The 72,089-nt window shown below is 39.2% G+C and overlaps 1 protein-coding gene across 2 annotated transcripts; it reads left to right on the plus strand.

The window, feature by feature from the left end:
* Positions 1 to 392: 392 nt before the first annotated feature.
* EDEM1 (ER degradation enhancing alpha-mannosidase like protein 1) lies at positions 393 to 28,863 on the plus strand. 2 transcript variants are annotated; one of them, XR_011557943.1, is made up of 13 exons: positions 411 to 1,030; positions 5,028 to 5,100; positions 7,500 to 7,603; positions 9,480 to 9,651; positions 10,035 to 10,218; positions 14,484 to 14,658; positions 15,902 to 16,022; positions 16,973 to 17,143; positions 18,074 to 18,147; positions 18,821 to 18,917; positions 24,374 to 24,559; positions 25,592 to 25,773; positions 26,487 to 28,863. XR_011557943.1 is itself a non-coding variant. In XM_070738268.1 (12 exons), exons 1-12 carry the CDS (start codon positions 570 to 572, stop codon positions 25,679 to 25,681), a joined length of 1,908 nt encoding a protein of 635 aa, XP_070594369.1. In that variant the 5' UTR covers positions 393 to 569; the 3' UTR covers positions 25,682 to 28,863. The 2 variants fall into 2 exon arrangements, 1 of the variants encoding a protein (XP_070594369.1); XM_070738268.1 differs by having other exon boundaries at positions 393 to 1,030; positions 25,592 to 28,863.
* Positions 28,864 to 72,089: the final 43,226 nt, after the last annotated feature.

The following is a 72,089-nucleotide window of genomic DNA, read 5'->3' on the forward strand; positions in this document are numbered from 1 at the left end:
AAAGCCTTTAACTGGCTTTGGGGAGAAGGATTGTAAATCTCGCCCCCTCCCGGCGACCCCGCGGCCTGAAAGGCCAGCCAATCTCCAAGCTTTCAAAGATCCAGCGATATCGCTCCGCCCCAAAACCTAATCTATTTTTTCTGATTGGCTAAGGCGGCAAAATAATCGCAGCGCGCCACATCAACTCTTCCTTTAGCGGAAGCCCTTCCTACGCGCGCTCGGCGGCGACAATCGCCCTTCGCTGACGTCATTTTCACCCGTCCACTCTTTCAGTCGGAAGCCTATCGGGAAGTTTTTGACAGGCAAATCCAAAGGCGTTCTTTGCCAAAGTGTCGCAATGTTTCCTTTCCGCTCTCCGCCCGCGGCCGTATGTCACACCCTTGGCTCTTAAAGGAGACGCGTCGTCCTTTGGGGGCCGAGGCGGAGTTGGAGGAGGCGCGGCGCGGCTTCGCTTTCTTTGCCCCCGCCCGCGCTTCCCCAGGCGCGGAGCGTTCTGAGCACAACTTCCGCGAGAAGTATGCGCGTGAGAGGAGAGCGCGGAGGCTGTGGCGGCTGCGACTCCTCCGACCATGCAATGGCGGTCGTTGGTGTTGGCGCTGCTGGCCCTGAGGCTGGCCGGGCAGGCCCTCCTGTGGCTGGCGGGGCCCAGCTTCGGCTTCTACCAGCAGCGCCTCCGCGCCTTTTCCTGCGGCAACCCGGCCAAGGAAGGAGACTCCACCGGCTCGCGGTGCCTCAAAGCCCCTCATTGGGCCTCTTTCTTGGGGCGAGCATGGGGAGGCGATAACGGCGGCGGCGGGGAAAGCCCCAGCCCCGCCGCTGCTCCTTCCTCTTGGTCCCGTCGCAGCGGCGTCGACGACGAGTATGAGCAGCGCTACAACCGGGCTTTCCCCTCTCAGCTCCGGGACCAGTTGCGCGACGCCGCCCGCAGCATGTTCTCTTTCGGCTACGACAACTACATGGCCCATGCTTTCCCTCAGGACGAGCTGAACCCCATCCACTGCCGGGGCCGCGGGCCCGATCGAGCTGACCCGTAAGTTGCCACGGTGGGCTCGGAGGCGTTGAAGGGGAACCGAGAAAGAGGTGGCCGCTTTGGCTCTCGCTTTTCTCCAGCCCCGGGACGTCGTGGGGGAAAAAAAACAGGCTTTGGGTTAGTAGCATCCTAGAGGAGGTAGCTGCCTCCTTGCCTGTAAGTTAAATGGACAGTGACGGTCTGTGATACGGTAATTTAGAGATTCGGCTTTTAAAAGAAAGCTAATTCACTCCCGGGTTATGTGAGGACCGATAGGTACATTGAAAGTACATTTTCAAAAGATAAGAATAGCTTTTAATCCTTTGGGTTCAGCCGTCTCTCAGTCATTAATGTCTTTCCCAGTTCATTACTATTCATTGCATACATAAGAATAATTATAAAATGTCCTGATGTAGGGGGTTTAACAATAACAGTAAAAGTCCCCAGTAGTACCTGTGAAGGTAGTGCAAGATTCTTAGGATGTGAACAGATGAAAGGTTACGATAGTGATAATAAAACATGATTATTGTTTACTGAAGCAATCCACTACTTTGCCACCCTCTTACTAGACAGCCTCAAAGTAGTTGGAATGCTTCAGTAAACAATAATCATGTTGTATTATCACTATCTAACCTTTCATCTGTTCATATCCTGCAATCATGACTTAATGGAGTCTTTTTCAAATATCTTTTCTTTGTTGGATTTTATAGTCCAGCGATTGACTTATTGTGACCATATTTTGCATGTTGTTTATAGTGCTAAAGGTTCTTGACCTTCTTGAAAATTGCATAAGGGTTGCTTCATTCCTCCCAAGAGGAATCTTAGGTGTAAATACCAAGCTTCCTGCTTTGAAAGGACTAATAATTTCTTTGTATGCCTGTCTCTTACAGCCACGTATATCAACTTCAGATTGCTTCTGAATAGTTGCACGCAAATGGTGTGTTGCAGTTTCTAGATTAAAAAAATGTAAGAGGACATGTCTCATTACATGTAGTTTTGGGCAAGTTGATGTAAAAGCAAGTTTTATGAGGTCTTAAAAATAGTGTACTGTTTTCTAAATAATACCAAACTGAGAATAAAAACTCTGATGGATAATTCTATCTAATCTTCTCTTAGAATTGCTAACCATAGAAATAATAAATAATATTTTGGGGAGCAATAGGCCATTCTTACTATATTTCCCAACAATGGGGATAGAGTATGTGTATAAAATCCATCGTAACCATAGGCTGTGTAAATTACTTGAAATAATACAGCAAAACCATGAGTAAAGCATTCATGATTTAAGTATTGGGTTTGCCAGAGGTTTGTGTTAACAGCTGTTCCTGTGAGTACATTCATAGAAGTCATCTTTGTGGAAACTGCTCAATTGAAGCAAATTTCTAGAAAATGTGTATTGCTCTAATGAAAAATAGCTATTGATAGTTGCTAGTTCAGTACAGTATACGCTTATTTTCCATGGCTATGTAATTCTTTTTGAAAGTGATTTTAAAATTAGATTTTGTAGTTTAAAGGACACAAGTATGTTTTTGACAATCCTGAATGCCTCTCTACTTCAATGGATGTTTCTAAACTTTGCTAGATGATACATGAGAATAGGACATTCTTTTTTAAAATTCCATAATACCTTTTTCTCTACTTTTAGCAGCTGTAAAATCTTTTTCATAATATTGGCAATTAACTTTGCATTTTTCATTTTACATGTGTACTAGTATTATAATGCATATAATATTGGCAACCTTTTTTAGTGTCTCTTCTGGTGTTCCCTATATCAAATTTACATACACAATAGCCACAATAGTTTTCATTGTGTTATGTAACACATTCCTAAAGAACTTTAATCAAATTGGTACAATGTTAATTTTTCCTTCCTTGTGTATTCCATTGTATTTTGTAACAGTGATATTCATTTACAATTTTATTTACAATTTTTAAATATTCTTCTGAAACCACATGTTATTTTTTGCTTTTAGTAATCTTAAAACATGAAAGCCATCAGCAAATGTAGCCCTCTCACTATTCATCCTTCAGAGAAGTTTCATGAACAGCTTAAAAAGTACTGGACCCAATACAGGCCATTATTAGTTGAAGTTATCTGTAAAATAAAAAAGCACATCAGTTGCTCTTTTTTTCCTTATATAAGCTATGAATTCCCAGATTCCTAAATATTTTTAATAGTTTCTAAATAGAAAATATTGGCAAAATGGCAGTTTCTCTAATAAAACGATTTTTATGGAAACAGTATATATCTAGAACCAGCTGTCATCTGACACAAATGGTTACATATATAAATAATGTGAGGTTGACTTTCATATTTGGTCTGAAAAAAGATTTTTGGAATTTGAAAAGAGCTGTTAATTCAAATTTATACATTTTCATAGTACACTTGATTTTATTAAGAATTCTTCAAAAATGTGGCTGTTTATTAGGAGTGCATTTTGTCAGTATAAATTTCCACTTCTATTAGAAATAAAGTAAAATAATTGATATTATGCATGCTATTCTTGTAAATATTATAATTGTGGCTATTTTCAAACATATGTGCTATTAAGAAGTACAGTTCTTTGACTTCTGTAATCATTCCAAATAACCTAAATTAATCTGATTATGCGATTAGCCATTTTATTGCAATTAGCCTAACACATTAGGCAGGTAACATGTGTGCGCATGTGTGAATATAATGGCATATGTTGGGAAATATCTGTGTAATTTCAATTTTTCGCAGATTAGGTTTATATAATCTTGTATTTTTAACAGTGTTTCTGGTGTTATTAGAATAATGAAACATTAAAGTAAATATTAAAAATTTCAAAATAGCAAACTATCATTTTGGTTATTTTTTTCTAGATATGTATAAAATCCCCAGTGTTCTTGGATGACAGTTTTTTTTAGGATATTTCTATATTTTTCATTGAATTATCATAAGCTGTAGTTCAGTTTTTTAAAAATCATAAATAATTAATTATAGATCATTTGGTTAAATCCAGAGAAATACATTCCATTTCTTGAAAAAAAGAATATTTAAATATGATGAAATATGTTGTTTATAACTGCAAAACAGTTATTCTTAATCATTAATATTTAAAAAGAAAGTGTTTGCTGTACTGTATTAAAGTAATAAATGAGGCTTTTTGCAAAATATAATTGATATCAAGGCTGTATGATATTTACATTAATTTTCACTTTAGAAAATTTACTTACAAGGCCACAACAGCTTTTATTTTTGTCATTTATAGCTGTCCCTGCAGCTCCAAGCTTGAGCAATTACATAAATATTTCATATTTTCTAAAATCATGTAATCATGTACTGTAGTTCGGAACAGTGCAAAAAGTCTTAGGCCACTTTGTAGAGAAAAAATCTCCCATATCTAGAGAACTTAATATGCATTTTTAAAGGAACTCTTAATAAGATGCTATTTGGGCTGAGTGATGGCTTTTTACTTCTGCTATTGCTACAGCAAAAACACGATTTATGGATGTGCTGTAAAATGTGTCCAATTCGAGCCCACTTTTTCCGTAGGTCATTTTATCTAAAATCACCTTGTGTAGAGTCCAATACTTAATATACTGGGCTACATTAGTTGTGATATAAATAATAGATTATTGTTTAAAATACCATCTGTATCCAGTTTCTAAAATCAGATTTGCTGAATCTACTGTAATTGACTTAAATAATCCTTTTAATGATATTAAAACAACAGTGGACACAAGTGCCAACTATTTTAGTCTTTAAATTTCATGCCATGATATTCCAAACATATCATGACATGAAACTTTATAGTTTGTCTATAAAGTAAATAAAGGTGGAATAAGAGTCAAATAAACTATGAAAGTATTAGGTTTAAGCTATGTAGTTGCAGCTGCAATCTTTTATGCCCTTATATAAGAATATTTCCCTTAAAACTCTTTAGGATGTTCTTCCAGTTAATGGTATGTAGACTATATTATTTAAAATTTACCTAAGTGAATTAAGTCTTTTAAAATTTGGTTGAACTAACTCTAATGAAATTTATTTCAGTTCAAATCTGAATATCAATGATGTCCTGGGAAACTACTCGCTTACTCTGATTGATGCATTGGATACCCTAGCAGTGAGTTAAATCTTTTTTTTTTTTTTAATTTCTGAAAGGAAAAAACAAGTATTATCAGAAAAATATATGTCAGTCAGTTTTGTATGTCCCTCAGTTTTGTAATCTCGAGAATTGCTAAAGAAGATTTTTCTAGACCAATATTAACAGCAGTTCTGATCTTACAAGATTATGAGAGGATTCTTTTCTTTAACCTGTAGTAGGGAGGGATCTTTTTTCCTTTCATGCTTGGCTTGAGAAGTAGGCTTAAGCAGGAAGAGGTTCTTTACTGCATGGCACAGATTTAAGGAGTAGAGACGTTTGTAGCCATCACAAATTTTACAATTAAAAATGTTTTGACACAGAAGTACTGTTATTATTATTAGGTAGTTTTACATTTTAACTAATTAGGTTGTTTAGTACTTTAAAAGTATTAAATATAGTTTAATATATTGTTTTTCTATCCCATGTTACGTTCCTTGCTAGCAGGGGTAGAGGAGAAATTATTTCAGTTCATTTTTTAAGGTAAAGCTAATCATTTTATGTTTCTCAACTAAGCCACATTTAGTATTTTACATTAATAGATTTCCAGGTTTTGTGACGGAGCTATGTGAACCAAAATAATAGATCAAAATATTTCTCATAAAGAAATATGTAGTTGTAATAGCAAAACCATAGTGGCCCTTGGTATTTGTAGTTCCATGGCCCATGACTTTGTTTATCTATCATTGCTAAAAAGACACCATATTTTGAAAATTGTGGTAAAAGTTTTCAGTTAACTGCAGTTTTGCATGGTTGTCTTTCTTTTTTAGTAATAGTCTTCCAATATTTGAGGCATTGTTAACAGAGAAGAGGGAGTCAACCTATTCACCTAGGCACCTGAGGGCAGGACAGGAAGTAACAGATGAGAGCTTTATCAAAGAGAGAGTCAACCAAGCATTAAGGAGAAGTTTCTAAGAGTAAGAACAATAAATCAGCGGAATAGAAGTTGTAGATGCTCCACCACTGGAGGGTTTTAAGAAGAGATCGAACATCCATTTGTCCAGACTTGTATAGGGCAGGGGTCTCCAACCTTGGCAACTTTAACACTTGTGGACTTCAACTCCCAGAGTTCCTCAACCAGCTTTGCTGGCTGAGGAACTCTGGGAGTTGAAATCCGTAAGTATTAAAGTTGCCAAGGTTGGAAACCCCTGGTATAGAGTTTCCTGCTTATGGTCCCTTCCAACTCTGTTATGTAATTCTGAAAAATGACAGAAAGGCGTTGCATGCACTGTATATAAAATATATATTTTCAGGGTTTCATTATCCATGGTTCTTTGGCTGGAATAAGATCACACATAAGAAGGACCGTTTAATTATTAAATTGAATGTTGTTTATAGAAGCATTAAGTAAAATAACATACAAAGTTCATGTTTTAGAGCAAATATTCATAACTGCATAATTTTTGTAGGTGTGGACTTTTTATATTTTAAGAAAGCATAATGATGCAGAGATTCATTAGGGAAAGAAAGCACTTAAAATTGGAAAAGTGAATTGAAATTGACAGATTTTTCCAGTTCTTCAATTAAATCATATTGAAATCATTGATTTTATTGCAAGCTTATAATTTGACTTTTTTAATCTCAATGTTGTTAGTTAGGCTGTTCTAGTTGTGTGCCTATCACTAAATATTTTATCATGTTATTAAATGCTTTTAAAATACCTGTTATGCAATTGATACTGCTTTCTCCCCCTATCTTCCTGCCTCTCCCATCCTTCTCTTCTTTTGCTAGTTAAAAGTTAAAACAGTTTTTGTAAATTAACACTTGGTTCCTCTCTCTTTTTGTTTTAACCTAGTGTGTCCACTATTATCTGTAACAGTATCATAAAAAATTGTGTCTTCTTGATAATAAAAATATATCATAAAATACTTTATAGAAAATCTTAATAATAAAAATATAGATTATTTAATATAGATTGAACGATTGCTTAATGATCCTTCAAAGTTATGTCGGAAACAAAAAATCCTCAAAGTTACAACTGTTGCATCATCCCCAGAGTGATGTGATTGCATTCCAGGCATTGCATTGTTTGATGGTTATGTGATGGAGTTTTGTGACCTTTTTTGCCATTTTTTCACACACACAAAATTAATTGGATAAAGCTAGATTAGGATTTACCACATGGTTTACTTAATTTAGTTAAAACCATTTGCTTAATGGTCATGTGATTTCTTTTATTGTCACCATAAAATAGAATCCTATCATGTAGTAACTTGACTTATCGAAGAAAGTTCTGGGCTTAATTGTGGTCATAAGAGTGGATTGCTTTTATATTTATATGACATAAAACTGCAGATACTTACATTAATTTTTCAAATTTAACAATTTTGGTATAAAAATGCGTGGAGAGTTTTTTCAGATCATTTCTCTTTTTCTTAAAGGTAATGGGAAATTCTTCAGAATTTCGGAAAGCAGTGAAACTTGTGATAGACACAGTAACATTTGACACAGATTCAACTGTCCAAGTCTTTGAGGCAACGATTAGGTAGGATATTGCTGAAATTTGTCAACACTGAATGTGAATAATACCTTCAAGAAACTCTGAAACAATATGTACTCTGCTTTCTGTAACTGATGAGATTCACTTTATCAGTGTCATAAAATAATAAATTTAAAGTAATTCATATTATGATTTAATAACTTGGGTATAAAATTAATAATTTATAAATTATAATTTGACTAGTTCTTTTAATGCAACTGCTCATCAAAATCATAATAAAATTTTGCTCTCCTTTTTGGCTCAGTCTTACCCAATAAGATGCAGGATTAAGGGACAAAGTCAAAACTTTATGATTAAGAAATACAGTGGAACCTCGACATACGAGCAGCTCTACTTACGAGCTACTCGAGATAAGAGCTGGGAGGGGAGCGACATTTTTGTTCGCCTCCCGAGCTCACATTCGGGATACGAGCGCCAAGGAGCTGTCTCCTGAAGCCGAACGCTAACTTCCGTGTTCGGCTTCAGGAGACAGCTCCTTGGCGCTCGTATCCCGCGTGTTTTAAAAGGTTGCAGCCTGCCTCGGGGGCTCGCTGGGGTGCTGGCAAGCCCCCCAGGCCGGCTGCAACCTTTTAAAACACGCGCGCCACTTCGCAGCTGTCTCCTGAAGCCGAACGCTAACTTCCGCGTTCGGCTTCAGGAGACAGCTGCGAAGCGGCGCGGGTGTTTTAAAACGTGGCAGCCGGCCTGGGGGGCTCGGGGGGGAATCCCCCGAACCCCCCAGGCCGGCTGCGACGTTTTAAAACACCCGCGCCGCTTCGCAGCTGTCTCCTGAAGCCAAACGCTAACTTCCGCGTTCGGCGGCAGCGGTTGTTTTTGTTGTTGCACGGATTAATTGACTTTACATTGTTTCCTATGGGAAACAATGTTTCGTCATACGAGCGTTCCGACTTACGAGCCTCCTTCCGGAACTAATTAGTCTCGTAAGTCGGGGTTCTACTGTACTTGTTTTGAATTGATTTAAATCTCCAAGGATGCATGAATTACATTAATAACTATTGAAGTACCTTATTGATATTCTGCCTGAACTTTTACATAATCTTTGAGAAATCTTGGAAAATGAGCAAAGCCAATGTAGTTGTTTACCTTCAAAAAGGAGATAAGGAAATGGAAGAATGATTCTTGTAGATGAAACAATATCTGGGTCAGATTTATTAGGCTTTAAACTGAATCCTATAAGAGTAGAAGTAGAAACCCTGAGGTAAGCACCACTGATAAACACTTTTATATTATAGAAAATGAAAGCTTAAATATCATTTTAAGCCACTCCCCTCAAAAAAGTAATATGAAAAAGAACATGGACTCATAAGGCATGAACTGTGAATGGTACAATTTGTAAGACAAAATAATACAAGGGGAGAGAAATTGCACTGTGTGATTAGAAGTATTGATTCTCAGAAATAAATATTAATGAACATGTAATGCTGTCAAGAGCAATTATGCTACAAATAAGATGAACAAATTAAAACAATACTGCAGATGTAAGTTCTTCCAAAATTGACTTGCAGTTCTTTCAAAAAGCTATCATTTGTAGCAATGGGAGACTTCAATTGTTCTGATATAATTTCAAGTCAATTCTATCAAATATTATCTTTCTAGCAGATCCCTGATTTGTTGGTGACGGCATGTTCCATCAGAGGATGGGGAAAGACATAAGAAATTTAAGGGTGTTTCTATTGCTCTATCATACTTTTCTGTCTTTAAAAATGATTATTGCTGTGTTGAAATCTACTAATATAGACTATACATACATTGCCTTCTAATATGTGTGATCATAAGGTTGATCATAATTCTCTTATTTCTGTTATTACTATAATTTTTACAGTTGTTATTTAAAATAATAACTGATATCATTTCTTTTTAGGGTTTTGGGAAGTCTGCTTTCAGCCCACATAATAATTACAGATACCAGACAGCCTTTTGGTGACATGACTATTAAGGGATATGATGATGAACTGTTGCATATGGCTCATGACCTGGCAGTAAGGTTATTACCTGCCTTTGAGAATACCAAAACTGGAATTCCTTATCCAAGGGTATGTATAGACAATTGCCCATTTTCAGGCAAAGGAAATTGAGTATTTTAATCCAAGGTGTAACATGTTAAATATTTGAATTTAACTTTGTCTTTAAAAATGTTCTCTGTGTATACTTTTTCCTCCCAGTGCTTCTAGAAGCTCAAGCTGAATGTGCCACTACCATTGTTTTAATATATTTTGGAATGCAGATTTTGTAGTAAATATACTGAATGAGCTGTTTTTTCCTCAAATATTTCAGTGTGCTGATTTCTTGATGGCTACATACTGACATGATCGAGATATTTCTTCAAGATAATTTCTCACTAACTTTGAAACTTTGAAATGTAGTAATACAGCTGATTCTTTACTAAGCTTGCTTATAAACCTTCATATCTTTGCAGGTGAACTTAAGGACAGGAGTGCCTTCTGGAAGCAATAATGAGACTTGCACTGCAGGGGCTGGATCATTACTGGTGGAATTTGGAATTCTTAGTCGGCTTCTTGGAGATTCAACTTTTGAGTGGGTTGCCCGTCGAGCTGTAAAAGCCCTCTGGAATTTAAGGAGCAATGACACTGGATTACTAGGTACTATCTTTTTTCCTGAAATTCATTCATATGACTTTTTAATATACTTATCTTGATAGCTGATAGTATTCATATTGATATGAGAGCAGAATCTTTTGCCACTGAATTACCATATATACTTGAGTATAAGTCGAGTTTTTCAGCACCAAAAATGTACTGAAAAATCCAACCTCGACTTATACTCGAGTCACTGATGGCACTCGGGCGCTGCAATGGTCCTACAAGGGCATGGAACCATTCTGACGTTCGAAATGAAGCTGCGCGCAGCTTCAGCTGACTGGCGGCAGTCACTTCCAGGATTACCGGTCTTGGCTCTCCCTTTTTTCCCTGCTGCTGCACTCCTTACTTTTTCCCTGTTTCCTCCTTCCTGGCCTTGGCGAGCTTCCCTCTTTCCTCACGCGGCCACCTCCCGAGGCCAGGAAGGAGGAGAGGAAAAAGGTGAGGAGCACATAGACAGCGGCAACAGCAGCAGCAGGGGAAAAAAGGAGAGCCCAACCGCGCTGCACCAAAGCTGTCTATTCCCACCAGTAACCCTGTGGCTGGTGGCAGGTCCTCGGAGACGGGCTCGCCCAGGCTCTGAAGCACCACCGCCGCTGCTCTCGCCATGGAAAGGCAGCCAAGGGAAAAGTCACTGCCGCCACTGTCTCCACTTTGCTGCTGGTGCGAGGTGGAGCCGCGGGGATGGATGGGGTGTCGGGCATTGGCCGAGGAGCTTTTTGGCCTGCCAGGAGGGCTCCTCAGCTGAGGGGAAAAGTCTGGCAGGTCCTGGGAGCCTGCCCTTTCGCTTAGCAACCCTAGCAACCCAATTTCCTACTCAGCCCCCGCAGGGAGGAGAAACCGCTTGGATCCTCCAAAGGGGCACCCCAAACAAAGCACGGAGTGGAGGCTTGGAAAGTTTATACGCACACGAAGAGAGGGGCGCGAGAGCGCGGTGACACACACACATACACACAGGCAGACACACAGACACAGACAGAGTTGGAAGGGTTATTGATAGCTCTGGCTAAGGATTGCCCTCTTGCCTCTCTCCCCTCCTTCTCCGGCCCTAAGGGGGCTTTGTGGAAGCAGCCAGCTGCACCCTGTTGCCTGTCTATCGTGCTTGGATGGGCTCAGAAAAGCCCTTTCCCCTCCCTCACAAGCCCGCCGCCCGGCCGGGTCTCCGGATTGCAGCAAGCAGACCATTTCGCCGATTCCTCTGCCTCTGCGGCGGCCAACGCCAGAACTGCTTGGCTGAGAGGGGGGCGTTTCTGGGCAGGCGGGTTGGGAGGTTTCTGAACTGGATGGATGTGCGGCATTTATCTGGGAGGGAGGCTTTTCATGGCATAGGCTGGATTCTGGGAGTTGAGGTCTACATAGCTTATAGTGGCTAAGATTGAGAAACGCTATCCTAGAGCAGGGGTCGCCAACCTTGGCAACTTTAAGACTTGTGGACTTCAGTTCCCAGAGTTCCTCAGTCAGCAAAGCAAATATATGTGTAATCTGATTTATACTGTTGAGTTTTATTGTATACTGATCTTTGATGGCAATAAAAATAATTAAGAAATACACAGGATAGGAAATCCTCTTTCTACTTAAACTACATCTAGAAAAGAAGGAAGCATGAGACATGGAGATGTTGTTTGTCTTAAATACAGAGACTTGTTTAACTAGCACTATGCCAGATGAGAACTGTCTTTTCCTGTCAGAACAGCTCATAGGTGCAAAAGAGATGATGCAATCTTCAGCAATTCTTAACTGTCCATCCTGATGTAGATAGCTGATAAATAGCTCATCTAGATCTGAAGTCTTTTGTGGCTCATTGTTGGGGGTGTTTTTGCTCTGGGATTCCCTAAGGACAGGGTGTGTGTACAACCCACTCCTTAAGTCAGGTTGCCATAAATGAGTCTTGGAGTATCATGCAATAGAAAGTAAACCATAGATATGTATAATGTTCTGAAATACACATCTAAAGGTAGAACTATATTTTTCCTAGTTCTCAGCAAATCATATTTTTCTGTCTTAAATTGATTGATTGATAAAGCAAATTAATAATTAACTGTAAAGGTTTCTAATTGGATTGTTTTTTTTTAAAGCTTCATTTGCAATCCTTTAAAAGTGGCTCTCAACCTTTCTAATGACATGACCCCTTAATACAGTTTCTCATGTTGTGATGACCCCCAACCATAAGTCTAATGCCAATTCTCCCAACAGAGCTTTAAGCTGATTGGCAGGAAGGTCAGAGGGACACACCCACTGTAAACGCCTGATTGGTTGGATTGTAAAAATATGTTCCAAGGCACCAGAATAGAAGCTTTAATTCCTAGTACCATGGGAAATGTGTCTTTTCCCAGGGCCTTAGGGACTCCTGTGAAATGTCTCTTCGACCCCCAAAGGGGCCCCGACACCCAGGTTGAGAACCACTGCAAATAGGCTTTCTACTCATCTATATCCATTGACTAAAGAAACATAGTGATTGTATAGAAGTTTTTCTAAGTTGACAGAGAAAGTTGATATAAAATGGCAATCTTTTAAAATGATTTATTGCCTTCCCTTCCCAGGAGGTTGAGTTGTGTGTGATTGACTGTAAATAATTGTAGAAGTGAGAATTATCCATCTGTACATGGAAGCTTTTGCTGACTTAGATGCTTATCAATGAAGTGCATAAATTAGATGTAATCCAATGTTAATGCAGCTTTGAATTTGGTTATAGATTTGTTTTCTGATAATATTGGCAATTGTACAGATCAAAATCTCTAGTGTGATGTTATTGACGTGATGCCTACTAGGTTTGCTGTTTATGTGCAATAATACATTCTGTAAAGTTCTCCTTTATTTTAAAGCAAAACCTATGAAACAGCCATAACTCATTTATTCTGTCTCTTAAAATAATATTAGTATTACTTTTAAATGCTGTATAAATACATTAAGAAGATTGGATTACATTCTTTATGTGGTGAATTATCTGCAAATTTTAATTTAAAATAGTAAAGTCATAATTGCCTTTTAGTCACAGATAAATATATTAATAGAGAATAAGGATTGTTATTTGGCCATGTATATTGCACTTCATATATTTGAATAAAGTGAATAAGGTGTTTGCTTATCCAAAAGTAATCATATTTGAATATTTTGCATCTTGTAATTTTATTGTACTCAAAATTATTATTTTTAATATTTAGGTCCTGTGTGAATTTCCATAAATACCATATTTTTCAGAGTATAATATGTATCTTTTTACCCCCCAAAGAGGTACACCAAATGTAGACCCATCCAGCCACCCCCTCCCTTTGGCCTTTGTCTCCCAGTAATTTACCTCCTTGCAGCAAACAGAACAGAGCCTGTATAGCCAGGCAACTGATTGTCAGCTATCTGAGATTCAGCTGATTGAAGCTGCAGGCAGGCCAGGTACTAAAACTGAAAGTGAAACTAAAGCTGCAAGGAGGCAAATTGCTGGGAGGAAGAAGTAGAATTTTATTTTCTTGTACTAATCAATCTGCTGAAACTGGATGCAAGTAGGTAAGTTAAGAACTATAAATGTCTGTAGACTGTTCAAATTATTAGACTTATTTTTTTAAAGACTGATTTATTATTGTTCTAGACAACTTAACAAAATAAAGAAGCTTTTTAAAATAAATGCTTGATCTGAAGAGGCCCAGTTCTTTTAAATAGCAGAGAATAATGTATACTTCCAGAAAGCCACATCAATTTTAACAGCATCTGTACAAGTATAGTCCGAAATGTAACAGTGTCCTATTTTAGTATTAGGATAAGGCAGCTGACTTAGTCATGTTTGGAGTAGATCTATTTAAATAATTTGGAAGAGTTAGTGTGACTACATTTAAGAAAACTTTCTGGCATTAATATACTACCATAATGTACATTTCTCCAATTCTTTGCTATTTCTATGGGTCAGGCATACATGCACATACAGTGCATATAATCTGTGTTGTTTGCTGGGAGGCAAATTGTTGGGCGGCAGAGGCAAAATTTTCCCCCTCGTTTTCCTCCACCAAAACTAAGGTGTGCCTTATACTCCGAAAAATATGGTATATGTTCTTTAATTAATGTATTATTGTACAAACATGGTTATGATTTGTTTTCACTTGTTGTGAGCCGCCCCAAGTCTTCGGAGAGGGGCGGCATACAAATCCAAATAATAAAATAATAATAAAAATAATAAATTTTATTCTCTCTTGAGAGTTGTTTAACTGGATTATGATTCAGATATGTGCGTTTACATTTAAATAATATTTTCCTTTCTCCCTTTCTCTTTTCTTATTTCATAGGTAATGTTGTGAATATTCAAACTGGCCATTGGGTAGGAAAACAAAGTGGCTTAGGAGCAGGCTTAGATTCATTTTATGAATATCTTTTGAAATCATACATCCTCTTTGGAGAAAAAGAAGATTTAGAGATGTTCAATGATGTTTATCAGAGTATTCAGAACTATTTAAGGCGAGGGTATGTGAATTATGGGTGCTATTTTTAACTTGTTATAACACTGGCGAGCAAGTTTGATATAGTGACTAAAGCATCAGACTAGAAACTGGGAGACCATGCATTCTAGTCCTGCCTTAGGTCCAAATTCATCTGGGTGGTCTTGAGCATGTTACTCACTTTTAGAAGAAGATAACAACTTGCATAAATCTTGCCTACCAGCAAGATGTGGTTCCATACCATGCTTTTGGCTAGGTTGGGACAGCTGCAGGGTCAGGTGTCTTAGGGACCTCTGGCAGGAGATATGAAACCACTGAGTTTCAGCATGGCAAATAGCTCCAGACCCATGTGATTCTAGACCTGTTGCCTTCTTGCAATGTTGGTTGCAGGGCAGCAAAATGGCAGAAATGGGGGAGGGGGGGAATAGGCAATTGAGTGGCAGAGAATTAAAATATATACCATTTGATAACTTCTTCAAACTATTGAATATGTATGCTTGTGGACATAGTGTAGTGATAGTGAACCTTTTAGGCACAGAATGCCCAAACCGCACGCGTGTATGCCCAAACTGAAAGGAGTATGCACATGTATGCAAGCGCAGACATGCACACATACATGCACAGGTATGCACACGCATGGATGTTTATGCGCAGACATGTGTGGACATGCCCGTGCATGCGCAGCAGAGACCTGAAGACTAGCTGGCCAGCAGGAAGCAGGACATTCCAACAACGGCAGCGTGGATCTTTTTCTTTTGTGAGCTTCTGTTTCGTCATTTGCAGGGAAACAGAAGCTCATGAAAAAAATGGCAGAGATCTGACTGGGCCGACGGCATGTGTGTCAGCAGAGAGATCTGAGTGCCACCTCTGGCATGCGTGCCATAGATTTGCCATCACAGATATAGTGCCTTGGATTAGGACTTGATGTCCAATTGCCCCAGTTTTCAGAACAGAGATTTTAATACCTATTTATTAAATACACTAACAACAATAATAGTAATTTAACTTGCCGGTGACTTGACTGTTAGTGATTCTGGGAAAGAAATTACAGACAAAATAATAAAATATATAAGATGAAGATTAAAAGATGTCAATCATAATGAAATGAGTCACTCCCCGCTGGTGATATCTGGGTAATTGTTCTCTGTAACGAATTGCATGCCATTTGATCATAGGAACTAAAATTATGGTTAATTCAAATAATTGAATAATAGTTTCTCGCTTTTCCTCAAATATTGGTATGAAACATTGTATATCATTTTTCATAGGAGGGAAGCCTGCAATGAAGGTGAAGGAGACCCACCTCTTTATGTTAATGTTAATATGTTTAGTGGGCAGCTGATGAACACCTGGATTGATTCTCTTCAAGCTTTTTTTCCTGGACTTCAGGTATTTGTTCTGTGGTGGAGAGAAAATAAAAAAAAATTAGAATATATATATACTGTATATATATCCAATTGATATATATACAATATATATACATCAGGAATTCTCAATTGGTGTGGAAGTGGTTGGGAATTGATTAGAACAGACTGCAAGCTTGTGTGGAAAAGGGAACCCAAGCCCATTTTCTTACCTAGTACTTTGAAGCCGTTAGATGTCCCTAGGGAATGTCATGGTGCTTCTCACCAGGTTATTTAATTTCAAGATGCTTTTAAAAATAAAAAATAAATAATAATAATAATAATAATAATAATAATAATAATAATTATTATTATTATTATTATTATTTAGATTTGTATGCCGCCACCCCTCCAAGGACTCGGAGCGGCTCACAACAAGAAAAAACAGTACAAATCCAATATTTAAAAAACAGTTTAAAACCCTTAACATAAAAACAATCATACATCTCATGCAGACCATACATAAAGTGGAAATGGCCCACGGGAATCAATTTCCCCATGCCTGACGACAGAGGTGGGTTTTGAGGAGTTTGCGAAAGGCAAGGAGGGTGGGGGCAGTCCTAATCTCTGGGGGGAGTTGATTCCAGAGGGTCGGGGCCGCCACAGAGAAGGCTCTTCCCCTGGGTCTCGCCAGATAACATTGTTTTGTCGACGGGACCCGGAGAAGGCCAACTCTGTGAGATCTAACTGGTCACTGGGATTCGTGCCTCCCATCAGTGCAAATAAATCATGATATTGCTTTATTTATTTACATAAAGAAAACAGTATACAGATGTCTCAGAGTGTTTAATAGGTACAGTGGTGCTTTCTTGCTTTAGGATGAAATGATAACCCTAACCCTGAGTCAAAATAAAGAGTATTGTGCATTCCATCTTAATAAAATCTGCAACTATTAAATGTAATGTAGAAAGTTTTATTTTGGTTACTTTGCTTTAGGTTTTAAAAGGTGATGTAGAAGATGCCATTTGCCTTCATGCATTTTATTATGCAATATGGAAACGATATGGTGCTCTTCCAGAGAGATACAATTGGCAGTTACAAGCACCTGATGTTCTCTTCTATCCTCTAAGACCTGAATTAGTAGAATCTACGTATCTCCTGTATCAGGTATTTTACATTTTTTTCAAAGCATGATATTGAAATACAATAAGTTCATTAAATATAAAAGTCTGTATGTCTGTTGAGATGTGACCTTTTGTACATTTTAGAATGGGCTCTCAGCTGTTTTTTTAAAAAAAAAAAAGTATTCAAGTCTTTGATAGACCAGAATAGACCAGCACTTGAAAATAGTGTGTAGAGAATTAGAAAGCTAATTGTAGAAATTTCAGCATGAAGCCTTTCTGTACTGTTAGCTCTGTGATCAGTACTGTTATCTCTATCTTTCCTGGTTAGTGAAAAATGCGAGGGCAGTGATGGGAGGCTAGAGGTGACTGTCGGAAAATATATCCTCAAGTTAAGAGTTGTTCCCCTGTTCTAAAATAAAAATTATGTGGCCCAACTATTTGGATAATTATCAACTATTGTCCACTCTTCTCTTTTTTAGGGAAGATTACCAAGCAGGTTGCAGGCTGGATTAGATGAATTATTTTTAGTTGAAATTCAGGCATGGGTGTGAAGTTGAAACCCATGTTCTTTTGATTAACTTTAATTGGACCAGAACAGTATGAATTCAAATCTCCTGATGCTTTTCAACTTTACAATGGTTTTTGTTATTACTGAACATAATATTCTTTAGAATGCCCTTGAACTGAAAGGGTTGGAAGTAGGTGGCACTCTATTGTCAAAGATGTTCCTGTGAACCATTATAGAGGCTGTGTTATAGTATTGCTTGTAATATGTTTGTGCAATTTTCTACTGTTTCTTCAGCTTCTCTGCACAGTATGCACTTTCATTTGGTGATTTTCAGTTCTGGCCTCAATTACATTAGTTCAGATAGCTTGCTCTTGGAACAACCAAAATCAAGCTTCATTTTCTTTTTTTAATGTCATTGTTATCATATAGCCCCATTTCTTAGATTTATTTCCTTTATTTCATTAGGCCACAAAGAACCCTTTTTATCTTCATGTAGGAATGGATATTCTTCAGAGTCTGGAAAAGTATACTAAAGCCAAGTAAGGTTTTATTATAAATTACTAAATCCTTGCAGAACCAAGCTGTGTTGCTGTGACATAATTCAAACATATATACCTTCTTAATGTTGACCTAACAATTGGAGTTGAAATCCCGTGTGTTCTTACAAAAAAATAAGTCCTACTAATTTAATGTTGAGTGAATATGTAGAATTGCATAAGTGTTTTATTAGAAACTCTGATACTGTGTTTCCCCAAAAATAAAACACTATCTTATTTTCTTTGGACCCCAAAATATGGCCTTGGCTTTGTTATTGTGGGTGGGGTGTATTATTTTGGGGGTGCAGAAGGTGGCGCGCATGGGATTGGATGCCTTGATGCCACCATTAACTCCCCTCTTTGTTCTACCAGCCAAGCATCCCTTGATATTTCTGATGCATAGGTTTCACAGAGAATATGAAGTTTTGTGAGATTTTTGTTCATTTTCCCCCAACTCAATTAGAAATTTCTGAGAGAAACTGAAAAGGCTTCAGTTGTTGCAGTATCTCTGTTCTCAAAAGAGACAATAGTTCTGTTTCTTTTCTTTGTCGTGTTGAATCTCTGGTCTGGCTTTGTAAAATTGAGAGCTCTTTATAAAATGTCGTAATTTTTTAGACCTTCGCTATGGAGGTTGAAGCTAAGAAGAGGGTGCAAAGTGTTCAATTCTGTTTTTCAGATGTGGTTATGCTACTCTTCACCATGTTATAGAGAAATCCAAAGAAGATCGGATGGAAAGTTTTTTTCTCAGTGAAACATGTAAATATTTGTTTTTGGTATGTATCTTCATAGTATGTATTTTTTTCTTTAAAACACTTTATTTACTAGAATTGCAATTAGGAACACATTTTTGTTATAGTAAAATAAAGTTTAACATTTCTCTGTATTTTAAGTATGTTATTAAGATGGTAAACCAAGAATTTGCATTGTAAATACTTTTAATGGAACTTTGCTGTCTGATATACACTATTACTTGATATACATTCCCTCCATTCAAGAACTATTGAACTACACCATTGACCAATGCCCTGTGCATCCCATATCTGGAACTGTATCCTAAGTGTAGAGAATCCAGACAATTTGTTTTGTACAAATACCCTCTACCCATTTTCTCTAAAACCTTTCCTAAAAAGAGAAGGTTGATATGGCTGAATAGAGAGATGACTCTTCAATTACAGGTATACATTCTCGCAAATCCAGGCAATCACACCATTCCTTGCTGCCTGAAAGAAACATAGAGGATAAAAATCCAAGTGACTGAGCTCACAGTGGAGAATTCTGCCCTCTTCATCAAGTTCTTTGAATCCTGGTCACCTCGCAAGATTCTGTTCCAATTACTTAACTTAGAATGACACTACTGTCACCCCGTCGTCGGGGGGATGACACCCCGTCGTCGGGGGGACTACTGAGACTACTGAAACGGGGGCCATGGTGCAGGCCTGGAGCCAGAGAGACTATTGCGAGGGGAGATGCCACCCAGGAAGAACAGCGAGCAGTGGAAGGCAATTGAAACAAACGACAAGAAAAAAGAAGAACATAAGGTTGAGGAAGTTGGGGGAAACAATAATTAAACCATATGGACTTGGACTGGGGATGCTGGTCAGTGGTCAGGGCCAGCACTTTGGTGATCTTTTTCCCCAGAAACCTGGAAAATTGCTAAGTGGACAATTATATAAAATCTTGAGCCATTTACCTAGACTTTGGTACCACCTTGCTATTGACTATTTAAGAACTACTGACTGGCTCCTTTTTTCTTCTATATTTTTCTATATTTTTAATACATCTTAATACATTTTATTCTTAGCTATTTTTATATTTTTATATTTTTATTTGTTTAATATTTAACTAACTAATTAATTAACTGGAAATTGCATTTTTTTTTACATATTTATTAGTGTTTTTACTGTTTTAACTGTTATAAATTTAATCTATTTTTAGTATTGGGGGTTCAAAATTTAAATGGATGACTGGGACAGAATTACTTGTGTGCATGGGCTGAATGGCCGGTATGATTGGGATGACTGGGGTGGGTGGGGTCACGGTATGGATGAGATGAATGGTGGGAGTATGAATGGTAGATTTGGCCCACCTGACGCTCAAGAGGCGGGAGGGGATGGGGCATCGATCACTGGGGTGGCAGAGGGTCGGAATATTCCTGTGTTGCTGGGGAGAGGCAGATATGGCGGGGGCCGCGGAGTTAGCCGTTCCAGGGGAACGAGGGACCGTTGCTTAATAACGATCCCTTGTTCTGGCTCCGTGAGCCCAATCTTGGGTACTGGTGATGAGTGTAACTCTGGCCCTGGACTCAGGTTGCTGCTGCTTAATGCCAGGTCGGTGGTAAACAAAGCTCTCCTCATCCGGGATCTGATCCTGGATGAGGAGGCCGACCTGGCATGTATTACTGAAACCTGGCTGGGCCCAGAGGGAGGTGTTCCTCTCTCTGAAATTTGCCCAGCTGGGTTTCAGATATGGCATCAACCTCGACCCCAGGGAAGGGGGGGAGGAGTGGCTATTATAGCCAGGGAGAGCCTTTGCCTACGTGGACTCATTGCTCCGGAAATTGCGGGTTGCGAGTCACTCTTGATGAGGTTGGACCTAGGGGTTCAGGTGGGCTTATTTCTCACGTACCTGCCTCCCAGCTGCGTGTCAAAAGCCCTGCCTGTGCTACTTGAGGAGGTAGCCGGGTTGGCGGTGGAGTTCCCCAGACTTATTGTCTTGGGGGACTTCAACCTGCCGTCACTCGGTGAAACCTCTGGGTTGGCACAGGAGTTCATGGCCACCATGACAGCCATGGACCTGACTCAAGTAGTACGGGGTCCGACTCATGAGGGGGGGCACGCACCCGACATGGTATTCCTTTCCGAGCAACTGAGTAATGGTCTGAGACTAAGGGGCTTAGAAGCAGTGCCTTTGTCATGGTCAGACCATTTTCTACTACGGCTTGACTTCCTGGCTCCAATCCTTCCCCGCAGGGAGGCGGAACCAATTAAGATGTTCCGCCCCAGACGCCTGATGGACCCAGAGGGCTTTCAGACGGCGCTTGGGGTTATACCAGAGGCACTTGTCCACAGTTCGGCAGAGTCTCTTGCGAAAGCCTGGAACGAGGCTGCAGCAGAGGCCCTTGACCGGATTGCGCCTTTGCGACCTCTCCGTGGCGCTAGACCCCGTAGAACTCCATGGTTCAACGAGGAGCTCCGGGAGTTGAAACGCCAGAAGAGACGTCTAGAGAAGCGATGGAGGAAGAGTAGGTCTGAATCTGATCGAACACTTGTAAGAGCTTTTATTAAGACTTACAAAGTGGCGCTCAAGGCGGCAAGATGCGCGTACCATGCCGCCTTGATTGCATCAGCGGAATCCCGCCCGGCCGCTCTGTTTAGGGTGACCCGCTCCCTTCTTAATCAGGGGGGAGTTGGGGAGCCCTTGCAGAGTAGTGCCGAGGACTTTAACTCGTTTTTCGCTGATAAAGTCGCTCGGATTCGGGCCGACCTCGACTCCAATTGTATAGCAGAGTCGACTGACAACGAGTCAGTCGAGGTGACTGGGGCACGTACTTGTCCACCTGTCTGGGAAGAGTTTGATCTGGTGACACCTGATGAAGTGGACAAGGCCATTGGAGCTGTGAGTTCCGCCACCTGTTTACTGGATCCGTGTCCCTCCTGGTTGGTCTCGGCCAGCAGGGAGGTGACACGGAGCTGGGCCCAGGAGATTACCAACGCTTCCTTGGGGAGGGGAGTTTTTCCATCACTCTATAAAGAAGCGCTTGTGCGCCCCCTCCTCAAGAAGCCCTCCCTGGACCCAGCTGTGCTTAATAACTACCGTCCAGTCTCCAACCTTCCCTTTATGGGGAAGGTTGTTGAGAAGGTGGTGGCACTCCAGCTCCAGCGGTCCTTGGAAGAAGCCGATTATCTAGGTCCCCAGCAGTCGGGTTTCAGGCCCGGTTACAGCACGGAAACCGCTTTGGTCGCGTTGATGGATGATCTCTGGCGGGCCTGGGACAGGGGTTTATCCTCTGTCCTGGTGCTCCTTGACCTCTCAGCGGCTTTCGATACCATCGACCATGGTATCCTTCTGCGCCGGCTGGAGGGGTTGGGAGTGGGAGGCACTGTTCTTCAGTGGTTCTCCTCCTACCTCTCTGGCCGGTTGCAGTCGGTGTTAGTGGGGGGACAGAGGTCGACTCCTAGGTCTCTCCCTTGTGGAGTGCCTCAGGGGTCGGTCCTCTCCCCCCTGCTATTTAACATCTACATGAAACCGCTGGGTGAGATCATCCAAGGACATGGGGTGAGGTATCATCAATATGCCGATGATACCCAGCTTTACATCTCCACCCCATGCCCAGTCAACGAAGCGGTGGAAGTGATGTGCTGGTGCCTGGAGGCTGTTGGGGCCTGGATGGGTGTCAACAGACTCAAACTCAACCCGGATAAGACGGAGTGGCTGTGGGTTTTGCCTCCCAAGGACAACTCCATCTGTCCGTCCATTACCCTGGGGGGGGGGAATTATTGACCCCCTCAGAGAGGGTCCGCAACTTGGGCGTCCTCCTCGATCCACAGCTCACATTAGAACAACATCTCGCAGCTGTGGCGAGGGGGACGTTTGCCCAGGTTCGCCTGGTGCACCAGTTGCGGCCCTATCTGGACCGGGACTCACTGCTCACAGTCACTCATGCCCTCATCACCTCGAGGTTCGACTACTGTAATGCTCTCTACATGGGGCTACCTTTGAAAAGTGTTCGGAAACTCCAGATCGTGCAGAATGCAGCTGCGAGAGCAGTCATGTATACCCATGTTTCACCATCACTCCGCAGTCTGCACTGGCTGCCGATCAGTTTCCGGTCACAATTCAAAGTGTTGGTTATGACCTTTAAAGCCCTTAATGGCACTGGATCAGAATATCTCCGAGACCGCCTCCTGCCGCACGAATCCCAGCGACCAATTAGGTCCCACAGAGTGGGCCTTGTCCGGGTCCCGTCAACTAAGCAATGTCGGTTGGCGGGCCCCAGGGGAAGAGCCTTCTCTGTGGCGGCACCGGCCCTCTGGAACCAACTCCCCCCAGAGATTAGAACTGCCCCTACTCTTCCTGCCTTCCGCAAACTTCTTAAAACCCACCTTTGCCGTCAGGCATGGGGGAATTGAAACATCCCCCCCCCTGGGCACGTTAAATTTATATATGGTATGCTTGTGTGTGAGTCTGTTAGTTTGTGGGGTTTTTTAAATCTTTAAAATTTTAAATTGTTGATTACTTATGATTTGTCTTTTACATGTTGTGAGCCGCCCCGAGTCTTCGGAGAGGGGCGGCATACAAATCCAAGTAATAAATAAATAAATAATAAATAAATAAATAATATGATAATAATGCTACAACATACTTCCTTGACATCATTTCCCATGGCATCCATCTGGATATCTAAAAAGATTGAGAATTGGGCTATGTTCTGTAGTTCTGAAAATTGGTGGGTCTAGTTGAAATTAGAGAGAACTAATTAATCCAATGGTTCCCTGGAGCAATGGTTACTTAATGTTTTTATAAAATCTCTGGGAAAAGTAAAATCTTTATTTAGAGATGAGATCCCATGAATATGAAGATATTTGTATCTACTTTTAAGCTGAGCAGGAGTTACTAAGGTTATTCTGCCCTAGTGTTTGGAAGCTGCAAAGTTCTGGATGGGACAAAACAGGCTGCAATTGAATCCCAGTAACAACACATACTGGTTGTTTGCCTAGAAAAAAGCTAGTTGGGACAAATTGAGAGCAGGAAGTGACTTTGAAAATAGGTAGTTTCAGTATTATTTTATTTATTGAGTTAGTTCCATTTGTATGCCGCCCAACTCTCTAAAGACTCTGGGCGGCTCACAACCAAAAAGAACAAAACATACATTATTAATACTAAAACATCTAAAAAGAAAAACAATTTAAAAACAATTTAAAATCCAAACTAAGTAGTTTCTCTCTCCCTGGGGAATATGATTATGTATTGCATCTGCAGCCCCATCTTTTCACAGAACAATAAAAAAATCTTTGAAAGAACATTTGGAAGTAAAGAGCAATTTTGTGTATTTTTTAGTTCCTGTGTGGTTTTGTTCTTTGCTTATTACAATATTATTATTGTATCATGAGGTATTTATGAGTTTTTGATCTCCCATAGCCTCTGGAATGAAATGAGATATAAATATTTAAAAATAAATAATAATATCCTCACACTTGGAGTATTACATTTATATATTCTTAAATTTCAGCTGTTTGATGAAGAAAATCCTGTGCACAAATCAGGTAATAAGTACATGTTTACCACAGAAGGACACATAGTATCACTGGATAAGCGCCTTCGTGTTTCAGTAGGGCAAAATACCTCTCCTCAGGAGCAGAAGAAGCCTGGAAAGATAAAGCCAAGTGAACTAAAAGCAAACAACTCCATTTCTAATGTAAGTATAGGCCAATGTCTTACATAGTTTGGATCTAGATATTTGGTACAGCAGTTGTCTGATAAACGTTTTAATATGCCTAAATATATTATCTGTCTGCCATTAATAGTGCTAGATACAGTGTGAAAGAGTTAGAAGAATAAAGTCACAAATTGATAAAGTTGTAAGGGTATACTTGAAGCTTAGTTCTTTGTAGAATCAAGACACTATCTTGATCACTAAGTATTTCACCTTTATGCTTACTATATATGGCAAGGGTGTCAAACTCGTATTATCACTGCATCTCCATATGACATATCAAAACTTTTCTCCTTTGCTAAAAAGGGTGTGGTCATGGCCAGTGTGTGACGCATGCAGGCCACAAGTTTCACACCTCTGATATATGATATTCAAGCCAGAGTGGAATAGTGGTTAGATGTCAGTCAGAAGCTGATTTCAACTACCAGGAAGAGTTCAACTTCCAATATGGTGTTCAAAATGCGCAACTTTTTCCCTGACTAAAGTCTGCCTTAATGTAGATACAAAAAATGAATTCAGCTATTTTCAAAATGAATTTTAAATATGTTTTTTTTTAGCAAAGTAGGAAGCACATACACTTTTTCAGGGGAGAAGTAATGTCTGAACAAGCTACAGGTGGGCAGGTGGGCAGGATTAGTTAGTCAGGATGATACTGCATTCAACAAGTACAGCCATGCGTAACTGTTTTCTTTCTATATTGTTATGGAGCTAATAAGCAGTATAGGTTTTATTTCTTGTGAAAGTCAGTGGAATTCATTTGTGTTGTTTCAGAAGTAAACCTTTATGAACTATTTTCCTGCTCAATTTCTAAAGATGAAAATTTTTAGTCTCAAAATATAAAATATCTGCATGTTTGTAATTTTTGGATATTTTTTTAAGCCTAATAACAAGCAATACTTGAGCATCTTGACTTTTGTTAGAGAGATTCTTTTTTGACAAGATGGTTTTTGCCAAACTGAACTTTAGAAAATGTGAATATCTCCAATTTCAACTTAAACAAATATCTGTTTACAGTGTAACAGAGTACCAGATGAGAGAAGATACCTGCTGCCTTTGAAGAGCATTTATATGAGACAGATAGATCAGATGGTGGGTTTGATCTGAATTAGCTGTGAAATAATGCTAAGAAGATGCAAGACAACATGTCATTTGAAGATTATGATCCTCTTGAACTACAAGGCTAACAGCAAATACAGGTGCTTAAGTAGTCACCCATTGTAATGAGAGTTTGATCACTTGTTGAAAATAGCACTCCATGTTAGAATGTAGTTATTGTAACTGAAATGGAGTAAAACATGGCATAATACAAACTAAGATCTCATGCATCAAACGTCAAAGCTCATATTGCTGATAGCTAAGGTTCCTTTAATGGCTTGCATCTAAAATGCTGCCTTGCTATCACTTATATATTTTCCAAAAGAGAATATTTGGAAAGAACTTACAATTTAAAATATATTTCTTTTAAAAAAAGATGGTCAGAGGAAGAAAAAGGGAATGTGCAATTACTTCCACCAAGTTGAAAGGTTTCACAAGCAATAAATATTACTAATTATTGCTCAGGTATAGGTTCAGGGGTTTACCTAAAATATGTTGCTGAATATATTATAATTGAAGCGCAGCTTGCATACCAGCCAAGCTATTGCAGGACTATGTTCAGGACTAACATCATATTGGTTGATGTTGCAAACAGTGTTCTTAATTTGAATTGCACATCTAAGGGTGTATGGAGTTTACTAGTTTCTGAAACAGGTATTTTTCCTTTCTTTTTTAAATGTGCCTTTTGGTAGATAAAAAAATGGGTGGGAGCAAAAGCCATTCAGTTTTGCTCACTGAGTGGCCTTGCGTTGCTGATTTAAAGAATCTTGCTATATTTTTATGTTTTGTATTTATTCTTTCATGCCTTTCATAGAAATCAACCTGAATTAATACAAAATTGAAGTATTCACATTCCATGCAGCCCTAATATGCAAGTTATTGGAACTAGTGCCTTATTACTTTGTGATTCAGAACAAAACAGAAGATTTAAGCTCAGTTTTTCTTAAAGAAATTTTAGATTAATTATATTCCAAAGCTTCAGAAAGAATATTTGAGAGTTGCATACTTTTCAGACTCGTTTTGAACTGAGTATTTTACATAATATTGTAACTTTTACTCTGTACAAGTATTTTTAATCTGAAGGACATGGAGAGAAACCAATTCTGTAAAAGGTTCTAATGTTTAATTTCAACTTTAATAATTATGACAAGAGTTTTCATTTGTCTGAAGGTGATTGTATTGGTGAATCATTTTTAAGAAGGTTGAGCTGAAAGAACCAAAATGTTTGTAGCCACAGGCTTTATGTATTTCTGAGGAGTAAAATATCTCATATTCTCCATCACCATCCCCAAATTATTCTCAGTGGCTGGGAAAGTTAAAAGTATGTACTTTCCTACAATTATAGAACACAGCTTTATCATTCTTGAGGATTATCGCTCAGTAGACTGAAGCATGATTATTATTTCTCATCAAAGGATAAACTTGGCTTAAGTTCCTAATCAGAAGCAAGATAACTTCGATTACAACTTAAATATTTTGCAACATTTAAATATTCTTTTTATTACATAATGCAGTCTTATTCTTTATATAAAGTATATTTTATGTTATAAATCACATTTTAAGTTAATCAGATATTGCAAATAATTAGGGTTTGCTAAATCTCTTCGGCAAACAGTAAATCTCAGGGATCTCAATGTAGGGTTTTGTTTGCCTAATAGATTTTGTTTCTTCCTAAAAGTTATTTTCCCATTTCTAAATTGCTTTTTTTTTAAAGTAGGCAAATCCAAATCCACAGAGAGTAAAGTTCTGTGAAAAACAAAATAGTCTCTGTGACAGTCTAGATCTAAATTGTTTTCCTCTTTCCAAAACTATCCCTATAATGTTTAACTTAAATACTCTGATTTAGAAGCCAGACATTTTTGTTGGTATGTCCAAAATGTAAGGACAATTTAGTTGGTAAAAAGTGAAGAGTTATTAGTTTTTCTGTATCAACAGGTCTGCTAATCCTAAAGAACTGAGCATTGTAACAATAGCTTCATCAGTAGGAGTATCAAGTCCTCAGAAGGTTGGGTTGCTTTAAAATCATGGCCTTTTAAAGTAGAAAAATTCAAGCCAGTTTATTCTTTATATTAGCTTAGTAGGTTTCACAGCTTTATCAAAATCAACTCAATCCCTGTTATCTGTCTGCTTTTGATTAGAGCAGTTGAGCGTGTAGGAAATAAGGTCTTAATGCTTCCTTGGTTTGAGGAATGGATTTCATGAACCACAATAAGCACTCGATATGAAGAGGAAAAATGCAATCCAAAGCAATTTGGTTTACTGCTGTAATCATGTTGTCAAGGCATGTAACTTCTTGCAACAAAACTATATTAATGTGTATGAGGACTAAATCTCTTCTGTTCAGATTCTTTTGCTACACCACTTTTCAACGTTTGTGCCTGCTAAAATATTAAGTATCCAGATTTGAATTATTTATTTTTAAAAATAAAGTAATAATTTGAGATGTAGGTAATTTTTTTTTAAGAAAAGCAAGGTTTTGTTTTAGTCAGGTTACTAAAGTTCAAAGTTCTGAAGTTTATGGCACTAACACAACCAAGTGAACCTCAAGAAAAGTGCTACAAGTGATTGAATCAACATAATTCTGTTTGATAAAGTTGAACATAGAAATTGATTAAGTTGTACCTGTAGCAGTGGGAATTTGTTGGATTTGTTGACTTTAAATCCCATCAGTGCTAGGCAGCATGTCCCATAGTGAAGAGTGATGGGAATTGCAGTCCAGCTATTTCTGAAGAGCTACATACTACACTATTTTTAAAGTTGATTTCTTACTCTACCCCTGTGTTGTAATGATTTCAGATGGATTCCTGACAAATTGATGTATAGTCCTTAAAACTGTCTGTAAAGAGAGCAAATTCAAATTTTCAAATGAAAAATTTGAAACTCTCAGTTATATGTGGTAAAACCCATGTTTAGTTCATGAAAAATAAGTTGACCATTCTATTATAAAATTAGTGTTAAGGCCAAATCAAAAATATTGTTCGGGTAATTTGCCAAGTCATAATTTCAGGCTGAATTTTTCAATATAATGTGCAATATGAATTTTTCTAGCCTAAAATGGCATTGTTATAACGTGTATGTAATAGTGTGGGAGTTAAGATTGATTTTTTTAAAAAAAGAATGTTCTGGAAATTGTGAATATTTGAAAATGAATAAATTTTACATATAATTTGTATTAAAGGATTATTTCTTAACTTGCTGGTGTCTGTCATTTCTGTTATAGATACTAAAAAAATTATATTGCATGGAATAGGAACTTGTTTTCCTTATCATTGGATAAACATGAAACCCATAGAAAAAAACTATTTGAATCTGTACAATTTTGTCCTAGGCAGGCCTTTTCCTTTAAACAAGAATCCACCACATATTTTAATTTCACATCATAGTTTAAGAACAGTATAAAATATAAACAAAGTTCTTGTAAAGGGAAGATAATGCAGCTGTATTCTCATTTGTCTGCATACAGTTTTTAGCTTGCTAATACTCAGGTGCTGCAAGATTGATAAGGAAATGTATTAACCCTAGAATTTAAGAGTCAAGAGCTAATATGTTCAAGGACTGTAGTTTTCTTATATTACAATTTTTTAAAAAGCATATTTTAAGGAGGAGAATTGTGAGGGTCATAATTACCATAAAAGAACAAAGCTTTTCAGCTAATATGTAACATGCTAGATTGTGACTTAAATATTAACCGACAGTATGAAAGACTTAGAATAACTGTCACTTCAAATGTACACTAATTGGCAGACATTTCAATGAAATTTCATTGCATACAGCTCTCAAAGGGTCATCACTTCCAATATATATTACATAAACACAATAAAATAAATAAATACAAAATTATGCATATACCCAGATATGCTATATGACGCAGAGGAACAGAAAAGCTACTATTAGTGGAAAATTCATTCATTTTATAGAAACTGGATAATGTGCATCCAGTTGGTAGAATCCCATTTTTCAGTTTACTAATATCCAAGCCCCTGGAATAGCTGAGAGGAAGACCAAAGGGAATAGAAATCTAGTCTTTTCAAATCTAATATTTGGCATTGGATTTGGTTTATTGTTTACATACGTCTAGATGTGACGTAGTCAAATGTTGTGTTTACTATTTTGTTACTTGTATGTGTGATTCTTAACCACTAGAGGTCATCCTGGTTGCACTGAATTTTTGGAAAGTCAAATACAGAAACACACTTTAATCAATACACAAGAGAATCAACTGACCAGTCTTCGATTGAACAAGGATGATGGAGAAAACAGTTTACAGCTGTGCACAAATTATGCATAGTGTAGTTTGATTTATGTAGTCAGAAAATTAAGAGACAAACTTATTAAATATCATGAAGGGATGGTAGCAATTGCAGCAATTATAAATTCCTCCAGAAAAGAGACTAAATCATCATTTCTTCAGAATGGAACATACTATTACTATTTTTTCCTGTTTGATCTAATGACACAACAGATACAAGCTTAATATTAACCACTCCAAATTAGACTGTAAAAAATATGACTTTAGTAAGAGAGTTGTTGAAGCGTGGAACTCATTACCGGACTCTGTAGTATCTTCCCCCAACCCCCAATATTTTACCCTTAGAGACTATTTATTTATTTATTTTATTATTTAGATTTGTATGCCACCCCTCTCCGCAGACTATCCACAGTTGACCGCTCCAGATTCCTAAGAGGTCAATAAGAGGCATGCATAACTGCACTAGTGTGCCTCCCGTCCCTTGTCCTATTGTCTCTCCTATATCTCCTATATCGTATCTACTATCCCTATATCTTTTTTCTATTCTCTTACTGATATATTTTATTCCTCGAGTATATCTTTTGTGTTCAATGGATAAAATAAATAAAAATAAATAAAATAAAATTTGGAGCAGTGGAGTGGTAGGCTGACAGGTACATTGCATTCTTCATACTGACATATTTTCTTTCAAACATTAAACCTGGGAGACAACTAATGAAGCTGTATGAGAACTCTCTAAGATAGATGAGAAAGGGACAGAGAGTTAGATTTTATAATAAATACCTTTTGCTTTCAAGAATGGTGGCCACTAATGTGGATGGCACAAAAGGATAATTCCTTCAAGGTCAAGTCTGAAAAATTACTAGTCTTAAGAGAAAGCATTCAATATTTGAGGTTGAAGTGGGCAAAAAATTCCTTCAAATATCTTTGTTCTACCTACTGTTAGATACTTGGAGGAATCCTCTATTCCTGGTCTTCCAGAACATCTCCTGGTATGCCTTTGAATTGAGGAGTTTACAATCCTTGTAAATAAGCAGAGTGCTGAAGTGGTGAAGGTGTTGGACTAGGAGTGGGGAAGAATGAACAAATTGCTAAAAATAATAATAATAATAATAATAATAATAATAATAATAATAATAATAATAATTTATTAGATTTGTATGCCGCCCCTCTCCAAAGACTTGCTTAATCCTGACAAAGAGTAAGTGCAAAAAATTAAAATAAACTTGGTGTTGTTTGGTATGAGATGGACTAGAGAAAAGCTGCTCCGAGTCTTCAGAGAGGGCGTCATACAAATCTAAATAATAATAATAATAATATAATAATAATAATAATAATAATAATAATAAATAAAGCTCTGATAAGCTTTCAAGATTTTGTTATTCTACTGAAAAAAATAATGTGTCTGAAATCTCTATCTTGCCCTTATCTACCTGTTAGGGCTGACCATAGAAGATCAGAATAAGCTACAGGAATGACAATAGGTATAGCAAATAAGTCCATGCTGGATCTGAAGCATCTTTGTACATTTTCAGATTTGAGGACTTGACAATGCAAATCTCAAGCTAGTGTACCTTGGAGTTAGAAGCAGCAAATTCCAAATATCACAGGCTGAGGAACAGTAGTGGACAATGGTATATCTCTAAATCTTGCTTTTGAGAACCCAAAAAACATCTGGCTGCCCACTTTGAGAAACAGAATTGTAGGCTATGATTGCCCTTGGGCTTTTCTAGCAGACTTTTTCCTTTTGTTCTCTTTATTTCTTAACTTTAAGACCGATTTATTTCAAAACAGCTGTTAAGCACACACACTTTAAAATCTGGGGCATTCTGTGCTGCTAAATAATCTGTTCATCCCTCCAAGGTGAAGTAAAGATCTTAAAAATCCTCTAACTGATGTATATACTGTACTTATGTACTCCTGAGAGATTACCTTGAATTTGATTGTCTGCCTTCCTTCCTGTCTATCTTCCATCCACCACCCCTCTCTCATCTATCTATTTAATCTATCATCTGTCTGTCTGTCTGTTGCCCACCTCTATCATAGATAATTCCATGTTCTCCATTTCACCAATCATTATTTGGGGAAATTCCTATATGTTTCCCATTAAAGCAGGCAGAGATGGCTGTATGTGAAGGCAGTGAGCTCTATTCTCAATACCACCTCCACCCCGCAAGCCATTCTCTTGAATTTCTACCTGTGCAAGATTTTTTTTTCTGTTTTAAAAATTTCTCCTTTTTAATCTTTTACATACACATCTGTAGTTCGTTTTTTCAATACAAGAACAATAAAAAGAACATTTTAAGGAAAGATAAAGTCATGTTGGAACAATAGATGACCTTATAGACCGTAAACTTCTTAAAACCCACCTTTGCCGTCAGGCATGGGGGAATTGAAACATCCCCCCCCTGGGCACGTTGAATTTATATATGGTATGCTTGTGTGTGAGTCTGTTAGTTCGTGGGGTTTTTTAAATCTTTAAAATTTAAAATTGTTGATTACTTATGATTTGTCTTTTTACATGTTGTGAGCCGCCCCGAGTCTTCGGAGAGGGGCGGCATACAAATCCAAGTAATAAATAAATAAATAAATAAATAAATTATCAATCATTCATAAAAACAATTTGATAAAGACAATAGTAAAACAAACGCCCATTGAACAAATGTCAAAACCACAAGAACAGAAAAATAAAAACATAATTCATTTTACTTCTTTGTTTTTCTAAAAAAACCAAAGCAAGTCTGTAAATAAAAATACAAGAATGATAAAAAAAAAAGAAAAGAAATTGCATACAAATCACATATTTAATTTCAAATAGAAATATAAACATTTAAAGAAAACTTAATATCTGGGCAATGGTTTTTAAATAGGATTTCACACTTTAAAAATGAGTTTAATGATTATTTTCAGTGTTTTTCAGTTATTTTGTTTCCTTTTCTGCCCAAAATTGTTACTGAATTTTAAAAAGGAATATTTTGTCTACCTGTAAGTAACAACAAAAAAAGTATTTCAATAGTTTCTACCTTGATCTCTACTCCCCACCCCCCAAAAAGGGCAGTCATTCTGTGTTGAGACTCCATAACTATGTATCTATGAGAAAGAAATACAATTTTGTCAAAACAGAATCTAGACACCCAAAAAATTCTGCCCACTTTACAGATAGAGATGTGTGCATAGTTTCATTTTCCTCATGGCCAATAGCTACAGAAATGACAGATCCACTGCCTAACAGGCAGCATAGAGAAGACAAATGAGGAATATTGGCTAGGAAGCACTACTTCAAGAGATAACGTCTATAATATTCCTGTCAGCCTGATTTATTGTTATGTTTCAGTTCAAGGATTTTTAGCCTTGCCCAAAACAAGATGGATCATCAGAACAGTTTTATTGCTGCCTATAACAGATGCCAGTCTCTCTCAATGTCTCTCTCTCTCTCCCACCTCTATCCCTCTTCCTCCCTCCCTTTAATAATGACCAAATTATCCTAAATCGGGCAAGACACAAGACAATGTTTCTCAACCTTGGCACTTTTAAGATGTGAATTTCAGCTGCCAGCTCCATGGCTGGCTGGGGAATTCTGGGAGTTGAAATCCACACATCTTCAAAATTGCCAAAGTTAAGAAACACTGACTCAGAGGCTTATTTTTAATACAAAAAAGGGAGGAAATAATATTTCTTACTGTTTAGACAACTGTAGTAAGTGCTTACAGTTATGAATGAAGGTGCCTTTCTAAAACTGACCGGATGCTTTCATGCCAAGTTTTTTCTTGAATAATAGCATGCATCCCTTGAAAACTCACAAGGGGTTTTAAAAAAAGAAGAAGCGGGGAATGGAAATGAAGTCAGCCCAGACTGATTTGCACAGAAAGAGGCAGAGCACTGAATGAAGAGGGCCTCCTAAACAGAAATGCAAATGGAGTACCACAAACATTTATTAAAATGGAACATTTTGCTTCAATTTATGTAACATGGTTGTTATGTAACAGATATAACCAAGAGCCTTCAGACCCCTCATTTATTGTGGCATTTGTTTTCACGAGCAAGATGCAAGTGAGTTATTTGTAATTTATAAAGAGTTGGAAGACATTGGGGTTATATTATACAAGCAATCTAGATCATATTATACAAGCAATCTAAATCAGCCAGAAATATAGTTAAGTAGATCATCCTCAAAAGTTCTACAACAGCATCCCCCAACCTTTTGGGCCACCAGGGATGAGTTCCATGGGGAAATATTTCTCTATGGACTGGAGGGGATGTGGTTTTGCATACTGCATCCCGTGGATGGGGCTTTGCTTGTTTGTGTGGCCAGTTGCTGGCATGTCACAGCCCAGTGCCGGTCCACAGACACAGAGTTGAGATCCCTCTTCTAGTATATAGAGTCAGTTTGGTGTGGTGACTAAGGCACCAGGCTACAGACCAGAAGGCTGTGAATTCTAGTCCTGTCTTAGGACCAAAGCCAGGAAGGTCCAGTCATTTTCTCTCAGCCTAGGAAGGAGATAGTGGCAAACCGCTTTCAATTCAATTCAATTCAATTTATTAGATTTGTATGCCGCCCCTCTCCGAAGACTTGGGGCGGCTCACAACAGTCTACCCAAAAACTCTACCCAAAAAACCTGCAGGGACTAATACCTGAAGACTAAAAACGAAAAAGAAAAACATGAATAGGAACACTTGTAAAAGGTGACAGAGTTTTGGCTGAGGACTATCACATATCAGAAAGAAAGAAAAAACAATTGAGTTATTCATTTATTCCATTTATACAGCCACCTATTCAGTTTGGTTTTGTCAGCAGGCTTGGGAGTTGCCTGGAAATAGGATGTCTATGAAATGACTGTATTTCACATAAGAGCTTGAAGGCACTATCCCATGATTTTAGTTATATTGATATTTTAATTGTTTAGTGGATGTTAAAGTTTTATTTTAATTGTTCCATTTATATTATATACCACCCAGAGTCAGATTTCCCAATGGGCAGCAATATAAATTGGACAAATATGTAAACAGATGTCTTCCAACTCTTTATAAATAAATAAAATAGTGATTTAAAAAAAATCAACAGACCTCATTTAGGTATGAACTTACTCTTTGTCACCATACTTTCTTCAACGATGTTTGATTTTGTTATTGCCAGGCTGAGATATAGAGGGATGCCATAATGTAAAATGGAATGCAGTTAATATTTCATAAATATGGTAATTTACATGTGTAATGCTTCATATTAATAATTCATGAAAAATGCCATGTTGGAATTTATTTTCTCTACAATAGTAAGGGGAAATTTGAACTTAAACCAGGGATAAACAGCCACTGGCATTACATTGGTCACAAATGTACACAGTTCTAAGCAAGGGTGGGTTCTAACCTACCTCGCTGCTGGTTTGTTTCCTCCTGTGCCATGTGGCAAAAAATCCCCACCCCAAAAAGCCCAAAATAAGATGGCAACTGCATGCACAGTGCCAGAAATCTGGGTTCTGCGCAGGTGCAGAAGAAAATAAATCCAGAAACCCAGTATAGAGGGAAAAAACTCAGAAAAAAATCAAAAACATTTACCCCCACCCCCAAAAAAGACAAAAACAATATGGTTACCAAAAGCCTGAAAACTTGGCTTTTGCACATATGCAGAAGAAAAAACCCTCCCCCAATTTTTTTTAAAAAAATCGGATTTTTTTTAAAAAAAAGAGATAGTGGCACCCATGGACTGACACCAACTGAACCTGTTCCATGATGTCATTGTGATGTCACCAGTGGTTCCTACCACTTTGGGTGAACTGGGAGGAACCCATCTATGGTTCTAATGGGAACAAGGAAATATGACCAGGAAGTTGGCAATTGCACTTTAATGCTCTGTCCTATGGCAACTGTTTTTATTCAGAGCTAAAAAAGATTGAAATAATTGAAGGGGATCAAAGCAATTGGTCATCTATCCCAGAAGCAATTTCCCTCTATCAGTGTTTTTAGGCAAGACCTAAGTAGGCTCAGATCATCAAGAAGTTTTGAATCATAGATTGATTTCAAACCAACTCTTCTTTGAGATATTTTACTAGTATAATTAAGATGTAATGATTAAGATGTTAGCCTGAGATTGGAGTGGAATAGATCCTGTTATTTCATTGCAAGTTATAACTCAGTTTTAAAGAGCAAATATAAATTGTATGTGAATTAAAGCACATGTATCCAGTATGAAAACCCATTTGTACTTGCTAATTAGAGGTCAGTCCTCAGTTAAAAATAAAATATCATAGAGCAGCTTTTCACTTTCAATCTGCAAGAAGATCATTTTCTTAGTATAATTGATAGCAAATATTAGTGATTTCCGTAGGTCCTTACTGTGCATTCATTTTATTCAAGAAATCCTCAAAATGATAGACAGAGTTATTTGGCATTTTGGATAGTAGAGAAAACCTTCAACATGTATAATACTTGCAAAAGTGTTTCAGAGAGCAAGGAGACGTTTCAGATTAACAATTTGAGAGAAAAACCATCTATTTACAGAACTACTTAGTTTAAGTGCCTGGTTTCAAAAGCCCAGGTGTCCAGCAAAGGATTTGTATTAGAACCAACAATGCTATTTACACATTATCATTACGGTGGTTGAATAACAGCTATCATTTTGGTCACAAGGGCAGATACAATATCAAGGTTTATCCATTGCAGATGTTTTGCTGGCTGAAACCAGAACACTGGGCTAAAGCAGCTATGAAACTTTCAGCATTTTAATTATAAATACCAAAACTGAAACTATTAAATTGTCATTTAAATGGTCAAAGATAATTTAAGAGTTTTTTGTCCCCCCCAACCATTTTTAAAAGGCTAAAATTATCAAAAGAATAAAGGAAGTCTATTATTGGGAAATGCTATGATACTTGCGAGATCCTAATCACTCTGGGGTCTTTGGTTTTCCTGCAGATGTTTATAATTATTAATACAGTTGCTAGCACCGATGATATGTCTAGTTTGGTATGGAAACATCTGCAAGAAAACTACCAAATTCAGAGAGCACCAAGGACCCCAAAATTTAACCTCAGCTACAAATATTCTCTTTTATCAGTATCGTAATCACTGCATTGCCTAATTAGAATGGCAAGCTATATAATGTAATTACTTACGTTTTCATATTGAGGGTATGAGATGCAAAAGTGTGGGTTGCAATCTTCAGAGACCTACAGAGTTGTCCCTAACTGTAGTTATTAATGTACCAGCAGGGGTCACACTTAGACCTCATAGGTATCCTTAGGAATTTTGGGGAAGATTTGGGGGATGCTGGTATTTTTTTGTGTCTTTGGTATTACAGTGATCCCTTGATTTTCGCGGTCTCGATTATTGCGAAACGCTATACCACGGTTTTTCAAAAAATATTAATTAAAAAATACTCCACGGTTTTTTTGCTATACCACGGTTTTTCCCACCCGATGACATCATACGTCATCACCAAGAGTCACTTCTCTGTCTCTTTCTCTTTCTTTCCTGTCATTCTCTGCTTCAATCATTTTCTCATTTCTCTTTTTTTCTCCCCTTTTTTCTGTCATTTCTCTCTCTCTTCCTTCCACTCTTCTCTCTCTCTTTCTTCCTCTCTCTCACTGTCTTCCTTCCTTTCTCATCTTTCTTTCTCTCTCTCTTTCTCTATCTTGCTTCTTCCTCTCTCACACTCTCTTCCTCCCTCTCTCATCTCTTTCTTTCCTTCTCTCTCTTTCTCTATCTCTCCCCCTCTTGCTCTCGAGCGGCAAACGGTGGCCGGGCGGGCGGGTGAACAGGCGAGCGGCAAACGGCGGCCGGGCAGGCGGGTGAACAGGCGAGCGGCAAACGGCGGCCGGGCGGGTGGGTGAACGGGCGAGCGAGTGGCCGGGTGGCCGGCCGGGCGAACGGGTGAGCGGCGAGCGAGCAGCCGGGCGGGCGAGCGGCGAGCGGCGGGCGGGCGGGTGCTGGGGGGCGGGGGCAGCCGGCATTCAAAGCAATCTGTCAGCTTCCACACTCTCGTCGCTCCCCGCCTCCACCATCTGCACATGCGCGGCCATGGAAAAAAGGCGCGCATGCACAGATGGTGTTTTTACTTCTGCACCACTATACCACGGATAATCGATTTTCGCGGGAGGTCTTGGAACGTAACCCCCGCGAAAATTGAGGGATCACTGTATAACTGAATATTTCATTAGATTGTCTGTGGCATTACAAATCACTGCTGGTTTCTAACCTAGTGCTTTAACCAGTACACCAAACCAGCTCTTATTACATATATTTTTTAACAATATATCAAATTATATTTTAAAAATCTATCTATTTTTGTCCCCTGCAAAGATCATGTGATCATCATCTCAGAAATAGTATGAATATTTCTCTTGGAAAGATTATATAACCCACAAAGGCTGCACAAAGTCAAACTGACCTAAGCCAAGACTTAGGAGTTGAAGACCATGCAGAGTCCTCATTTTGTAACATTTTGTGACGATGATATGTGCCGGTGCCTGGAGGATGTTGGGGCCTGGATGAGTGTCAACAAACTCAAACTCAACCCAGACAAGACGGAGTGGCTGTGGGTCTTGCCTCCCAAGGACAATTCCATCTGTCCGTCCATTACCCTGGGGGGAGAATCACTGACCCCCTCAGAGAAGGTTCGCAACTTGGGCGTCCTCCTCGATCCACAGCTCACATTAGAGAAACATCTTTCAGCTGTGGCGAGGGGGGCATTTGCCCAGGTTCGCCTGGTGCACCAGTTGCGACCCTACTTGGACCGGGAGTCACTGCTCACAGTCACTCATGCCCTCATCACCTCGAAGCTCGACTACTGTAACGCTCTCTACATGGGGCTACCTTTGAAAAATGTTAGGAAACTTCAGATTGTGCAGAATGCAGCTGCGAGAGCAATCATGGGCTTTCCCAAATATGCCCATGTTACACCAACACTCCGCAGTCTGCATTGGTTGCCTATCAGTTTCCGGTCACAATTCAAAGTGTTGGTTATGACCTATAAAGCCCTTCATGGCATTGGACCAGATTATCTCCGGGACTGCCTTCTGCTGCACGAATACCAGCGACCAGTTAGGTCCCACAGAGTGGATCTTCTCCGGGTCCCGTCAACTAAACAATGTCGCTTGGCAGGACCCCGGGGAAGAGCCTTCTCTGTGGCGGCCCCGGCCTTCTTGAACCAACTCCCCCCAGAGATAAGAATTGCCCCCACCCTCCTTGCCTTTCGTAAGCTACTTAAAACCCACCTCTGCCATCAGGCATGGGGGAACTGAGATCCTTTCCCCCCCTAGGCCTTTACAATTCTATGCATGGTATATTTGTATGTATGTATGTTTGGTTTTTATATTAATGGGTTTTTAATCATTTTTAACATCAGATTAGTATTGTACACTGTTTTATTGTTGCTGTTAGCCGCCCCGAGTCTCCGGAGATGGGCGGCATACAAATCCAATAAATAAATAAATACATAAATAAATAAATATTACCTTTTAATCTGTCTTGCAGTTTCCTAGGCAACAGTTCAAGAAATGGTCTACCATTGCCCACTTCCTAGGATTGAGTGGGAGTGACTCACAATCTCCTAGTGGTGCTTTTTGGTTCTAGTCCAACAACCTAATGATAAATCAGTGGGAAAATCCAATTTTTTTTTACTACTGGTTCTGTGGGTGCGGTGTGGTAGGCACGGCATGGCTTGGTGGGCTTGGCTTTGTAGGTGTGGCAAGAGAAGGATACTACAAAATCTCCATTCCCACCCTACTTCAGGGGAAAGGTACTACAAAATCTCTATTCCTTCCCCACTCCTGGGAAAAGGACATTGTAAAATCTCCATTCCCACCCAGTAGTTCTCCAAACTACTCAAAATGTCAGCTACCGGTTCTGCAGAACCTGTCAGAACCTGCTGGATTTCACCTCTGCCATAAACCATTGTTTTAAAGAAGATTTTAGACATATTTCTGTTTAAAAACCAAGTTAGGCAATATTCACAATGATGATTTTGAATGTTACACTCATCATTTAAATTTGTTTCTTCCTGGTTCTCAAGATTGACAGTGAGTGATAATGCCATTACTGTCATTCTAAAAATAAGGTGACAGTTTTATTGCAATAGTAAGCATGGGTCATTACTAGATTTGTCAGAATCATATTTACCATTGTACATTCCCTCATTAATAAAATCCAGGCGTGTAACCCTTTGTAAATTAGGAAAAAGCCTCACATTTGTAACTGCCCTCTCCTTCATCATCCTTTGTGACTCACCGCTGCTAATTTATGCTTTTTATGAAAGTTCTGTGGGAAGGAGATCAAAGCCTACCTCTCTCCCAATGTCACCTTTCCTCTATTTCCTACCTGACCTTCCAATGAACTCCAGACAATGTCAATTGAAAACTTGGCTGAAACTGACAATGCACTTTTAACATAAATGAAATTGGCAAAAGACATCAACTTAAAGAAATGAGAAAATTCTCTCCAGTTATTAAAAGTTTCTCCTTCTGATAATAGATTTCCTCGCAAAAGCCCTTCACTCACCAGGTCATCTCCCGACTCCCAAAAGAGAAAGATAATAAACCTTGCATAATACCAAGTTGCACATACTCTATACAAGACCCAGTGAACTTTTCTAGGAAACCTAAAAGATAAACTGAGTTCTCCAGTTTTCTACAAACCATACACTAACTTCTTCTGTAAAAGAAACCGCCTCAGAACCATAATTTATGGCTACCTTTAAGAGCTACCAGTTGCTACTCTGCCTGTATCTTGCCTTTGAATAAATGTCTTTTCTGCTTCAAGTAACTTTCAAAGTCAGTTTAACTTCTAACAGTTAATAATAACAATAATAACAACAGAGTTGGAAGGGACCTCGGAGGTCTTCTACTCCAACCCCCTACTTAGGCAGGAAACCCTACATTACTTCAAATAGATGGTTATATCCAACATCTTCTTAAAAACTTCCAGTGTTGGAGCACTCACAATTTCTGGAAGCCAGCTATTCGACTGATTAATTGTTCTAAATGTCAGGAAATTTCTCCTTAGTTCTAAGTTGCTTCTCTCCTTGTACAGCTTCCACCCATTGCTTCTTGTTCTACCATCAGCTGCTCCTTCTTCTTTGTGGCAACCCCTGAGATATTATAACACTGCTATTACATCTCCCCTGGTCCTTCTTTTCATGAAACTAGCAATGCCCAGTTCTTGCAACCGTTCTTCATATGTTTTAGCGTCCAGTCCCCTTGTCATCTTTGTCACTCATCTCTGAATTTTTTTCTAGAGTCTCAACATCCTTTTTGCATTGTGGCAACCAAAACTGGACGCAGTATTCCAAGTGTGGCCTTACCAAGGCCTTATAAAGTGGTATTAACACTTCATGTGATCATGATTCTATCCTTCTGTTAATGCAGGCTAGATGCAGGGTTTTTTGGCAGCTGCTGCACACTGCTGGCTCATATTTAAATGGTCATCCATTAGTTCTAGGCTTTCTAGACCCAGGATTGTAAGTCTACTTTTGTAGAGTATTCTGTTTTGACTGGTGAAGTGACAGGCTCTTCTGGTGAAGTATCGATGGACATTTTCAAGGGTGTTGATGTCCAAAATGCGGTGTGGGTTCCAGACAGATGAGCTGTATTCGAGGATGGGTCTGACGAAAGTTTTGTAAGCTCTGGTGAGTAGTGTGAGATTGCCAGAGCAGAAGCTACGTAGGATCAGGTTGACAATTCTAGAAGCCTTTTTGGCGATATTGTTGCAGTAGGCTTTAGCACTTAAATCATTTGATATTAGTATTCCAAGGTCTTTTACTGAGTGGGGGTTGTTTGTGAGATTTTGTTTATTTAGTTTATATACGAGGTTCGGATTCTTTTTGCTGATGTGGAGAACAGAGCATTTGCTAGATGATATTTGAAGTTGCCAAATGTTAGACCAATCTGAGATGAAGTCAAGGTCTTTTTGGAGAATAGCTGTGTTGTCTGTGGTATTGAACAGTTTTACATTGTATTGTACCTGTTGCCACAGATTGCAGTCTGCAAAGTCTTGTGACAAACAATTGTTTGTTTTTCCTGTAACAGTTTAATATGCTGTTGCATATTATATAGGCTTCTTGTTAGAAAGAGCCTTCCTGTGTTTGACTGGGCAGGATACGGATTAGGTTCTTTGCATATAATACAGTACTGTGAACTGACCTGAATCTAAATGTATGATCTCAACCCAGCAGAGAGTCTCTGATTGTGTGCTGCACTCTATTTTTTTGCTCTCTAGAATCCTGTTATTTATACCTTGTCTACGGCTGTCCCCTGGTCATGTGCCAGGGAAGGATACTAAAGCCAAATAGAAATAGTCTGATTAAAGATTATGAGATATTGCTGGGTTTCAGGACTTGAGAAATGAAAGTGATATTAAAAATGTTTTATTCATAACAAGGAAACTACTACTTTCCTCTTGAGTTGACACATGATTATTATTTCCCGAGGCTTGCTCTACCTATGTCTATTTTGTTAGTGACACAACACGTACTAGGGCTTCTCTAACCTCAGATATAATTTAGAAATTCAGATCCAGCCATGAAGAAAAAGAGACTTTGTTAGCACAGAATGATCCAAAATAAATACAACTTCAATTTCATGGCTGACCTGAGTCGTAATTTGATACTGGTGCTTTCTCTAACTGAATGCACATTTATTACTCTGAATTCCTAGCTGTTAGCAAAATTAGTTCAAGCACTCATCTTTTGGCTAGATGGATTGATGTAAAATAATAATAAAAAAGGTTAAACTAAATCCTTAAGAGACTTCTCATTGTGGTCATAACAGTAAAAATTAATGAAAGGCCCCCAGGATTTAAAAAGCTGTGCTAATTTTTTTGCTTTAGATCTCCAACAGCTATCTTTATAGATTAGAAAAATATTTTATGTAATCTCAAGTTTTAAGAGAAATATGATCCTGATTCTTGCATTTTATATAGATTGCATTGATAGTGGGGGGAAAACCCCCCACCTTCTCTGGGTTATATTTTCAATTAGTTTTAGCATAGTTCACTTTAAAATAGTTTGGTTTTCTGACAGTGGCAGTTTTCTCTCTAGAGAAACTTCAAAGTTGGCCAATGGGCAAATAATAAATTTGCATGTGTTTAAATGAATTAATGTACATTTGGGATTTATTGGGATGGTTTTTAACTCCTCAGGTCTTTAAGGCTTCTGAATAGGTCTTTCTCCCTCCCTTATATAAAAAAATAATTTGCCTTATTTTAGTGGGAATTAAATAGATGAGTACAAGAGAACCAGTTGGATCCAATGGTTAAGGCAGTGTTTCCCAACCTTGGCCACTTGGAGATATCTGGACTTCAATTCCCAGAATTCCTCAGCCAGCATTTGCTGGCTGAGGAATTCTGGGAATTGAAGTCCAAAACTCTTCAAGTGGCCAAGGTTGGAAACACTGGGTAAAGGCATCATGTTAAAAACCAGGAGACTGTGAATTCTACTCCCACTTTAGGCATAACTATCGTTGGCCCAGTCCCCTTCTCTCAGCCCAACTTACCCCATAGAGTTGTTGTTATGAGGGAAGTAGGCGGGGAAGGTATATTAGGTATATTTGCTCCCTGAGTTAGGTTTAAAAAAATAACATAGGCGAAATTAAAAAAAATAAAAGAAAGGTTACATTGCGAAGAACTATAGAATTATTGATTGAACTGTAGAGTTGAAAGTTAAAAGCTAATCAGGTTTGATTTAGGATAATATCTCAATATCAAACCATCAAGAAATCCTATAATCATGAACTAGATGGGAAAGTTAAAAAAAAAACCCTGAGGAAAGCAGTAGCAAATTAATTCTGTATTATTGCCAAGAAAACTATCCTTCTGAGGTTGGTAAAATGAGGACTCAGATTGTTGAGGGAAATATGCTGACTCTGTAAACTGCTTAGTGCTGTGAAGCACTGTGAAGTGGTATACAAGTCTGAGTGCTATTGCTATTTATACCAATCAAGTATCTATGATGAATTGAATTAGGAAGATTTGAAAATTCATTCCTCTTCTCAGTATAGGAATTTTAAAGAATCCCATTGAATATATCTAGTGGGCTATTGTCTCCTTATAGGCATGGCTTTATTGGTGAAGTTCTCTTAGTTTTCAAATGTTTTCTACAATGTTCAGCCAGAATCTATCTTCCTCTATGTAATATCAAAATGACTAGATATCTTGCATCTAATATATTATTTAGTTATACCAATAATCCTAATAGGTAAAAGTCCTTTCAGTAAATCATCCTAGTCAGGATTTGCTTTGTTTTGGTTCGACACCCTACTTTGAAGAATTGATATTTAAAAATATTATTTATTTTATTTATTAATTGGACTTGTATATACATCAACACCTGGGGTCGTTGATGTATATACGGTTACATCAACAACCCCAGGTGTTACCCCACTGACTCTCCAGGAAGTTTCAATACAGCATGCAGCTGCTGAGCCATCAAACCACACCCACCCACCAGTATTTATAGAGGGAAGAAAGCTCAGGCCTCGCTGTGTTCACCCTAGAACAAGGACAGAAGCACCAGCCTGAAGATGACGAGTGGGACCTCGTCGAAACATCGCCAGAAATCTCTGAATCCTACACGGGAAGAAACCCGAATATGCCAAGACCGTCATATATATCCAACAGAACACACACACACACACACACACACATATAATAACACATCTGAAATCCAATTAATATAAATAACTAATCTAAAACCATTCTAAAAAGGCTAAAACATTAAAAATCATTCATTCAGATTCAAATCACAAACATGCGACACGCTCGTTGGCCAGAGGCTAAGGTCCAGTGACCCCAAGCCTAGCAGTATAAATAGGTTTTCAGATTCTTGCACAAGGCAAGGAGGGTGGGGGCAGTATGAATCTCCAGGGGGAATTGATTCCATAGCCCCCCCCCCCCACAGAGAAGACTCTTCCTCTAGGCCCCACAAAGCGACATTGTCTAGTTGATGGGACTTGGAGAAGGCCGACTTTGTGGGACCTAACTGGTCACTGGGATTCATGTAGCAGAAGGTGGTCCCTTAAGTAATTTGGTCCGATGCCATGTAGGGCTTTATATTATAGTATAGTATAGATGCAAGCTATGGAGTCTTAACAAATGTCTCACTTAATAACAGAAATTTTGGACTCCATTGTCATCGTAAGTCACCTGTTTAAAGTTTCATAGTTGCATAAGTCACCATGAAGTTGGCTTTATTTGCTTTTTGAAATATGACTTTATAGCTATGGTTGCAATACGAAAATTGATATTGTCCTCCTCTTTTCGATCATTGCTTACTGTTGATGCTCAAAAATTGAATTGTATGTACCAGTGATGGTGAACCTTCTTTTCCTCGGGTGCACGCACCCATGTGCTATCGCACATGCATAAATGCCAAAACCTATAATTCAATGCTCCCACTCCCCACCCTCCCATGCATGTGTGCGCAACTCCTCCACCATGTTCCAAACCCCTCTGCATGACCCCCACCATGCTCCCCTGTTTTCTGACTTCCAGAGGGCCAGGTAGGCCCATTTTTTGCCCTCTCCAGGTTTCAGAGGCTTTCCTGGAGCCTGAGGAGCCTCCATGCTCTCCGGAGGCCCCCCAGAAGGCAAAAACACCCTCCCAAAGCCTCTGTGCAAGCAAAAAATTGACTGTACAGTGCACAGATGTGTGCTGGAGCTGAGCTAGGGCAACAGCTTGTGTGCCGGCAGATATGGCTCCACGTGCCACCTGTGGATGCATGCCATAAGTTCACCATCATGGGTATATATCATTGCTTTCATTAAATGTGGAATAAATGTCACACTCTAAGCATACCGCTCAGTGGAAAGAAATATGGCAGGGCATAGCAGTATCTATAAATAGGTGGCTGCCATTCTAATGCATTTAAAATAATTCCAGTAATTATCGTGATTCATTTATTTTTTGCTTTACCTTCTCTTGCAAACCTCAACTTAGTAATGCCGAGATAGCTGTGTGAGGTCTCTTCCTCTTTTCATTGAGTGAGAAATGTCTCAATTAGAAGGTTAATTAGCACTGTCGTTTAAACCAAGAGCACAGTCTCATTAAATTAATGCATCTTGTTGGAAATGTTTTAATTAATGAGGTAATAAAGCCACTGCACCAATACATACACAGAGAGACAAGTTTTGCAGGTTAATGAAGCTCCTGGATCTATTCATTAAGCATTAAAAGGTTTCTCCTCTTGGTAGTCTCTCTTTCTGCTCTCTCTTAGCACTCTTCAAATCTTTCTCCCTTCAAATCGAAAAAGCTGCAAAACATAATTAGAATTAGTTTTCACAGATTTTAAATTTACATCTATTTTCTAAGGATAGACCCTAGTAACCCTGAATAGAAAAGGGCTGACACAAATGTGAAACTCTCAAACTGTATTGTGTGTTTCTTGACAGCTATTAACCACACTTCCTTCTACAAGATATAGTGCCTTGTACAACATAATCCTAATTATTTTACAAACCTCAGTGTCTGTGCACAGTAATAAAGCCAAAATGAAACAATATATTGGAGAGAGCTCAAGATTTCCCACTAATGTCAAAATACAGACCATGGTTCCTTCGTTATCATCTTAAATATCTAGCTTCTACTGGGAGCCCAATCTTACTTACGCATAACTTGAAGTACCTCCCATAAGTTCACCTTAAATTTTTGGGAAGTTGGAAGAAAACTGTTCCTGAACATCAATTTAGTTTTCAGGTTTTTATCCTATTTTTATTTTTGGTCCAATCAATGTACCAACAATTTTCCCCACAACAACAATCCTGTGAGGTGAGTTGAATTGACAGAGTGTGAGTAACCCAAAGGCACTCAACTGACTTTCCTACTAAGGGAGGACTACAACTCATTACCTCCTTGTTTCTACTTCAAATTTAACCACTGCATTAGATTGACTCTAATGATTTTTGCTGAAGGTAGTTTTTAGTAGTTTTTCCATGACACCTCTGTAGGGGCACAGTGGTTAGAATGCAGTATTGCAGGCTAATTCTGCTAACTGCCAGCAGTTCGATCTTGACCGCCTCAAGCTAGACTCAATTTTTCATCCTTCTGAGGTCATAAAATGAGGACCCACCTGGCCCTATAAACTGTTTAGAAAGAGTTGTAATGCACTGTGAAGTGGTATATAAATCTAAAGCGCTATTGCTATATTTAATGTAAAGTAAGTAATGAAATATAAATACAATAAATATGCATATTGAAATAACAGTTCAAGTAGCTTGGATACAGCTCAGGATGGGAAGAATATGCTTTTTAAATTAATCCAGAGTTAAATATTTATTCAAGACTAACATTTGAATAAACATGATCCCCAGTCCCCAGTTGGTGCTCATGGATACCTCTACTTGGCTCTATTAGACCCACCTCCTCTCTGCTTTGGATAGGATAGGGTAGGATAGGGTAGAATAGAATAGAATACAATAGAATTCTTTGTTGGCCAAGTGTGATTGGACACACAAGGAATTTGTCATTGGTGCATATGCTTTCAGTGTACATAAAAGAAAAGGTACATTTGTCAAGAATCATGAGGTACAACACAATGATTGTCATAGAGTACAAATAAGCAATCAGGAAACTATCAATATTAATATAAGTTGTAAAGATGCAAGCAACAACTTATAGTCATACAGTCATAAGTGGGAGAAGATGGATGATAGGAATGATGAGAAGACTAACAGTAATAATAATGCAGTCTTAGTGAATAGTTTGACATTGGTGAGGGAATTATTTATTTAGCAGAGTGATGGCATTTGGGAAAAAACTGTTCTTGTGCCTAGTTGTCTTAGTGTGCAGTGCTCTAAAGCGTCGTTTTGAGGGTAGTGGTTGAAACAATTTATGTCCAGGATAAATAATATTTTTTTAAACAAATACTGATTTAATTTTAAAGAGATTTTTTTAAAAAAGGGGGGTTAGTAGTAAAATCAGCTTCAGTTTGGTGCTAATATCAAGTTAACAACAACGGCAACAACAAATCCTTGTACAGTATATACCCAGTGTAAGTTATAACCATGCAATCATATTGGAAGCAAGTATTAGTCTGAAAGATCTAAGAGGGCTATAACCACACCACCAATAAAGCAGTAATATACCCAGAAGGCTCAGACCCCCAATGTCCTCTGACGCACTGATAACACAGCCATTGCTCCTTATCCCAATTTATACATCTCCATTGCCCCGTGGGCCATTTTTTTTAAAGATCTAGAAGTCATTAAAAACATCTAGAAGCAAATATGTATTATTCAATTTTATTTTCCCAGGAGGCAGTTTCATTGGCTTGCTTGGGGTAACGTATGCAGACTGAGCTTTTGTTTCCTGATTAATTTGTTTAATTATTTTCTGTGGCTCTCTGTTCTACCAATCCTTCACAGTGCTTTTTAAAGAAAACACTCTGCCAACTTTACGGCTAACTTTTCCTTTTTTCCTCCATCAGAAAGAATGTCACCCTCCAAAGATTTTCGGAAACTGATCAGAGTTTAATCTTTTCTCCTTAGCTATCTGAAGCATAATGATTTATTTCCCAAGGCCCACTCTTGAGCTCTTCCACATAATAATTTATTTCTTTGGCTTCTTCGTTCACATTTAATGAGAGGTTTCCAATATGCCTTTTCTGTAAGTTCTCACAAGGTGGGCACACACTGTTGCTGGCACTGTTCCCCGTAAGCTGCGCGCGTGCACGCGTGCACCCCCCAAAATACCCCCCGAGCGCCCTTTTCCATGGGCACGCGCTCCCCATCCCTCTGCCAACCCGCAGGGGGGCAGGGGGGGTGAAGTGCCGGCGGCAGTAGAAGGGAAGGGAGCCGTGGCTGCCCCTGCCTCCCCTCGGTGCCTCCGGTCCCCTCGCGCTCCTGGCCTCTCATCCCTGCCCCCCACCTGCCCAATCCGCCCCCTCTCCTCCTCCGCCACCTCCTGTCTTGGGGCACGACTTCCCCCACGGCGGTGGTGGCTGCGGCTTCTCGGGACGAAAGCGCTCCCAGCCAGGGGGCTGTGAGAGAGGGCTTTCTCCGTGGGCTTTGGGAATGCCCGCCACGCCCCTCTCTCAGCCCCTTCACTGGGAGCACTTTCGTCCCAGACTTCCAGCAAGGGGGCTGCAGTAGAGGCAGGGCAGGCGTTTCCGAAGCGCTCGGAGAAAGCGCTCCCGCAGCCCCCTCACCGTCAGTGCCTCCGTTCCGGAGCTCCACCTTACAGCTGATCACCCAGCCGCCGCCCCATGGCTACTGCCCAATGCTGCTTCTGAGAGAAAGAGAGAAAGGGGGGGGAGAGAGATATAGCAAGAGAGAGAAGAGAAAGAAAGCAAGAGAGAGAGAGAAATAAAACAAGAGAGAAAGAGAGAGAGAGAGATGAAAGGGGGGAGAGAGATAGCAAGAGAGAGAAGAGAAAGAAAGCAATAGAGAGAGAGAAAGAAAACAAGAGAGAAAGAGAGAGAGAGAGAGAGATGAAAGGTGGGAGAGAGAGATAGCAAGAGAGAGAAGAGAAAGAAAGCAAGAGAGATAGAAAGAAAGAGTGAAAGAGAGAGAAAGCAAGAGAGAGAGAGAGAGAGAGAGAGAGCAGGAGGGGGAGAGAGAAAGAGAGAGAAATGACTCTTGATTTAAAACATATGGTAAAAAGCACCCAAATAATAACAGAGAAAAAAAACCCCAGCCATGTGTGTGTGTGTGTGTGTGTGTGTGTGTGTGAACTCTTGAACCATTTCCAATAGCTCACCTGTTATTGGAAATGGTTCAAGAGTTCACACACACACACACATAAGGGGGGAGGAGACAGGGATGGAAAAAGAGGAGAAGATAGTAATAAAATAGATTTTGGTTTTGTTTTATTATTAATTTCTTTTAATAAAAAAAGAAGGGAATATTTATTTATTTATTTATTTGTTTATTTATTTATTTATTTATTTATTTATTTATTTATTTATTTATTTATTTATTTATTTATTTATTTATTTATTTATTTATTTATTTATTTATTTATTTATTTATTTATTTATTTATTTATTTATTATTCTGTGCCGCCCAGTCCCAAAGGGACTGTCGCTCAGACACTATACTTTTCCGCCCACATCGAAAAAAAATTAGAGGGAACATTGGTTGCTGGTATGTTGGCCCATTCCTCCATGCAGATCTCCTTTAGAGGGGCTGTCACTGGGCAACATGGATTTTCAACTCCCTCCAAAGATTTTCTATAGAGTTGAGATCTGGAGACTGGCTAGGCCACTCCAGAACCTTGAAATGCTTCTTATGAAGCCACTCCTTCATTGCCCTGGTGGTGTGCTTGGGATCATTGTCGTGCTGAAAGACCCAGCCACGTTTCATCTTCAGTGCCCTTGCTGATGGAAGGAGGTTTGTACTCAAAATCTCATGATATATGTTCATTCTTTCATGTACATGGATCAGTTGTCCTTGTCCCTTTACAGAGAAACAACCCCAAAGCATGATGTTGCCACCCCCATGTTTCACAGTAGGTATGATGTTCTTTGGATGCAACTCAGCTTTCTTTCTCCTCCAAACATGATGAGTTGGGTTTCTACCAAACAGTTCTTCTTTGGTTTCATCTGACCATATGACATTCTCCCAATACTCTTCAGGATCATCCAAAATCTCTCTAGCAAACTTCAGATGGCCCCGGACATGTACTGGCTTACGTGGGGGGACACGTCTGGCACTGCAGGATCTGAGTCCCTGGTGCCGTAGTGTGTTACTGATGGTAGCTTTTCTTACATTGGTCCCAGCTCTATGCAGGTCATTCACTAGGTTCCCCCATATGGTTTTGGGATTTTTACTCACCATTCTTGCGATCATTCACTAGGTTCCCCCATATGGTTTTGGGATTTTTACTCACCATTCTTGCGATCATTTTGACCCCACGGGGTGAGATCTTGCGTGGAGCCCCAGATCAAGGGAGCTTATCAGTGATCTTGTATGTCTTTCATTTTATAATTATTGCTCCCACAGTTGATTTCTTGATACTAAGCTGCTTGCCTATTGCAGATTTAGTCTTCCCAGCCTGGTGCAGGGCTACAATTTTGTTTCTGGTGTCCTTCGACAGCTCTTTGGTCTTCACCGTAGTGGAGTATGGAGTATGACTGTTTGAGGTTGTAGACAGGTGTCTTTTACACTGATAACATGTTCAAACAGGTGCCATCACTACAGGTAATGAGTGGAGGACAGAGGACACTCTTAAAGAAGTAGTTACAGGTCTATGAGACCCAGAAATCATGCTTGTTTGTAGGTGACCAAATACTTATTTCCCACCATAATTTGCAAATAAATTTGTTAAAAATCAGACAATATGATTTTCTGGATGTGTTTTCTCATGTTGTCTATCATAGTTGAGGTCTACCTATGATGTCAATGACAGGCCTCTCTCATCTTTTTAAGTGGGAGAACTTGCACAATACTCCACCCCCCCCCACTGCATATTAGAGCCTGAGTATCACACATGGCAAATACAGTATCCCTTACAATGCAAAATACTGTCACTATTATTATTTTTAAATCTTTCATTTCCATAATACAATACGTTCACAGGCTCTGGATGTTTGTGTGCCCTTATTTTATCTCTGCATGCTGATATCTGTGCTGCTTTATATACCAGTAATATTTCCCCAGATATCAAGTGTTCCTTTAATGATCATTCTTAATAAATTTTGTTAACATTATGGTAGGGTTGTTGAAGAAGAGGAAAAAATTTCATTGAACAAATTGTGGTAATAAAAAACAGGCAATCCTTTCTGTGTGAATATGTGCAGTATGTGAAGTGGCTGCTCATTGCTATTGTCCCAAACAATATGTTTAAAAGCCAGAGCATTTGCCTTTAGAGATTAGTTTCTGAGAATGCTCCAAGAAAGTGGATTCTAAAGATTTCTCAAAGGAAGCTTGATTCAGTGTGTCACACTTGTACACATATATGTGTGTTGAATGTAAAAGAGAGAAATGGGAATGTTCAATCTTTGGAACCTAGCTATTGCATGCTTGGCCATTCTAGAGGATTATTTCATTAAATCTATAGATTCAATGATAAGAACTTCTTGAAGTTCAGTTTGGATATTCAACCCTGATAAAGTATTTAAATATCAAATCTTTCATGTAATATTCTTTCTTTCTTTCTTTCTTTCTTTCTTTCTTTCTTTCTTTCTTTCTTTCTTTCTTTCTTTCTTTCTTTCTTTCTTTCTTTCTTTGAAGCAACAGAAATGGAAATCAATTTTCATTTTGCAGTTTATCACAGCTAGCAGCACTGGAAATGGAACTCTCCAGATTATTATCGGTTTCCAAAAGGATCAGCCATCCCTTCTACCAACTGAGGGCAAACTGTGATCAATATGGTTTTGGTTTAAAATGATGTATCAAATTAGCAAACTGGAGGTTTAAACTGTAGCTAATAAAGGAGGGTCCTGTCATCTTATGGATTTAGTTAGGTATGTATTGCATCCTTTGTCCATAGGAAGAAGATTAGAAACATTGGCCCCATTTCAGTGAAGGGCTGCCAAAATTTTTACCACCACACTGTGGGCATGGCTTATGCAACACACCCTGCATTTTCTTTCAACATCTTCCAGTGAAAATTGGGTGCTCTGGGGTGGAGCTCCATTTTTGCTACCCCACTGCGTTCACTCCCATCCAGGCAGTAGCCCACCCCTGCCCCATTTGCACATTAACCTTGGTTAAAGAAAAGTACCTGGATTCATTTAATACACTAAACATAAGCTGAACAAACCATAACACAACTTAGCACAAAGCTAAGACTAGACTAGACTAGACTAGACTAGACTAGACTAGACTAGACTAGACTAGACTAGAATAGAATAGAATAGAATAGACTAGAATAGACTAGAATAGACTAGAATAGACTAGATTAGATTAGAATAGAATTCTATCCAAAGACAAGGAGTTTGTCTTTGGTGGATATGCTCTCAATGTACATAAAAAGAAAAGACATTCTTCAAGAATAATAAGGTACAACACTTAATGATAGTCATAGGGTACTGATAAGCAATCAAATCATACTAGGAAACAATCAATATAAATTTTAATCTGTATGAATAGCTTCAGCATCCAAACAATTCCATTACTTCCCAGTGATTTATTGAAGGTGTTTATTGATGCTGATTCCAAAACCCAGCTTTGTTGTCTCTTTTCAGTATCTTAATACTGCATCCAGTTTTGGTCACCACAAGGTAAAAAAGATGTTGAGACTCTAGAAAAAGTGCAGAGAAGAGCAACGGAGACGATTAGGAGACTGGAAGCTAGAACATACAAAGAACAGTTGCTGGAGTTAGATATGTCTACTCTAACTCATAAGAGCCGAGGTAGCGCAGCAGGTAGAGTGTAGTACTGCAGGCTACTAAAGCTGACTGTAGATCTGTAGGTCAGCGGTTCAAATCTCATGACTGGCTCAAGGTTGACTCAGCCTTCCTGCTATTGCTAACATGTTGTAAGCCGCCCTGAGTCTTCAGAGAAGGGTGGCATAAAAATTGAATAAATAAAAATAAATAATAAATAATAAATAATAAATAATAAATAATGAAAAGAAGGACTAGCAGTGTTCCAATATTTCAGGGTTTGCCACAAAGAAGATGGGGTCAAGCTATTCTCCAAAGAACCTGAAGGCAGGACAAGAAGCAACAGATGGGAAGTAATCAAGGAAAGAAGCAACCTGGAACTAAGGAGAAATTTCCAGACAATTTAAACAATTTTCATAGGAAGGAATAATCAGTTTTTCTTGCTGCAGGCCCCATTTTCATTACTATTGCATTACTGTGGTCAACTCTGATCAATAATATTACTTCTTTGGTTTATTTTAACTTACTCAAATGAAGCAAAAGGAAAAATCATATGTACACAATGTGCCAATGTGTATAAATATAACCTTTGGGAAATCTTCATGTTGATGGATGTACATTCCTGTTTGGAGCACAACTGCCAGGCTCCAGACAGAGATACAGTCATTTTCTCATGTTCAAATTTAGAGTCACTTCGAGTTTACATGATAAAAACAATCATACTTCAATGACAACTGCCCTTTGCTTGCATGACTTATTTTTGTATATGGATGTAGAAAGATTCAGGGCAGCTTTACCCCACAACGTTTCCATGACCATTACAATTTCCATTTCCTAATCTCTCAAAAGTAGTGGGAAACTATTTTGTAATCTTCTCAATCCCATCAGCCTTGAATCTGTACTAAGAGAATGGGGTAGGGTAAGACAACAGATATTGCTAATTGGGAAGAAAGATGGGATGAATCAAGAGAACCCAACAATGGGAAACGACAGTAGTTTGTAGAACAGTTTTGCTACAATTTCATCTATACCATAGTTTATTTATTTTATTTTATTTTATTTATTTATTTTGTCCAATACACAATGAGGGTTTTAGTGGGTATATATCTATATACGCATAGTAAAATACATGATGAAGGTTATAGAGGAGATACTCATAGTAAAATATATCTAAGAAATAATAGAAAAGAAGGTATAGTAATAGAACATATCAATGAAAGAATAGAAGAAGAGATATAGGAATAGAAGAAAGGTATAGGAGATATAGGAAAGCAATAGGACAGGAGACGGAAGGCACTCTAGTGCACTTGTACTCGCCCCTTACTGACCTCTTAGGAATCTGGATAGGTCAACCGTAGATAATCTAAGGGTAAAGTGTTGGGGGTTTGGGGATGACACTATGGAGTCCGGTAATGAGTTACACGCTTTGACAACTCGGTTACTGAAGTCATATTTTTTACAGTCAAGTTTGGAGTGGTTAATATTAAGTTTAAATCTGTTGTGTGCTCTTGTGCTGTTGTGGTTGAAGCTGAAGGGGTGAAATTCAAAATCCCCCCCTAGTGGTTTGGTGAGCGTGGCTTGGTGGGCCTGGCAGGGGAAGGATACTGAAAAATTTCCATTCCCACCCCACTCCAGGGGAAGGACACTGCAAAATCTCCATTCCCTACCCACTTTGGAAGTGAAACCATCAGTTGTTTAATTCATCTTAATGATGACACAGCTGAGACTCAATAAATATGTTTTTTTTCCACCCTATCTGCAGAATTGTGTGAATTGTGTTTTGATAAAGAAATGGCTGGTCTGGAGATTATTTTGGATTGCTGCAAAGGTCCCATATGGAGGTGTACCCTGACATATGCAGAACAAACTACAGCTTTACGAAAAAGCCATTGTAGAAAAATGCAAAGTTCTAACAACTCCACTTCGTTCTACAACCTGCAGCTGAGATTTTAAGAAATATGTTTATACAGTTAGTTATTCCAGTGTTATCTGATATTCATTTAAGATGCCCATGTTACTTGCCTGAAGGAGAAAGATGTGACCCAGCCAAGATCAAAGAGAACCATCCTTGTAGGCACCTTTTCAAACACTCTTTTCTAGAAGAGCAAAGGTGCCAAGCTATAAGAAAAATAGGGGGGGGGAATCAAAATGATTGATAGAAAGCAAGCTAAGCATGACAAGCTGAGCTGTACTGATGATCTTTTGCCCTGCAGAAATGACATCCTTTTTCTAATTAATTTCATTCTCACCATAGGACTCCAGGTTTAGGTATGCAAAGCTATCATTTATTACAGCGCAAAAGCAAAAATCCAAGTCTGAGCATGAAGGAAAAGTAGAGAGATTACCAAGTTATTTTAAATAACTTTATGAAAAAAAATATAATGGCAACGTCAGAAAACTAATACAAACCAATAACAGAATTAAAAGAAAAACAAAAGGTTCAGAAAAGAAAAACAGGAAAAAATAAGACTATAGTAAAGAAAAAGAAAAGTAATAAATAAATGAAGAAATGACTTCTTCCTTCATCAGGAGTATAAACAATGTTACCAACTTATCACCTTCTCTTAAATATAACAAATAATCTCTTTTTCACATATCTATCTCTTATCTATAAACAAACCCTAAATTCTTCTTGTTACAGTCCTGATCAGCAAAATCTATTAAGAGTTACCAGAGATAACAAGATATAGTATATATTTTAACTTTGATCAAATAAACCAAGTCTATATTCCTCCTTTTATTTTTAACTATCTTTATCTTTAGTCTCTTCTAATTATGTTCTAGGAACTGATTTCCTTTCCTTTCTTCTTCTTCATCCTTTCTCACAAAATCCTTCAAAACCTTAAAAAGGTTCTTTTGTAATTCAAATATAGGATAATTATCTAAGTGACTCTCAGTTTCTTATTTGCATACCCCACTTTTTTTAAAGACTATCCTTTTAAAAAAAAATTGTACAATGTAGCATCTTTCCCCCCCATATCATTCTTGTAGCCTATCATTTTAAAATCCTCTCTCAGGTTGGTATTGTTTTTGTCAGGTAAAATTTGTTTCTTTTACATCATCTTTTAAACACAGTCTATCTACAGGTAGTCCTTGATTTCTGCTGCTTGTTAAGTGTCTGTTTGAAATTACAGTGTTTATTAACAAAGGTACCAATGACCTATGCCCAAAGTTATAGCTGTTGAAGTGTCCCCATGAACAAAATTTGTGCACTTGGCTGCCTGCCCACACTTACACCTGCAGGGGTGCTGCAATTGCCCTTACTCACCTATTTCAATCAACCATCCATTTCAATCAACCAACTGGTCCACCTCTCCATGGAAACCTACTTATCACCACCTAGGAGGCCTCATCCAGCCATCCAACTACCTGCATACAAAAAGCCCTTCATTTACATTTTTCATTTTTCTGTAGCTTCTAAAAGTCACACTTGGTCTTCATGACGTACAATCTTCCTACTGAGGTCATTTCATGCCATTCTCTAAGCATGCTTCATATTGACGAATTTGGGCTGGCTTCCAAAGGTCCGTAAAAAGGCAGCTCCATTCTTGCAACTCTCCAGAAGCTTCATTCTACTTCCATGCTAATCTTTTCTTTTTTATTGGCTCCTGAAAAAAATAATAGTAATCCTAGGCAACAAAAATCCAGTGCGAAAACAAAGTTCATTTAAAATTCAAAGGAAAGGAAAACTCCCAAGCTAAAAGGCAATCTGGTCAACAAACAGAATTTACCCTAAGAAAGTCATCCTTTTGAAAAGTTTGAAAATATTTTTTAGACATAGGAAAAGCAGGCAATTCAGACTTCATTCCTTGCCTTACAGGCAAATTGCCATTCCCTTCTTATGCATAATTAAAGGCAGCAGCTTTTAGGGCTGAGGTCATTTTTCTAAGCATTAAATTGATTATGCTTGAGCAACACAATATCCCTGGTGGAATTATGTGTGAAGCCACTGGGTTCAATAAAAGCCTATTAACTCTAACACAAAAGGTGCCTTTCGGTGCTGTTAGACTTTTGGGGTTAGATTCTTACTGGACTTGAGAAAATAAGCTTCAAATACTAGTTAAGTTATTAGTGTGTGTTGCTGTCTAGGCAAGCTCATGCCACCTCACTAATGGAAAACAACTTGTTTCTCCTATGCAGCTAAAACCCAGTGTTGCATTCATTCATCTCCCAAAATGTTCCATTGACAAAGGCAACACAGAAGCTGGATTTTAATTGGAAATGCAGTGAAAATATTTTCAGTTCCACCGATATTCTCTGCTTCCCTTTATCACGCAACACAGCATACAGACAGATTCCTTTTATGAAATCTAATCCCTTGTGAGCCATGGTGGTGCAGTGGCTACAGTGCAGGCTACTTTTGCTGCCTGAAATTTTGCAGTTCAAATCTCACCAGGCTTAAGGTTGACTCAGCCTTCTATCCTTCCGACATGGTTAAAATGAAGACCCAGATTGTTGGGGGCAATATTGTAATAAAAGGCCTCAGCAAACCAAACTGTTTAATACAGAACTCATGCCAGGCATGGCAGGTACAGGCTTAGAGTAAAATACAATACACAGGCTTATATAAGAACAAGCTGCATGAGGCAGCACCCAATCCACAGAGAGAAACTTCCCACTTACATTGTAACTAGGGATGGGCGGCCAATCAGTACCTAGGATAGGGATGCCTATCGCACGGCTCTAATCTGCGGCTGTAACTGAGCAGATACTGCACTCCTATCCCTTTCGCTAATACATACATAATCATTCAAGTATTCCGGTCTCTTACAAATCCTTCCGGACCGCCGTGGCTCTATAGATTGCTCGGCTCTGGCCTCAGGGACCGTCACCCTGGCTTCCTTGCCTGGAAACGGAAAAGCTTCCTCCGATATGTCTGGTTCCTCAAACCTTTTGGCCGGGTTTAAACTCTCTCCAAGGACTTCCCTGGGGTAGCCGCAATCCCTTCCATAGCCCGAACTCTTCCCTTTGTTTAAACGGATCTGGTCCAAATGTCTTCTCCATACCCGGCCATCATTTAATATGACCTCAAATGACCTAGGACCCAGCTCCCGGCTTATTATTCCTTCTACCCAATTCTGTCCCCCAGAATATGAGCACGCCAACACCACATCTCCCACCTTCACTTTCCTGGCCGGGGTTTCTGGCCAAGGCACCGACTGGGAATACCAGGGATGAAGCCTATCCAAAACTATCCGTAGCTTGCGACCCATTAATAACTCCGCCGGGGTTTTGCCGGTAGCCACGCAGGGGGTAGAGTGCTGCGCTAATAATAAATCTGCCAACCTTTTCTGCCACGAACCCTGTGGCATCTTTTTGAGGGACTCCTTAACTGATCGAACTGCCCGTTCTGCTTGGCCATTACTGGCCGGATGCCAAGGCGATGTTAGAGCGTGTCTGATGCCAACCGATGCCAAGAACGACTCGAACAGCACCGCCGTGAATTGCGGCCCGTTGTCCGAGACCAGGAGGTCTGGGAATCCATGTGTGGCAAATAAAGTCATCAATGCCTCTATGATCATCTGGGAGTGAGTTGATCTCAGGTGGACGACCTCCACCCACTTGGAGTGTGCATCCATGACAACCAGAAACGTCTGCCCCATGAACGGGCCGGCCAAGTCTATATGTAGACGAGCCCATGGTCCCGCAGGCGGCTCCCATGCCAGCGGCTCGGCCCGGGGAGGAAATGGCCAGTTCTCCTGGCATATCCTGCAATCCACCACCCTTTGCTCTACCTCCCTATCCAACCCCGGCCACCACACATAATCCCGAGCCAGGCTTTTCATGCGCACGATACCTGGGTGGCTATCATGCAGAAGTGCCAACACCTGGCTGCGCAGCTTACCCGGAATCACTACCCTACACCCCCTCAGCAGTATACCCTTTTCCACGGAGAATTCAATCCGACATCTGAGGAAAGGAACATATTCTTCGGCTGGGGCAGAAACTGGCCACCCCCTCAGCACCCATTGCCTTACCTGGGATAAGGTGAAATCCCGCCCTGTTTCCCATGCCACATCGGATGCAGACAACATGAGAGCCCCTTCGGAGAGGGTGAATACTGAGCATGCAGGTGCGGGGTCAATTAGTACATCGGCCAAAGGGCATCTACTGAGGGCGTCTGCATGAGCTATATGGCGCCCGGGTTTGTAGGACAATGTGTAACTATAGTTTGCTAGGAAAACGATCCAATGTGACATCCTGGGGGACAACACTATCGGACTTTGCCGGGTGCCTGATAATAGCCCCAATAACGGCTGGTGATCGGTCACTAGTTCAAAATGACGGCCATACAGGTAGTCATGGAACCTATGGACTCCCGCTATCAAAGCCAACGCCTCCTTATCTAGATGACCATAGTTCCTCTCCGCTTTGGCTAAAGTGAGGGAAAAAAATGCCAGGGGGGCTTCTGTACCGTTTGGCAATCTGTGGCTCAAGACTGCGCCCACCCCATATTGTGAAGCGTCACATGTGAGCACTAAGGGCAACCCAGGTGAGTATTTCTTTAACCCCTTTGAACGCGACTTCCTCCCTTTCCCCCCAATGCCAATTTGAATGTTTATCTAGCAGCCGGTGTAAAGGTTCGGCTACCGACGCCTTATGCGGGATGAAGACCGCATAGAAATTCAGCAGACCCATTAAATGACAACGAATAAAGACTTAAAAATCTTTTCCGTAAACGTTAATGGACTTAACGAACCAAGAAAAAGGAAGCAAATTTTTTCTAAAATTAGAAACCAAAATGTTCAGATTGCAATACTACAAGAAGTTCATATTAAAAAAGATAACCAAAAATTATTGTTGAATCCCAAAATTGGAAAAATGTATGCTGCATTAGCAGACCAAAAAAAAAGAGGTGTAGTGATGTATGTCAAGAATTCTATAAATTCCAAACAAATATACAAGGATAAAGAGGGTAGGATATTGATTGTACAAGTAGATATTGAACCTAGACCTCTAGTGGTTGTTTCTATTTATGCTCCCAATGAAGACCAATTGACATTTTACAAAAATTTACACCAAACAATAATAGATTTAGCTATTGATAATTTATTGATAATAGGTGATTTCAATGCTATCGCGAATAGACAATTAGATCACTCAGGAGGGGGAGACAATAAAAAAAGGGGAAAAGGTAAAAAAGCAAGAAGAAATTTGTTACCTAGTACTTTTCAAAAAATGAAAGCGGAATTATTACTAAGCGACATTTGGAGGGAAAGACACCCTCACAAAAGGCAATTTACCTTTTACTCCAATCCTCACAAAATTTGGACGAGAATTGACATGCTATGGGCACCAAAAATGGTGGCAGAACAAATAAGAGAGGTCGACATAGACGTTAATACATGGGCTGATCATAACCCAATAGTGGTCTATATGACGATGAACAACAAACAGAACAACTGGCGGATGAATAGGTATATATTAAATGATAAGAAATATAAGGATTGGATTGAAAAGGAATTAAAAATATTTTTTGAAATTAATAAAACATCAGACACTACTCCACAGAACTTATGGGATACAGTTAAAGCGTATATAAGAGGTTTAACAATATCCTATACAGCAAAACACAATAAGGAAAAGAAATTAGAGTACCTACAATTAATAAATGAACTAAAACAATTAGAATCCTTATCGCAGCAACATATTAAGAACAGAGATCTAAAGACAGAAATAAATGTAATTAAACATAAAATTAGAGTTATAGAACAAAACCAACTAACTGAAAAGATCAAAAGAGCAAAGCAACATTATTTTGAACATGCAAATAAACCTGGCAGATGGCTAGCGTATAAACTTAGAAAACAGAGTCAATCAAAATTAATCCAAAAATTAGAAGATAAAGATGGTAAAATAAAATATGACACAGAAGGTAAGGCAGACATTGTGTATAATTTTTATAAAGAATTATATGCTAAAGATCATGTTATCGAAGATGAAGTTTTTAACTATTTAGAGGCTTCAAATTTACCACAAATAACAGAAGATCAACAGGCCACCATGGACGGACCAATAACAATGGAGGAACTCTTAATAACAATTAAAAAACAGAAAAGCAATAAGGCTACAGCCCAGATGCCATACCTGCAGAATGGTACAAGATAGACAACGAAACAATAAGAAACCATATGTTAGAAACTTTTAATCTATGTAGACTCGAGGGAAAAATTCCCAAATCTTGGTCAGAATCACTGACAACCTTAATACATAAACAGGGTACAGAACCAGAAAAAATTAAAAATTATAGGCCTATATCACTATTAAATGTAGATTATAAGATCTTTATTGCCGTTTATGCAGAGAGACTTAAAAGAGTTATAAATGGAATAATACACCAAGACCAAAATGGGTTTCTTCCAGGGAGACAAATTAAAAATAATATTAGAACTGTAATAAATATACTAGAGTACTATGAACAACACTCAGAAAAGACGGCATCTTTAATGTTTTTGGACGCTCAAAAAGCCTTTGACAACGTTAATTGGATATTTATAAAAATGCAATTAAATAAAATGAGATTTGGCCCAAAATTTGTTAACCTAATAGATACCATATATTCAAAACAAACAACGAATATAATATTGAATAACAGTCAATTACCAATACTTGATATAAATAAGGGAGTTCGCCAAGGATGTCCTATATCACCATTCTTATTTATTATGACCCTTGAAACCTTATTAATTAAAATAAGAGCGGACCCCAAAATAAAAGGTTTAACCGTAGGAGATGAAACCTACAAACTCCAGGCCTTTGCAGATGATCTAATGTTTATAATTGAAGAGCCGATTACAACAGTTCCTACCTTACTACAAACCATTGAACAATATGGAAACGTAGCAGGTCTAAAGATAAACAAAAACAAAACACATTACTTGACTAAAAATATTAATAAAACACTAGAAACTAAATTAGAAAGTATTTCTGGAATAAAGATCGTAAAAAAGGTAAAATATTTAGGAATAAATTTAACAGCGAAAACAATAACATTAAAAAATGATAATTATATGAAATTACTAGCAGAAATTAAAAATGACTTAGCAATGTGGAATAATTTGAAAATATCTTTCTTAGGAAGAATTGCAACAATCAAGATGAACATTTTACCCAAGGTCTTATTTCTTTTTCAGACAATACCAATAAACCCAGGGGGTATTTTTTTAAAAACTTTAACAAACTTAGTTAAAAAATTTATATGGCAAGGTAAAAAAGCAAGGATAAAAATGAATTGTTTAGAAGATATTAAAGAAAGAGGTGGATTTGGCCTTCCAAATTGGAAACTATATTATCAGGCCGCTGCATTAACATGGCTTAGAGATTGGATAATTTTAGATAACAAAAGAACACTTGACCTAGAAGGACATGATTTAATGCTTGGATGGCACGCATTTTTATGGTATGATAAGGACAAAAACCATTCATATTTTAAAAGGCATACGTTGAGGAAATACTTATTAGAAGTATGGAAAGACATAAAGAAAAATCATTTTTTAAGTATCCCAGACTGGCTAGCTCCTTTAGAAGCAATAATACATCCAAAGTCTATAAAGGATAAGAAAATAACCTATAGATATAAAGAACTATTAAATGATCAGATGAAGCTTAAATCTAGAATTGAATTACAAGAAGAAGGGATAATAATAGATTGGTGGCACTACGCCCAGATCCGATCTAGATATCAGAAGGATAAAACTCTTTACATTTTTAATAAAAGTAAGAATCCTTTAACTACTTTAATTACCACTAATTCAACAAAAATGATAGGGAAAATATATAAACTACTTATCGCTCACAAAAATATAGAGTTGACTTTAAAAGATACTATGATAAGATGGTGTAGAAATATTGGCAAGGAAATAGATATAGACACATGGGAGAAAGTATGGATTAATAATTGGAAAATGACTAAATCAGTTTCCCTAAAAGAAAATCAAATCAAAATGTTTTATAGATGGCATCTCCCACCAAATAGGATAGCAAAAATGTTTCCCAAAACATCCCCAATATGCTGGAAATGTAAGAAGGATATAGGAACTTATTATCATCAATGGTGGACATGTGGTAAAGCAAAAATATATTGGAAAATGATTGAAAAAATATTAAAAGAAATAATAAAGCAAGATATAGATAATACCCCGGAATTTTACTTACTAGGTGTTACAAATCAGACCTACAAGAAAGAAATCTTTTATTTAATTATACACATATTAACTGCGGCTAGAATAATATATGCGCAAAATTGGAAAGGGGAGGAAATCCCCAAGGAAGAAGAGGTCATAGCTAAAATATTAGATTGCGCGGAAATGGATATGATGACAAGAAGATTAAGCGATCAAGAGGATACTAAATTTTATGAAACATGGAACAATGTCTATAAATGGATAGATAAGAAAAATAAGATATATCTTTAGTTTTTTTTTTTTGTATTAGTTTTTACCTAGGTGATAATAATATTAATATTAGTTTAAAAGGACTTTTTGACGATTATGATATAGTAGTGTATGTATGTATAAGTATAAGCAACATACCAAGATGTATAATAGTTGAATTTAGCTCTATTGTTTGGATTGAAAGTTTGATACTATTTTACTATAGTAATTAAGATTATATTAAAGGTATTTTTTGGTAATTATGTTATACTAACCCTACTTAACACTCACATCAAGATCTGTAAAACTTTAACTCAAATTTATTAACTTTTTTTACTATAATAGTTAACATATATTTAATTATGTATTCTTTTTCTATATTTGAATGTATACTTTCATAAGAAGCGGGGGAAATATACCCCCACTTTATGTTTATTGTTTGTATGTATTTGTCTGTTCTTATGAAAAAAATAAAAAAATAAAAAAAAATTGAAAAGAAATTCAGCAGACCTAGGAAAGCCTGGAGTTCAGCCTTGGACTGTGGCCTGAGGGCGTCCCTGATGGCTCGAGTCTTGTCAGGGGTCGGGTGGATTCCCTGCCCATTCACAGTAAAACCCAGGAACTCAACCTGGGGAACACCAAACACGCACTTCTTGGCTTTCAGCTTTAGACCAGCGTCCCTGAATTTGGACAAGACTTTTCTCACCCGTGTCATTAATTCGTCTGTGGAACTCCCTGACACCAGGACGTCATCAAAGTACGGCACCGTCCCTTCCAGCCCATATAACAGCCGCTCCATCAAGCCTTGGAAAATCCCTGGGGCAATGGAAACCCCAAACTGCAACCTATGGCATTTGAATACCCCCCGATGGGTGATAATGGACTGGGCCTCCGCTGTTGAGGAATCGACGAGGAGCTGCTGGTAAGCTTGAGAGAGATCAAGCTTTGCGAACACCCGACCCTCCCCCACAGTGTGCAGTAACTGTTGCACTACAGGCAGGGGGTATGAATGGTGGGCCAATGCTCTGTTCACAGAACACTTGTAGTCCCCACACAATCTGATCCCTCCATCCCCCTTGAATGCTATCACCACTGGGGTCTCCCACACCGCCTGATCCACTTGCTCCAAAACCCCTTGAGCAATCAGTCTGTCCAATTCAGCATCCACTTTTGGTCGGAGGGGAATAGGAACATGGCGGGCCTTTAAGCGCACCGCTGGAACTTGCAGATCCAAACTAAAAGAAATCGGGGTCCCCGTGTAACAGCCCAAATTGCCGTCAAAGACGGTAGGAAATTCCCGTGCCAACTTGTCAAAACCTGACTCCCCCTTAACTACATTTACCCCTATAACAGAGAGTCCAAGAGAAGTGAACCAGTCCAGTCCTAGTAGGTTTGCAAATGGTCCATCCACCACAATGAGTGGTAATCTGCCGGCAAAAGACTTGAAGCGGACTGCAAAACGACCCTCGCCGAGAACTGGAATTGGAGCTCCTTGGTAGTCCCTCAGGCTCAAAGCACAGGGCTTCAGGCGACTCTTGCTCATAGCCGGGAAACAACGCTTCAGGGTGGCCCAAGAAACCAACGAATGAGCCGAGCCCGTGTCCACCTGCATGTGGCACCTTGAGCATGTGGCACCTTGAACCACAACTGAAATTTTTTTGGCAGAGTCGGACGTCTTCCGGACATAAGTAGGAGATGGATGAGGGCGGCTGTAAACAGCATTGCAGTCCTCCCTTCGACCCAGGAGAAATCTCCGTTGCCCCCGGGGGTTGAAGCTTTGGGACTCTCTCTGCTCTTTGAACGCGGTCGTAGGAGATCTGCGAGAGCGGCAGACCCTGGAAAGGTGGCCCTTAGCGCCACAGCGCCAACACGCCACGTCCTGGGATGGGCAACTGGATCTAAAATGACTACCCCCACATCCACGGCAAGGCGACAGCGGGGGACGGGGCGCCCAGCAGGCAGTTCTCGACCTCGATTTGCAGCCAATCTGCAAACATCTTCTTCCTCCGCCCCCACATCGCCCTCCTCGTCTGGGGAAACTTTGGGCTTATCCACCACACTGGTTGCTTTTTGTGTGACATTTACAGAGCTGTCCATTGTGGCCAATGACTGAGTAGATAGCTCGAAAGCACGAGCCTCCGCCAGCGCTGCCTGAAATGTCAAGTCCCGGATAGCCAGGAGACGCCGCTTGAGGCGACCGTCCCTCACTCCGAAAACTAATCTATCCAGCAGGTAGTCATTGAGATCCACAAACTCACAGTATAACGCCGCTCGGCGGAGAGTGGCCACAAAGTCATTAATCGACTCCCCCTCGGCTTGGTTTCGCTGATAGAATTTATAACGCCGCGCACACCATGAAGGGGCAGGGGCATAATGGTCCTGTAATGTCTTCAAGAAATCCTCCCAAGGCACATCATGGATGGAAACTGGGGCAAAGCACAAGCCGTCTCGAACATGTCAGGGCCACAAAACCCCAGAAAATAGGACCTCTTCCTATCCCCCAAAATCTCCATGTGTCCATTGGAGATCAGGAAGCAATCGAAACGGGCGACATAAGAGTCCCACGTCTCCCTTGAGGATCAAGGGGGCAAATGTTAATTGTACAGACATCCTCACTTACTGTCACAACTGTCAGTCTTCCGCAACAGGCTCACTTCCTCGTCGCCAGTGTAATAAAAGGCCTCAGTAAACCAAACTGTTTAATACAGAACTCATGCCAGGCATGGCAGGTACAGGCTTAGAGTAAAATACAATACACAGGCTTATATAAGAACAAGCTGCATGAGGCAGCACCCAATCCACAGAGAGAAACTTCCCACTTACATTGTAACTAGGGACGGGCGGCCAATCAGTACCTAGGATAGGGACGCCTATCGCACGGCTCTAATCTGCTTTGAGAAGGCTGTAAAGCAACATGAAGTGGTATATAAATCTAAGTGTTATTGCTACTGCTCATGCATAAACAGAAAAGAAAAAGCCCTGTATAAGAAGCATGCCTGGTATGTCCAATTTAATGAAAAGAAGGACTAGAGGTGACATGATAACAGTGTTTCAATATCAAAGGGGCTGCCATAAAAAAAGGCTATTATCCAAAGCACCTGAATGCAGGACAAGAAGCAATAGATGGAAAATAACCAGGAGAGAACCAGCCTAGAACTAAAGAGAAATTTCCTGATTGCTAAACCAATTAATCAGTGAATGACTTGTCTGCAGAAGTTATGGATGCTCCAGTACTGCAAGTTTTTATGAAGAACTTGGACAATCATTTGTCTAAAAGATATTGGGTTTCCAGTTTGAGCAGGGGCTTGGACTGGAAGACCTCCAAGATCCTTTCCAACTCTGTTATTCTGTTACATAGCTCTTAGAGCTCCAGATAAGAGACCAAATCCACTTAAAGCCAACTCTAACACATGGTCTGAAATTAAGCCACTTCATGGCATCCCCCAATTTTAAGGGGTGAGATGGATGCAAATGGGAAAAAATCACCCAACCTGGGCAGACATGGAAAGGGAATCCCCTGGATGATTAAAACAACAGAGACCCCTGAGGGTCATTGGTTTATGGAATTCACTTCCATAAGAGGTCGTGACAGCTGGATAGACAGATTCATGGGTGCCAAGTGTATTGGTGGTTATTGAAATGGATGTCCAAGTGCTGCTTCTAAATTGGTCGAGGCAGGCAGGGTCAAGGGAATGGGAATGGAAGAGCCTTCTCTGTGGCAGCCCCAACCCTCTGGAACCAAGTCCCCCCAGAGATCAGAGTTGCCCCCACCCTCCTTGCTTTTCGTAAGCTCCTTAAAACCCATCTCTGTTGTCAGGCATGGGGGAACTGAAATATTCTCCTACCCCTAAGCTTACAAAAAATTTATGCATGGTATGTCTGTATGTATGATTGGTTTATTAAATTAGGGTTTTTAAATTAACTTAAATATTAGATTTGTTTATATTGTCTTATTATTGTTGTTAGCCGCCCTGAGTCTACGGAGAGGGGCGGCATTCAAATCAAATCAAATCAAATCAAATCAAATCAAATCAAATCAAATCAAATCAAATCAAATCAAATCAAATCAAATCAAATCAAATCAAATCAAATCAAATCAAATCAAATCAAATCAAATCAAATCAAATCAAATCAAATCAAATCAAATCAAATCAAATCAAATCAAATCAAATCAAATCAAATCAAATCAAATCAAATCAAATCAAATCAAATCAAATCAAATCAAATCAAATCAAATCAAATCAAATCAAAAAAGGTTTTGCCTTCTTTCTGCTCAAAATCTACAATTGGTGGACCACTGTGTGACACACAATGCTGGACTCGGTGGGCTTTGGCCTGATTCAGCATGGCTCTTCTCATGTTCTTATGTTCATATCAGTCTTGCAGCCCAGGAAGTCCAGATGAAATGGCTGTGCAGTGGAAGGATCAGCCTCTGGAGGGAGAGGTATGCAAGCACTGTAGCCAATCACATCTGTAGCAGTAATTCTATTTAAAATGAAGCACCAGAGACATCTGCTCTGAAGGAATTAAGAAGCTTGGTTTGGAAAACAGCTTTGAGTCAAATCTTGAAAGCATCTCCAAAGATCCATTTGCAGTTGGTTGTAAGTGGACATAAGTGAAGGAAGAAATTATCTATTCCTACATCCATTTATTAGGGATGAGAAAACAAAAGGTAAAAATCTGCTCAAAATATATTTATCTTTTTCATACTATTTATCAGCCAGACATTGGAGGAAGTTCAAAAAATCTTGAAGTACATAGGACTTTTAAAAATTCATTCAGACAATCAAAGTGTTGTTGATCGCAGTACTAGTATCAACAGTGTCATGCCACACCATACGATGTTTATAAGCACATGATCATCAAAGGACAAACCCACATCCCATATAGAACATCGCTGGTGAGATTTAAATTGCTTGTATTTATTAATTGTTATGTTCAACAGTAACTCAATACTGTCTATCTCATGTTTGGTTCTCATTGTAAATATCCTATTTCCCCCAGTTTCACCATATCCTGTTCTTTCAATAAAGCATTCAGATCTATGCACACGGTCTGTTTTATTGGAGGATAGGTGGGTTTAGCTCAGTGAAGGGCTACCAAAATTTTTACTACCACACTGTGGGCGTGGCCTATGCAGGACGCCCTGCATTTTCTTTCAATATCTTTCAGTTTCAATTGGGTGCTCTGGGGTGGAGCTCCATTTTCACTACCTCACTGCATTCCCCCGTCTGGGCATTAGCCCACCCCTGGTTTAGCTGCATATTGAGCTGCACAGAGACTAACATGTAATGGGAACAATACTTGCTTTTTAAAAGCTATTTCTGCAGGATAGTGTCAGAACCTGGGAATGGAGAGAAACAAAAGTAGACAGATAAACACACATAACTAGGCAAGTGTATACAGTGCTGTTTATTGCTATACAAGCTTAGTGCAAAGTGCATTATACAGAATTCCAGTGAGCATTTGTATATATATGTTAATGTTAATGGTGTTAATGTAAATAGAAAAGATTTCTCATAAATATGCACACTAATAAAATATAACTACAAGAGATGAGAATTTAAATGACTAAACAGGAATACTTCCCTTTGTTCTGGCATCAATACCTTATCTTCATTTTCATCATCATTATCACAAGCATCATCATTATTAACATAGTTATTAGTAAATTCTTCCCCAAAGTGATCAATATCACACTGATATATGTTTTCTTTCACCAAAATATTCGATAAACATTATGATAGACTTTAGATCTGATAACCTTAATGGGGATGGATTAAATGGGTGGGTTCCAATTTTGTAATTAGAAAGATGACGCAAAAGCAAATGTAATTTATTTCTGAGTGGGAGCCCATGAAAGCAGAGTAATGAGATTTTAATAGATAGTGAGAAGGATTTTGAAGTGCCTTTACCACATTCATTACAGGTGTTTTAATCCACAGCTGTTTGATTAAAAGTTTTATGTGATTTTGGAATACATAAAATAAGAAGATGAGTCTTAACAATAAGCATGGAAATGCTAAATATTATTAGATATTGCACTCCACTGGTCACTGTGCTTACAGCCATAAATATACATGCATGTAGTCAGGGTAAAATATTGATCAAGAAGTTGGAAATATAAAACACATGGATAAAATTGAGAGTGGGAGTGCTGTATATCTAGCCTTTGGGAGAAAGTCTTATTGAAGATAGTGCCACTTGTTTCTGAACAGACCTCTGTTGGATCATGTAGACCAGTGGTGGGCTCCCTCTCCTGGCCCTACCAGAATGGGCCGGGAGTGCGCACACGCGCCCATGCAAGGAGTGCGCATGTGGCCAAGTTTCAGATTCTGCGCATGTGCAGAAGCTGAATCTCACGTGAAAATATGCATGCAATTTCCAGTTTTTTGATTCTGTGCATGCATGGAAGCAAAAAGACCCAGAAAATGGACATAAGAGCTGCCAGTCGCTCTGATGCGACCGGCAAAACAAGGTAAGGACTGCTCGTGGTGGTGTGGGGGGGGCAGCGGGGGCTCACAGCATGGTGGAGGGGTGAGCTGATGGAACGGCCACTCGCAACAGAGCTGACAGGCCGCTCGCCCCTACCACTGCCACTAGCGGCCTATCAGTTCTGTTGTGAGTGGCAGCTCCATTGGCTCGTCACTCCACTGTGCCGTGAGCCCCTACTTCTACCACTAGCGGCCTGTCAGCTCTGTTGTGAGTGACAGCTCCATCAGCTCACCCTGCCACTGCGCCGCGAGCCCCCGTGAGTCCCCACCATGCCGCTCCACCATGCCACCCACGCTGCCCCCTGGTGCTACCACGAGCAGCAGCTCTGTCTGCTCACCCCTCCACTGTGCCATGGTCCTTACCTTGCTCTCGATCTCCTGCAGGTCGATGGGCCATGGCGCGAGAAGTGGGCAGAGCAGCCCCAAGCTCCAGCCTTGTGGCCTGCTGTGTGCTCTCCTGCATGCACTGAGGGATGCCTGCGTTGCAGGAGAGCAGATAGCAGGACATGCAGCCAGAGCTTGGGCAGGCTGCTGTTGGTGCTGTCCCCAGCTGCCGCTCTAGGCACCACAATGAGATTTGGCTGCTGCGCATGTGCAGAAGCAAAAAACCCCAATATTTTTTACCCGAATCGCGCTGGTTGCACGTGCATGGTGTGTGCATGCCCAGCGATGATGGAGCAAGCCTACGCGCTCCATTTCCGCCAACGTAACAGCTTTGCTGCCGTTCCAGATAGTAGCCCATCTCTGATGTAGACCTAAGTGCAGTTATTTACAAACAAAATCCATTTTATCAGGAGTGCAATTAGAAGAATTATATTTCCCTATATTTTAGACAGCATAGGAAAATCATATAGAATCAAAGCAAATGCACTTAAAATCCATTTTATAGATTAATTATGAAAATTGGATTGAATTCTAAGTTATGCTGATTGAAATCATTGTCAAATATCAGATCTAAGAGCAGATCTGTGTGAGAGTTGCTATAATGTCAACATACATATGAAAACCCCATACGGACATTAATAATACATAGACTGCATTTGCTTCCAGATCCATAACATTAAGAAATCTAAAACTGTTAGATCTGCAAAGGAAAGTTGTGTGCTCTTATTTAGTTAGTTATGCAATTTATCAGCTTCCTAAATCTACATCTAGGCAATTTACACATACCACTTTATGCTTTATTTTGTTTGGGAGAATTAATGGGTAAATAATTTTTGTTTCTTCCAAAATGCATTTTGAACGTTAGTTCTGTAAATAATAACACAAACATTCAGTTTCAGAAAAGTATCTGTAGAGGGTGCTAGTAGAACAATAAAACTTAGTACTGTATACTCTAGAATGGGATATTCCAAAAGGAATAATTATAGTATGGATTGCAACAGTAGATTTAGAGAAAACAATAGGTAAATAATTAAGTTTGTAAAATTGGCTCCTTAATATGTGATGACCATTTTACTGTCTTCCAGTAAAAGATAATGTGCAGCTCAGGGTTGAACTGAGGAGCCTTGGTGCTCTCTAACCTTGGTTGTTTGCTTGCAGATGTTTCATTACCCAGTGAAGTTAACATCATCCTTGTGATTCAAACTGAGATTTGCTCTTTGTTTATGTACGCCAGTGGCTTGCTCTGCCAGTGTTGGTGGAGATTATGGAGATCGTTTCATCCTGAGGTTGAAATGTAGGTGAAAAATCAACAATAAGTACACACATATTAGATAATAAAATCACTGAACTCATGAAAAGATCCAAGAAAGAGGAAAAAACTCATCCTTTCCTTTCTCAGTTCAGTTCTATCTTCTTATGTATCACAGCATAAAATAAAGGCAGGATATACATCTGATAAAATATTGATTAAATGGTAAAAATATGTGCGTGCGTGTGTGTGTGTGTGTGTGTGCGTGCGTGCGTGCGTGCGTGCGTGTATGTGTATGTGTATGTGTATGTGTATGTCTATGTCTATGTCTATGTCTATGTCTATGCCTTGGCCTGTTTGCTGCAGCCTGTTCGCTGCTGGCGCGGCTCATTCGGTGCCACCCAATCGCTGCTGCTGCAA

Source organism: Erythrolamprus reginae, chromosome 2 (genome assembly GCF_031021105.1).
Source record: "Erythrolamprus reginae isolate rEryReg1 chromosome 2, rEryReg1.hap1, whole genome shotgun sequence".
Lineage (NCBI taxonomy): Eukaryota > Metazoa > Chordata > Lepidosauria > Squamata > Dipsadidae > Erythrolamprus > Erythrolamprus reginae.

Excerpts from the sequence above, each read along its gene's own strand:
- EDEM1 (XM_070738268.1), top strand. The coding sequence starts at position 570 with ATGCAATGGCGGTCGTTGGTGTTGGCGCTGCTGGCCCTGAGGCTGGCC. Across the intron at positions 10,219-14,483 it reads CAATGACACTGGATTACTAG|GTAATGTTGTGAATATTCAA; the intron begins GTACTATCTTTT and ends CTTATTTCATAG. Across the intron at positions 18,148-18,820 it reads GAAAAGTATACTAAAGCCAA|ATGTGGTTATGCTACTCTTC; the intron begins GTAAGGTTTTAT and ends TCTGTTTTTCAG.